General features: G+C 38.5%; 1 protein-coding gene across 1 annotated transcript; it reads left to right on the top strand.

Annotated features, from left to right (window-relative positions):
* Positions 1–26885: 26885 nt before the first annotated feature.
* On the top strand, positions 26886–63036 carry triqk (triple QxxK/R motif containing). Its single transcript, XM_012868647.3, has 4 exons — positions 26886–27066; positions 31593–31667; positions 46400–46485; positions 60492–63036. Exons 2-4 carry the CDS (start codon positions 31607–31609, stop codon positions 60597–60599), a joined length of 255 nt encoding a protein of 84 aa, XP_012724101.2. The 5' UTR covers positions 26886–27066; positions 31593–31606; the 3' UTR covers positions 60600–63036.
* The last annotated feature ends 9053 nt before the right edge of the window (positions 63037–72089 follow it).

Genomic DNA, 72089 nt, shown 5'->3' with positions numbered 1-72089 from the left:
ATTTATCTGGATAAAACATTGTCTAACAAATTAAATTATAGGAGCCCTTGCTCACAAACAGCATCGAGACTTAAAGTCAATAATCTTGACTTAAAGTTAAAATCTTCAAGTCATGATCTTAAAAAAAAATTTCCAGATGACAATTTAGCTCTCCCTTCCGCAAGAGTTTTTTTAAAAAAAATTATTTAACTTGTCAGTTTATGGTAACTTTTATTACTGGGGGCCTTGGAGCATGGAGAAACTAAGATGTGATATGTGGAGCGTGAAAAACAACAACAGGGAGCTGATTGCAGTCTGTACAGCCTACCTTCACCCTTCTTCAGCTCCTCTCCTCCATGGTAATGAGGCGATGAATGGCAGCATGTCTACGGGGAAGGCAGACGCAGGCATGCAGCTGGAGACTCCTACGCATGAGGCATAGGAATACATCTCCATCTATCTGTTCGGATCACCTTAGGGCTGCAGTGTACATGGCAAAAGGGGTGGATGAAGTTATGCTACATTAGTGGAAGTTCTTGTCTCCACCGTTCAAATAATAGAGATAAACTGTCTTTTTTTTTTGAATACTGAAGCTGTGTGATTTATGTTTCGGCGTTGATGGTTCCACGAGACGAAACTCATTAATTCCTTCTACTTTTTAGCAACACGAGGGTCCAAAAGAACATCCGTTCACTTATAAACCCACACAATCTTACTTACACCTGATCCAACTTAAACTAACACTGTACACACTGGCAGGATGTTGATTAAGTTAAATGGCAAGAAGACTTCTAAGTAATCTGTTTCACTGGACTTCCATAAAATACACTATATTTGGTAAAAATATTCACTTGAATTTGAGGGACAACCAGCTCTTCATTCATGGGTTTTAATAAGACGTTGGCCCGAATTTTGTGGCTATAAACAGCTTCTACTCTTCCAGGGAGGTTTAGGGTTGTGTTTATGGAATATATTTAACATTCTTTCAGAAGCTCATCGAGAGATCAGACATCGTTGTTGGACGAGAAGGTCTGGCTCGCAATCACCGTTCTAAATCATCCCAAAGGTGCTGTGCTGGGATCAGGACTCTATAGCGGGTAGTTAAGTTCTTCCATCTAAACTCATCAGTCTTCATGAACCTTCCTCGGTGCTGGATCGGGATCATTTCACACAGGGCAGTGAGGCAAAGAATGTTTCTTTGATAACCGCAAGAGCCAGACTCAATCATCGAATTGGCCAGCCGAGAGGCATGATTCGTCACTCCAGAGAATACATCACTAATCTAGAGTCCAGTTAGGTCATACCTTACACCTCTGCATCTAACGCTGTGTATTTCCTGTTGATATTGTAAGACATGGATGCACATCATCACCTATGAAAACCCATTTCTTAGAGCTCTCTCTGCATTGTTCTTGAGCTAATTTGAAAATGAAGCTTGGAAGTCTGTAGTTATTGATTCTGCAGAAAGTTGGTGACCTCTCCAAACTGCTCGCGCCAGCTTCGGCTGTCCCCATGATTTCGCATTGCCTACCACTTGGTGGCTGCCTTGCTGTTGTTGCCGACTGTGAATGTGAGGCTTTTGAATGAAGCACTGCACAATCTCTACAGCAGAAAAGGATGAGATGACCAGCATAACAAGGGAACGCATCAAAACCTTATCAGATTAACAATTACAACATTAAATCATATAACAAACCTGTCACACTGGGAGGGGAAAACACACACACACACACACACACACACACACACACACACACACACACACACACACACACCTTTAAATAAACATTGCTTCAAAGGTTACACAGACCATAAATCAAACATCTCAGAAGTCTATATTTTATACACTGCTTTGCTTCCCGCCTTTCTGCCTCCAAGACATGTATTAAAAACAGAGGATTCTCTAAGGGGAAACATGCCATCTCAAAGAAATTTCTATTTTTTTTTCAGGGCGTGAAGCAGTTCATCTGAAATGCTTCAGAAAATTACTTCTATTCCCCCCTCAGTGAAAGATGTCTGAAAGACTGAACACAGCTTGCTGCAATTGAAAATGTATCCCCTGTGGGCTTTTTGGCCACTCCTAAATCCCTCAGTTACTTTCATTGTTTGTGTTGGTGTTAATATTTCATAAAGATGTTTCAATATTTATTCATCTTTGCTCTCTCCACGTAGATAACCATCCCACTAACTCCCTCGTATCATACATTTTAATGTACTGAGCGATCACATCCCCCAAGCAGTGCGTGCAAGTTTTTCTACCCCTCCCTTCGCAATACAAGCATCTTCATTAATAAAACATAATAAATGCCTCTGCCAAGAATCACTCCCTTTCAACAGATATAATGTGCAATACATATGTTGACATAAGTGCTCTTATTATTGTAAATGAAAACAATTGAATGCTCTCGTACAGTAATCAACTTATCAGACATTTGTATTTTATGATGTCTTGGGTAAAATGGCATGCAATTAAATATACGGCAATTATTCAAAATTCTAAAGTAAACACGTGGAATTATTTAACTTGCATAAATAAATGACTACCATGTGATGTATGTCAGGACAGGAGAAATAGAACATAACTATAAAAAAACAATATGAGCTTCTTTTTTTCCCCTCCATACCAGAGACAACAGCATACTTAGTATTGCCTTTTTGTGCGTTCTACTCAATGGATAGAACCATGGAAGAGATCTTCCTTATTTTCATTTAACCTCTGCCATGAGTTCTTTTAGCTACTTTCAACTTACGTCTTTAATAAAAAAAAAAGTTACTGCTAAATGCTAATAGTTGCTGCTAAATTTGAGTAGATGTTACATCTACAGCGCATAAAGAAGAAACAAACAAAACAAACTGAGTCTGTTTCCTATTGGCTTGTGGCATCAGTACGTACCCTAACTATCCAACAAATGGTTCTTCAATCTATGCCATATCAATGACAACAGACTTATCGCCCTAATATCTGTGGTCATAAAAATATTTTGAGGCCCCCTACTAAAACGCCAGCAGTTTGCTTACCGGTCAAAAGGCTTGGCAGATGATATAGTCAGCTTAGGACTATATTTCTTTCTTCACCATCTCGATCACCCAGGGATGTACCTCAGGATCCTGTTTGTAGGCTTCAGCTCGACCGAGTCGGAAGCATGGAAAGTTGCAAGTGTGCTTTTTTGGCTGGAGATGACAGACCCCTTAAACGTCTCATAAACACTTGGATTACCAAGAAGAGGATATATTAAAGGTAAAAGTTTTTACTTAGTATACCGTTTAAGTGGTCGAACATGTCAATTCCGTTTACTCTATAAATTATTCTAGCGGGGCAGTTCTGCCCCCGTAGCACCGCATGTCCCCGGTGTACGCAGTCTTTCCAAGTAGTGCCAGAGCACACTGAGCTATTGTGTGTTTGCCACGCAACTTTCAGCTTCAACTTTCCCTCCCCCCGATCTTCAGTGACGTCTGGCTGACTTCTGCAGCTTTGCGGGTGATTTACGTATCATACCTAGGCAAAAGGCACTTTCAGGAGCGATGAAGCGGCCCGCGATGTGATCTGTGGGATTACTGATACGATCAGTGTGTTTCATGTGGAATGAACGAGGCAAAAGCGGAGTGAAACCCATGATGACTTCCGCAGGTGTTCAAAAATCTGAACTTTTCTGTCAGCTTCTCTGAAAGATCTGTTGGACCCAGGCGCTCTATTTCCGTTGTTTGGCTTTCCACATTAAATAAAGCCCCGTGACTCACTGGGTAACATCCCGGTCCGTCCTGTTGAGTTGAAAAGACAACAGGCAAGCAGATAAAAGTTATTTGATGGTGCGGTGAAGCGTGGTGAAGCACAGCGAAGCCGCTGTCACTGTTTATGTATGCAAACAGTCAACGCCATGCGATTCAGGTGGTAAATTCGCTGGAATCGCATTAGGTATGAACCCACCATTATACATAGACACTGTCCGGAAGAAGGCCCAGTGGAGACTGTACTTCCTGTGGCAACTCTAGAAGTAGAACCTTCCACAGGAGCCGCTTCTCATCTTATATACTGTCATCATTCAGTGTGTCTTGTGTTCATCAACCCCTCTTTGGATCATCAGGGCTGACCTTCCCTTCATCCAGGACTTACACAGGTCTAGGGTTCAGGAAAACGGCAGCTAACATCTCTGCAGACCCCACACATCCTGCACACAAACTCTTTATACTCTTACCTTCAGGTCGGCGCTACAGACCACCGCTTATCATGACCAGCCACCACAGACACTGTTTCTTCCCCAAGGCAACTTACAACTTACAGCCTGAGTAGTCAGCTTGCTGTGAAACATCCATCCATCCATTTTCTGACCCGCTTAATCCCTCACGGGGTTGTGGGGGTTGCTGGTGCCTATCTCCAGCGTTCACTGGGCGAGAGGCGGGGTACACCCTGAACAGGTCGCCAGTCTGTCTGTCACGGGCTTGTCAACTTGGTCGAGCAGCCATGAAAGCGGGACCCAGAACGGCAGTTCAAAAAACAAAACAATGTCTCATCTGTGGAAGCTTCGTCTTCTTTTATTATTATTATTATTATTTTTCTTTGTAGCCAGCAGTGTAACCAACCATACCACGAACACCCAACCAACACTGAACAACAAATGACAAACAGCCTAAATTCAGATTCACCTAAATTGGGAGAAACCATTATTAGGGATATATTAAATGCAAGATATAAAATATAACACTATTTACATTAGACAAAAGGACAAAAACAATACATAAACTAATACAAACTGAAAATATCTTAAACCAATTCCAATCATTACATGAAAATCTATAGCAACACAAAAATCTACTCTGGCCAGTGTCACCCCTGTTAATCTGCCTCTTAGTTTGAGCCAATACTGCAGTCTGCACACCTGAGTGTGTTACACCAGGATGAGGTCCCTCCACTGCAGGTGAAACCATGCCCAGAAAAAACAAACAGATTTAATCCAAACAAAAACAAATAAATAGGAAAAACAGTTGGCGTGCTGTTTAACTGTTTACCACTACTTAATTTCTAAAACAATATTAAAATTAACATGTAACGTTGGCTCATCGTTACACTGTCCCTGAGCAACACAGAGAGACAAATAGGACAAACAACCGTTCACGCGCACACTCACACCTAAGGACAATTTAGAGAAGCCAATTAACGAAGCCGGAGTACCCGGAGAGAAGCCACGCATGCACAGGGAGAACATGCAAACTCCATGCAGAAAGACCCAGGATTGGATTTGAACCCAGAACCTTTTTGCTGCAAGGCACCAGCGCTACCCACTGTGCAGCCCGCTGTGAAACATAAAATGTATATTATACTTTCACAACTCGCAACCTTCTTTCTTTCCTTTACATATAAAACAAATAAATGAATAACAACATACATCCTGTTTTTATATGTATGCATAACGTCTGTGCGCTCTGTGCTCTATAGCCAAGGTCAAATTCCTTGATTGTGCACAAAGCTGGGACAAATAAAGATGATTCTGATTCAAATCCATGTTAGATAACACAACATCCCTAATAATCAATGTACTATTATTCCTCTCGCTCTTTTTTCCCTCCAGCAAAGGTTTACCTCTTTGTTGTTTTCTGTAAAACACACCTGGCTGTTGGTGCTTGGCAGTTACAACCAAACATCCCAACAGCAAATATTACAACACAGCTTTGCTTTCCTCGTCAATATTTAACTTTATTGCCTTCGTACAGAAAATGGCTTGTGGGATCTAAATCTTTCATACTGTTTAAAAGCTTGCACCAGCATGTTTCTCTCAGGTTTACATCCAAATGTTGCAGAACATTAATTTTTACGATAAATAATGAAGCATTTCGTTTTAGATTAGGGAGTGGAGGCACATCTGCTGTGAAAGAGGCTAAAAAAGAGCCGTTTCAAATGCATTATTCTTTGCCAGACTAAACTGAACAGTGAAGTTTAAATAATAGAAATTGGACAAATTTTAAATTAGGTCTTAATAGGTAAGGAAAAATACCTGCCCTTTCCAAATGAATGGTTGTCAAGTTCTCCCAAGAACCCCTTTGATCACCACGCTTATTAAATCTTTTTAAAAAATCTACATCACAGTGACAGGCTTATTGTTAAGAATTAATCCTTTTAATGCCTAAGCACTAATCACGCAGGAAACTTTTGACACAAATGGTCACTCTCTTGACACAGTGCTTACGGGGAATGTGAAAGGGAGCTGATTGTAAATTATCTAAAACTAGTAGAGTTTAAATCAAAAGGAGACCAGTCACCATATGTGTTTCTACAGTGTTCACCTACTCCTGTTTCCATGGCCATTAGAGAAAGGTTGTCTGAGATCCTTCATGCTGTGAAAACCTCAGGAAATGTCCAGTTAGAAAATCTTAGAGAAAGACAGACCCTTAGGGACTCCAGCGGCACAGACCTCCTTCCTGCATACCAATCCCTATTTTATTGCAAATGACTTTTGGCCTGCATGGTGGCAGATGTTGTCAGCAGTCTTGCTTTATAGTAAGAAGGTTCGGAGTTTGAATCCCAACTCTTGCCTGTCTTCGTAAAGTTTGCATGTTTTCTTCATGTATGCATGCGTTTTTGTCCCTTTCCTCCTGCTGACTAAAACACACTTGTTAGTTTAACCATGCCCACCAACTAAAGGAGGGCAGCCGGGTCAGATGTCTCAGCCCATGGTAGAAGGGGAGCCCAGAACTGGACCTTCCAGTTTTTAAATCATGGGCAAAAAAAAAAAAAAAAGAAAAATCTTTTAAAAAAGGGCTGTTTGTGAAGAAAAGGAAGCAGGTAAACATTAATAGTGGAGTATGATGTTACTACCTGGTCTGTCCTCACTGCTGCACCTGCACACAAGGTCTGGGCTGGAGGTCAGCGGCTGTGATTGAAACGTTGAGCTTTTATTTGGCCATGTCAAGCAGAAGCCTAAAATATGAAAAATTTTGACTGCGGGACATATGTTAAGCCAAAAAGGCCACAAATTAAATAAATGTAACTGCTATTTGCACAATTTTAATAACACTATAGATGCATGTGACAAATTAATTTATCTGTCTTTGTCATACAAAAAAAATCTGTTTATGATAAAGATAAACATATTTATCTTTATCATCAACATGTTTGAATAATAATCTTTTTCTTAAAACTGTGTGTGATTATTTAACACATATTTTAACTTTTCGGCCATGTCCAGATGCATTTATTTAATCTGTAGGTTTTAGAAATCAAAAATAATTCATGCTACAAGAAAGTCAATTACAGTGATTTTGATCTGTGAGGCAATCTGCTGTGCATGTTATCCAGTCAGGTGTTAGTGTTTATTTTGTGAGACACAGAAGAAATTAGCAAATATTTCATGATGTACTTTTGCACATGAAGCAAAATAAAAATTTAAATAATTTTTTTATGTTTGATAATGTAAGAATGCAATAATCTCTATATATTTTTTAGATGAATATAATTTTTAACTTTCTAAAGAAGGAAGGTCATCTAGAAACTATTTTAAACAAGAAAATAAATGAGATAATATGAATCATATCTTGAAAAGATGAAGATAAAGTATTTATCCACTTTCAGATGATTTTGGCCTGGGCCCAGGCATAGCTGTCAGCTGGTTTCAGTTTAATTGTCATCTCTAAATAGCCCTTGGTTTTGAAAGTGTGCATGAATGCTGTGTTCCCCTTGGATGGACAGGTTCAGGGTGTACCCTGCTTCTCATTCATTGACCTTTGGCACCCATAGAGTGGCCACATGACTGTCTGAGTTACAGAAGCATGTCAATAAATTGGAATGTCATCAAAAAGGTGTTTTAAATAAATCAAATAATGAACATCTAAATTTAGTTCCTCTGTAACATAAAATATTAAAAATGACTAATTAAATGAGGTTTTCTAGCAAAAATATTGTGATTATAATGCAACCTCAGAGTCTGGAGAGCCGATAATTTAACCAACGCAATGAGTAAATGCTTTAAAGTTTTATAGTTAAAGTTTGTTTTTTTTTCGATAAACTGGTGTGGCTGGAACAGGAAACGACTGGAACTTGTATGAGGATCTCTGCAGAGAGGAGAAAGGTTAGTGGCCAGGAATAAATCAGTGAGGGTACCGACACACTGAATAAATGCCACTAACCTTCACAGACGCCGGGAGGTTGGACTGGCTCTGGGGACTGAGCCTGACGGCTCCGTCTGGAAGATCTGAATCACTTGGTGACTGATCCAAATCTTGTTGTCGCTAGACAGGGCAAGAGCTAGCGGGGATGTTGTTGTTAGTTCAGGGGTCATGCAGAGGTTTCCAGAATGGCAAGGCAGGAGAGTATTCCAGGATCCAGGCGAGGGAATCTGTAACGAGATGCACATGCACGGTGCAGAGGTATCCAAGCAGGACAGAGACAGAAGACAGGTCCGAGGACCAGGCCTGTGTCGTACACAGCAGGCAGGAGTATCCAAAGGGACAGAGGCAGACAGGCTTTGGTCGACAGGAGAGGCAGGAGGTCATTGTCCAGAGATCAGAAGCCAACAGGAGTTATCTGAACGAGACAGGTCAGTAACAAGATATCAGAACAAGGAATCATTACAGTTATGCTCACATTATGGCCTGTCCAGGGCATGAGACAGACTGCTAACTTAAAAGTTGTCCAGTAGACAGTCATTGGCACCATCTGCAAGGAGGTAAATGTACAAAAGGGTCATTGCATTAGAAGTTCACAGAGTGAGGTATAAAGCATGTTGATGAAAAGTTGATTGGATGGAAAAAATTGTGTCAAGAACTGGCGCACAAGCAGCAGGTATTGTGAAACAAGGACCCGACAGCGATTGGAGTCAGTGCTTCAATAGCCACCACAGGCAAATCCAAGACAGAAACAACAACTCTGACAGTCCTTGTGTTGAGTTTCTCCTGAAAAACACAGAAGAATCTGATCTGGACTAAGGAGAAATGGAAGTGTTGCTCATAGGTCTGAATAAGCTGTTTTCAGATGAAAGCAAAGTTTGGAAATCAAAGTTCAGATTTTCTACTGCTGGATGATCATCTTTGTGCGATGCTGCAATGAGGCAGTCATTCATGCAAAGTATTCAGTGCATACACTGTGCCGTACTAGACTACTAGACTGAAATCTCTGTTTGAATTTAATATTCAGATAAGAAGAATTTTAGACTTAGGCTAAATAAGCCATGATTAATCATTATCATAAATGCTAGAAATTATGTCATTCTGTATGTAAGGTTTAACATATTTAATTTATGTTTTTTTTATGTTTTTTATGTTACTTAATTTAATTAAGTTTTATTTATATAGCGGCAACTCACAACACGTCATTCTGTCATTCCGTCATTCAGTCATCCACGTCTATGTAACTCTTTGAATTTATGGATTTATGGTTAGATATAGCTGAGTATCATCAGCATAACAGCGGAAATGGATCATATGCTGTCTGATAATTTTACCAATTGGAACCATATATACAGTAAAGAGAATTGGCCCAATAATACTTGAATAGTAGAACTTAAAGTAAAGTTTTATTCTATTTCTATATTTCTCACCGTTATATCACTTGAACTAATGATTTACCTTTTCAATGATATTCTAAGCATTAATTGAGTCAGAATAAAACATGTATGTGAATTAACGCATTTTAGCATTTTTTCATAAGCTTAGGTGCATGAAAAAGATGCAAAGATGTGAGGTTTTGCTAAAATACTGCTTTGAACCAACAGATTTTGCACCTCTCAGTAAATGCTTAAAGTGACTATTTGACAATTGTATATTTGCTTTCGTGACAAAAGGCAAAAGCATATTGACATAATAACACACTGTCCTAGTCTGTTTGATTTATTTTACCACCATCAATGTTTTTCCATCCATTTAAATCATTTTGCTCTCAGCCCACTGCAGAACAGACAGCCGAACAAACTTAATAAAAAATAGTCAACAGTCTTTCACTCCATGTGAGCCCGCAATTAACCAAAAGTTCAAACCAATCAAACAGAAACCCAGAGGAAAAAAAGGACATTAATATTTCAATTTTTCTCTTATTAATTTAATCACATTTCATATGCTGATTTGAATTGGCCATGCTCCACCACTCAGAGTTGACTCTAATCCCAATCTAATTACTAATTATACGGTTGGAGGTTGATTGGACCAATTCTCGCAGCCAAGGCCAATTTGACTCCCTCTGATGTCGAGCACCTTTCATGTGTGATGTCTCCCAGGTTTTGAGGACGATGTGCGCGTGTCTGTGTCTGTCTGTGTGTGTGTACACGGCAATGCATTTTTAGAGCACATGAGTGTGTGCCTGCATGTCTGTGTTTTAATCAAATAACTATTTAGCACCCTCAGTCAATAAAAATGTTTTCCAACTGCTTGTAGCTGAGTAAAAAATTTAAACAAACTAACAGATCTGAAACCCAGATGTTGCGATCAAATGGGAAGTAAAAAAAAAAAGCATGTTTGGTAATGTTGCCTGGATTTGTCAACCACAAATCATTGAAAATGAAATTCAAAACTAATATATAGTGAATACACCCCCATCTACTTTTAAGACTAGGCTTAAAGCTTTCTTTTTTGACACAGCTTAGAGTGGCTTGGGTTATCATGAGCTATCCTGAGCTGGAGGACAATCGTCCAGCAGAATAAATTCTGGGAATAAAGACCTATTTTAATTTAAACATTGGGGCTGAACAAGTTGGTAGCAAGAAGGTACCAGGTTAAAATTCTGGCCTAGGATCTTTCTGCATGGAGTTTATATGTTCTTCCAGTGCCTGCGTAGGTTATCTCCGGCTTCCTCACACAAGTCAAGAAGTCTGACTGTCAGATAAATTGGTCTCTCCAAATTGCCCTTAGGTGTGTGCATGGTTGTCCTGTGTCTCTGTGTTGGCCTGCGATGGATTGGCGACCGGGGCGTACCCTCCCTCTCACCCACTTACCGCTTGAGATAGGCACCTGCCAATCTACACAGACGAGCAGGTATAGATGGCAGATGGAATTTACATTTTGGTAAAAGTTGCATATCAAAAAATGTTCATACCCTTCCCAATATTCAATGAAAAAAATCTTTTTCACTATCTCAGAAATTCTGACATTTTACTCTTTGCTGAGAAGCTCCTAGACTTGGAGGTGGAAAAAAAGGCCTCCTTGCCATAATCCTAATCTTTAGGTCCCTCAACAGATTCTCTCTCAGTTTTATGTCCAGACTCTAGGCGAGCTCCTTCAAAACTTTAATATCACTTCCAGTCAGCGGAAACATGTTGCTAAAATTAAAAGACTGATTGAAATCTAAATCAGCCAGCTATTTGAGAAATTTTGGGCTTAAAAATAAATAACTGCAATAAATAACTGGTTTGAGGCACAGGTGGGGTTTTTTTCGTTATATTTTACCGATGCTGGCCCCCTGATGGAATGGAATGAGCTGTTTTGTCCATGTTTTGTTTTTGGTCCTGTGAAAAACAAATCAGTAAAAATAAGAACATGAATGTCAGACCTTGAAAATGTTAAAATCGGTATGAGCTAGTTCTTAATTGAACTACAAATAGTACAAAACCTGACTTCTTCCACACTAAATAATGCTGCATTGCATATGTAATGCCATGATAAGACAAATAGGTTAAGAGCTCCCTATCTTATCGTATGCAGACTGCACTTTCTTTCTATTAGCTTGCTTAAGGGTTTGACTGTTTGCAGGTTCAACCTTAGAGTTCCATGCAATAACAACTAAATAAGTATTTCATGTTCAGGTAAGTAAACCTTTTTAGTTTCTGACTTCCATTTTAACACAGCTCTGATCTCTGTCATAGTATAGGATTCATTTTCACAAAATGATTCAAGGTGTGAGGTTCATAGCAGTAGCCTCTAATGAAGGTTTAATGTGAAGGTTTGAGCATATAGAGCTCTGCGAATGTTTGTGTGTGGCACATAGCAGTGTGTATATTTGAAAAGGTCACCTAAATTAGTTGTAGAACCTCAAGTCGTGAGCGCTCTGACAGGGAAGTAATGAATGGCATCACACTGGGACTAAAAGACACCAGAAAACCGGTGAGGAGTGACCAGAATATTTTATTCCCTCTTAACAAGTTTTCAATAAAAAAAAAGATATTGTGCCCAGGATAGAACAGAAAATGTGTGGGCAGCTGCTCTCAGTGTGTCACTAGGAAACAGAAAGGAGAGAAGCTGCAGATTTCTCCCTGAAGAACATATATTGATCATATTTCTTTATTTCTGTTTTATGTGCAGGAACCTTAAGGAAAAAAAATGTTCTGTCCTTTTAGTTTTTAGCTTTGATACGGTTAGTATTTCAAGTTTTCTTCTGACAAAACTTCTGTGTTTTAGGAAGCCATAATCTCTGTAATCAAGTGGACTTCAAATTACATTCATCAACACGATGATGACATAGATTCAACGCTGCCATAATGAAGGCTTTACATGCAAACACTTTGGGTCCAGTATAATTAAAATCTCTTTTTTATCTGACACATGCATTACTTAGACCACATCAGATCAGAAATGAGAACATTTTGCAACGTGCGTTAAAATCTAATTGACAAGTAAATATAGAGGAAGAAACTGATCTCTACAGCTGTGGTAGAGTAAGCAATAAAAAGCTTGCTGCCGCGGCCTTGACTGCAGCCACAGGAATTATCCGTTTTGACGCTGCTTTCTGGAAACTGCTGCTAAAGAGTCAGAGCACGTTCCTTCTTAGGGTTTGCTTCACATTATTTCGAATTTTCTAAATGTCTTGCAAAAAAAAAAAAAAATTTGGGCTCGATGTCATCGCTTGATAAAAGTATGTTTCTGGATTTCTTATCACTTTATTCCCTGGAGTTGTTGCCACGCCGCAATGTGTGAAATAAAAATGTTGCCACAGGAAACTGTCATTAGGGAATTTTGACAGCCTGCGCTGTGTCTGTTTCCAGCAGAGTCTTGGTCTTGCTAATGATTCTGCCACACAATGGGCCTGATTTAAATGAACCAATCAACCCGTATCTAAGTATCTAATCTGATTATTAAATAGCTTCGTATTACTAGCTCTGATTAAAGACATTCTGTCATTATTCATTCTGCAAGTTTTAGCTGAGACAATTTTTTTTTTTTCATTTTAAGTTGTTGTTAAGCTTCTCATTTCAGAGTATATTATTAAACCATTCAAACTCAAACCATGTCTTTGTTTCAATTAGGATTTTTTTTTAAGAAAAAAAGATAAATGTATTTACTATATGTTAAAATTCCTCCCTTTAAAATTATTGGAAATATAATTATTGGCTGTGACAGTATGGCAACCTGAATGGAAACTGTGGTTTTACAGCAACAAATTATGTAAAAAATATTGCTTAATAAATACAATTAATAACAAATCAATAATCAAGATCTATCAATAAATAGACCTCCTAATAGCCCCCCGTTTCCATTCCATTAACCCATTTTTTAACCACACATTGCCATATTGCCTTTTGTGCCTCCATTGTCTGTCTGTAATATTGTTTTTCTATTTAAAAAGTAAGGAACGTTCCTGTTGTTACCATGTAAGTCACCAACATTTCACCCAATGATTATAGTTTAATGAGTACAGTGAACATTAGGGACATTACTATTATTACTGAATTTGTTTCAGGCGGTTCTCTATCATAAATAGGCAATAAATGTGCCGTTGCCGCCTGCGTGTTACCTGTTCCCCTTGTGGTCGTGCTTTGCTCCTTCATGCAGTGCCTGGTGGAACAAAACTGATCTGACATCTTAAAATTGCTCGGCGATGAAACCATATAAGATTTCAATTTTGCTCCGTGGGGAAATATTGTTTCAAGCCATTACTCTTCATCAAGGGTATGTCATACCCACTCTATCAAGCTATTGTCCTCCACAGCGCATGTTTTCAGCTGTGCCCCTGAGACAATGGTATACGAGTTGCACAAGCCGCTGAATTCCTATCATGCAGCCACAAGGGACCACATTGTAATGATCAAAATCCTTCATTGGTGCTTGCATGGAAATTTCATCATTATTTCTGCGAGTGAGATGTTTCGAGCGCGACACTCTTGATGAGATGGCGTAGCTTACAAAGTCCCTATTAAGAACAGTGTAATAATTCACTTGGATATGTTCCCCACTGTCACTGTTGAATATGCTCTGTTGCAGCACGACTGGCACAGCACCCCAGATCTTTGCCCACTCCCCCGTTCATTCGAAGTTACACAGAATGCCACAAATTGCAGCTCCTGGCGGATTCGTGCTGCTCTAATCCCCCGCAAAACTGTGAGGGGGTTTATGTGGGGAAACCCTGCCAGTTACCTCGGGGGGGGGGCGAATGATCTCTCCTACCTACCCCCAGTAACCCCAGTGGTTGTATCGCAACAGGAAAAGATCCATCTCTGCTTATTACTACTAGCGCCTCCCACCAGCGGCACGGAAGATGAATCTTACCTGTCAATCCTTGTCCCTGATGCGGGGAGGCCATGTTTGTTTATATTGATCAGCAGCATATGTGGCACAGCTGTTGCTTGAGGAGCCTGACGCTGGCAGAGGCTTGTTCACGCTTTCCCTTGGCAACAGTACAGTTGGCAGGGACGATGACAAACAGTGCACGCTCGACTAATCAATACAAACAATGAGACGGCAAATAATAAGGCTGGGGAAGGCCAACGTGACAAGAGAAAAAAAAAGGTTTTGATTATTTGGTGCAGGATATTTACCTATACACTATGTCATCATAATTAAATATATAAGTTAAGCTTCACTGTTTTGTTAAAGTGAATGTGTTTTAAACTATTCCTCTTACAGGAAGGTACTTTTACCAAAGTGTCCTACGTATTTATATTGCAAATTCTATGCAAAGATGCCTAAATTGTGGTTATTCTTCTTATTCATCCCTGTGTTGAATATGTGGGACTGATGTTAACAGATGTATACCTTCTTCACTGCAATTCAGTGAGGAGGCTCACCCACTGTATTATTTGCTTGGATTTTCCATTATATTATTGAAAAGAGGACCATTTTATTTTTTTATTTACTATACACACAAAAGGGATTGAGTGCAGAAAGTCAATGACTCAATGCAACCGGCTAGGTTTCCGTAGACAGAAAACTTCTTTAAGAAATCGTATCGTTCGATTCAGCTGACTTTGTAATGTGCATTGAGATGACGTGTTGTTAATTGGTGCTATATATATCAATATTTTTTATTTGTTTAAAGATATTCAATAAATCATTCAATCATATTCAATAAATTAAAATAATCATGCCTGATGAAGCTCACTTTTCACGTTAAAAATCTATTTTGAAATTATCAACCATTAAGCAGATATTAAACAGACATTTCTTTGTGAAATAATTTTTTTCTTTATTGGTCTAATATAATCATGTTCTCATCTTGAATGTTGTATTTTCATTAGAATAAAAATGGAACTCTCTGCAAAATGTCTTGCAGTTTGACAGCTTGATCTTCCTCAAAGATGTTAAAGATAGATTGATGGTCGTAGAGATGAGTTCTTTAAGTCAGTGTTTTTTATTCTGTCTGATATAACATTTTACAGTTTTCATTTTTTAATGTTTTTTTGTAATGTTTGTAATGTTGTAATGTTTTTCATTTGTCTTTATTTTTATTTATTTTAATTTTTACATACTTTTTGCCAGGTCTCTCTTGAAAAAGAGATTATTAATTTCAACTTTCCTGGTTAAATAAAGGTTTCATAAAATGAGCTGTAAGCAGAAAAGCATCATTATTAACATGTTGTTGAACATATCAGTCTGTGTGCACTTAATCTAAATAATGTATTTCACTTCGTGAATGGAGTTACTGAAATGAATGAACTTTCCAGCAATATTCTAATTTATCTAATGGGTTAATAAATAGTTAACATTTTGCAGTATAACATCTCAGCATGCTTTAGGCCTTGTGCACACGGTAATGTTATTTGGTTAAAACAGAAACGTGTTGTTGCTTTTCTACTCTTCGTGTACACCACGATGGCCCTATTTACAAACGGGTTCCAGAGTGGAAGGATTTAAAAAGATCCCGGTCTCCGTTGTTGCGCACACAGTAGAAACACCACTGTGTATAAAGAAGCTCAGGCACATGCACAGTATGACTGCAATCAGTAGAAAGTAATGCGCTCAGCTTAATAGATGCCGACAGGTTCAGTCACTTGAGGCAACAGTTGAATCTCGTCGTCTGTGCATATAAACATTTAAATGAAACATCTGAAAGTTTATTTAGAGGTGCAATTTTAAGGAGGCGTTTGTACGCATTCGCATGTTGATGAATGTCAGAGAACATATCGGCTACTAGTGCCTTGGCAAGAAAATGACACGGTTTTTAACGTTTCTACTAAATATTGCATGCACAGAAATGGCAAAAAAAATTGTCATGTAGATGTGTTAACAGAAATTGGAAAAACAATCACATTTTTAATGGATTGTAATGGTGAAGGCCAGGTTTCAGTGGATTGCGTCCAATGAATGGTGTCAATAAATGTGCCACAACATGTTTCTCCTATGTGCATTGCCCTTTAAACTTTTGAGACACTGTTAAAAATTTAATCAATTTAGATAATAGTTTGAACCCCCATTTTTAGAGTAGTAGTTTACAGAGTAGAGTTGCCCATTCTTAGATGTTACAAGATTGATTTTAGTTCCATAAGTGTTTATTTTACGCTGTAACACCAAACAGAGCTTTAGATGAGCAGTGGTACAACACACCAGATTCCTCATCAATGGTCTTAATCTTGAGATATATAGACACATTTTCCCATGCTTCGTTTCATGCCAAAAAAAGACTGTGGAGTGGACAAGAAATTAATAATGTTTCAGATTGTTTTTAACATTACATGATTAATTGTTTTACAGCTTTAATTTCTTGATCAAAGAGGGAGTGTTCAACTCAACGAGCACAATGTGCACTAACTTATTATCTCAAGAAAGATGAAACAAAAATGTATTCACTAGTGTGAACTAAAGTGAACACAATCAATTAGCAATTCACAATCTATTGGCATTTGCAATATTGCAAATGTGTCATAATGACAGTATTAGTGGATGCAATATCAATATCGCAAAAGACGGCCCGTACTAATTCTACCATCTTACCAATTGTTTGTCAATAATGTGAAACAAGTTCAGTGAAGTCAGATCAGTTCATTGTACAGTTCAAAAATGTGATCTATGTGGTCTATAAGGCTGCATTTTAGTTCCTTATAAAACTCAACAAACTGGGTCACAATTTTGTACATAATGTTTAGATGAAACAACAGAACTTTGGTCCAAAGCCGCTTTTGTTTTGTAGAATTAAACCAGAAGTTAGATGTGTGTGTTTTTGTTTGTATTTTGATAGCATACCAACACACTTTCTACAAGGTCTACAAGGTCCAAACTTGACAAGTGTCAGGTTGGAGAAATCATTTAGTTCTAATCTCACCTGAAAAATCTATAAGGATATCTAACGATAATCAATGAAACACATAAATATATAAAATTACCACTAACTGAATGTGAGGCTTCCTCCCACAGGCAAATAATGTGCCCTCTCCACATTGCCCTTAGGTCTGTGTGTGTGTGTGTGTGTGTGTGTGTGTCCTGTGTCTATATGTTGCCCTGTGATGGACTGGGGACCTGTCCAGGGTGTACCCCGCCTCTCGCCCAATGACTGCTGGAGATTGACACCAGCTCCCTAGTAACCCAGCGTGGATAAGCAGGTATAGACAATGGTGGAAGAAGGGATGTAAAGTCATGGACAAAATTGGCGGTTCTCCTTTGTTAATTAAAGAAAATCCCAAAATGATCACTGAAATAACTTGAAACTGACAAAAGTAGTAATAAATTAAAATTTACTGAAAATGAACCAATGCAAATCAGATGTTGGTTTTGAATTGTGGTTCAACAGAATAAAGAAAAAAAAATATTAAACAGGCGTGGACAAAAGTGAGGATACCCCTTGAAAAGATTGAAAATAATTTGGCTGTAGGGACCTGTTAAACTAAGGTGTGTCCTCTAATTAGCATTACAGACGTCTTCAAGCTTGTAACCAGTCAGTCTGTCAGTTTAAAGGGCTACAAGTAGTAACTGTGCTGTTTGGTGACATGCTTTGTAACACAATGAACATTGTTCACAGGGCATGAAAGAGAGTTGTCCCAGAAGATTAAAGACAAGAATGTTAAATATAAAACCTATAAGACCATCTCCAAGCAGCTTCATGTTGCTGTGACTATACAGTCGCACATATTCAACTCAACTCAATTCAAACTTTATTTATAAAGCACATTTAAAACAACCGGGGTTGACCAAAGTACTGTACAGATAAAAGATAAAAACTGAATGCTAAAATACATAAACACAATGCAAAAAGAAAAATTGAATGCAGATAAAAATATAATAGGATAAATGTTTCAATTGATTAAAAGCCAGGGAAAAGAAATGTGTTTTTAGAGAGGATTTAAAAACCTCCAAGGAGCCTGCCGATCGAATACGCCAAGGCAAGTTATTCCAGAGTCTCGGTGCCGCTGCCATGAAGGCGCGATCACCTTTGGTTTTAAGTCTGGTTTTAGGCATGGCCAGTAGCAACTGATTAGAGGATCTCAGTGTTCTGGCCGGGACATGGATTCTGAGAAGCTCAGTCAAATACTGGGGGGCTAGACCATTAAGAGCTTTAAAAACAACAAAACATTTTTTAAAATCTATTCTAAAAACAACCGGAAGCCAATGCAGCGAGGCTAGAACGGGTTTATGTATAATGTTAATGTATTATTCAAACATTTAAGGTCCACAGGACTGTGGTTAACCTCCCTTGACATGGCTGCAGGAGGAAAATGGATGACCAATTGAAGAGAAAGAAAATATGAATGGTAACCAAAGAGCCCAGAACAAACTCCGAATAAATTACAGGGTAATTCCTAGGTCAAGGTACATCAGTGTCAGATCCCTCTATCTGTCAATGTTTGAGCTAAAAACGACGTCATGGGAGTCGCCGAAAGCAACTCATAAAAAAAAAAACAAGACTAGAATTTGCCACAATGCGTGCTGTAAAGCCACGAAACTTCTGGGAGAATTGTCTCTGTACAGAGGAGACAAACCTGGAGTGTTTTTTGCAAGACACGTCAGCTCCATGTTCACAGATGCAAAAATAAAGCATACCTAAAGAAAGAAAACTGTTGCTACATAGAGGAGGCCAAGTTATCATCTGGGGCTGTTTTGCTGCATCTGGCACTGGGTATCTCAGATCCGAGCAGAGTTCAACGAAATCACAAGACCATGAAAGCGTTTTGGAGAGAAAGGTGCCGCCTAGTGTCAGAATGCTTGATCTCAGTTGTAGGTCATGGGTCTTCCAGCAGGATACTGACCCAAAACACACAGCTAAAACCACCCAAGTACGTCCATACAACTATTCTGATCTAAGTCCTATTGAAAATCTATAGAAGGAGCTGAAACACCATCCGGAGATGGCACCCTTCAAACCTGAGACAACTGGAGCAGTTTGCTCACGAGGATTGGATCAAAATATCTGTTGACAAGTGCAGAAATTATTTGACTGCAGTAATTGCCTCAAAAGCGTTCAGTGACCATTGTGGGTTTTTCTTTCATTAGCAGAGGGGTACCAACAATTTTGTCCATGACTGTACGCGAGGCACAAACTTGCTTTGTTAACTGGCTGTGAACCCCAGAACCACATCCATGTGTGAAATCAGCAGCACAAGTGGAGAAAAATGACTCAAGAAGCAGCATCTGGCAATGATTAGTGCCCATTAATTGGTGTTAACTGGCGCTACTAGTGTTTACAGAGTTGAAGGATAATTAGTTGGGGGTCAGCTCAGGGCTGAAATTAACATGTCAGAACTCTGCAGCTGTCTCGTGACAACTCAGTGAAGTAGAGGTGGGACAAATTTTGTCGGCGTAGGAGGGTAAAGAGAAACGGGTGTATGTGTCTTGGATGTAAAATATAATGGTTAGAACATGAATCACGTATTTTTTTTTCTGTGTATCTTCGCTTCATGGAATAAATATGTGAGGATAAAAGGAGAGTTTATATGTCTGAGCTTGTTCGGATCAGTGCAGAGTCACTGTGACAAAAATTAAGTACCTGTAGGAAAGCCTTCAGAGGACTCAGACTTGATTTGCCAGCGCAAACAGTGAAAGAAACACTGACTGAGTCAGACGGTCAAGGACCCACTCAGAAATCCAGCTGGAGCACCTGTACAAACAATCCAGCAAAGAACCCGGTGTGGGCAGTTACCACACACAGTCAGCGAGATCAGCTATCGCTGTGCAGAAGAGAAGCAGACGCCGCTCTCAGATTGGAGTCTGGTGAGAAAATCTGATGCATTATCAAAAGGGCAGCCATTTTCATTTAACTAGGTGGATGCAGAGAGACATGAATAGCAAGTGAGTTGCATCCCTGGTGGGAGGTGCATTCATCACTGCCCATGTGGCAGCCTGGAGGAGGACTTTGTGGATTTCAGGAGGAATCGGAATAAAGTGTAAAAAACAAAACAAAACTGAATGTTAAAGCTGATGTCAGAGGGACTTAATATATAATTTATTTTCAATGCTCTACATGCGATTTCAAGAATGACTCATAAATGTAAGTTGATGAAAGAACTCACCTTTCTTTATGCTACCACAAAACTTTATGCTATAGACTCAGCAGGTAATTTGCCTGCACCCTAATATACGATACATAATTATAGAGGATATAAACATTTAAGGTCCTAACACCCACAATAAAATCATTTTGAATGAAAGCTTTATGCCCGGTAAAGACGGTATTGTGTTGGTTTGCAATATAGAAACCAGACCTCTTTTTATTTGCAATAGCTGATTAACTCTCATAAATGTCATAGTAAGGATTGAAAAATGTCCTACTGCTACATTAGATATAGAACTGTTGCTAGTGCTGTTAGTAAGGCAACATGCTGGTGTAGATTTACTAATATAGCAATTATTGTGGACACATTTGGATCCATCAAGCAACAATGACCAAAAAAATTAAACTAAACAGAGGGTAGGACAGTGATTCACATGTTCCAACTTCCCCATTGGGGACCTTGATGGCCCTCATAGTGAGGTTGTTCTGACTTTTCTTTGACGCTGCTAATCACCACACTGTAGCTGCCATAACTATCTGTATTGTATTAACTTTTAGTAAACTCCTTTTCCTTTCCAGAACTTAACTGCAGTATTCTCCTGGAGTCTCTGCCAAGCACTGCACGTAACAAAGGGATGTCTGCTGTGATATCATCCAAACCCTCCCCACACAAGAGGATAACTCCCAGCCATCACAGTCACTCGGCTCTGATACGGGATAATGACTGGAGCGAATCGGTGGTGAGATAACTTATCTCTCTAGGTCTGCTGGACTCCCCCCCCCCTCACCCCCCGTTGTATGAATCCTTGCGTTTCATAAACCCAAAATTCATTTTCCCTCTGTATCTCTGCTGATACAGTTTGTCTGTCAATGAGAAGGAACTCTGCAGCGAGCAGATAGAGAGGGGAGAGAATTCACAGCACACTGCAGAAAAAGTGCGATAAGAATATTAAACAGGAGAAATTGTGTCTTCTCCCTCAAACCAATAAGCAAACCCATGATGGAAATGAAAAGGGGAACTCGAGTCAGCAGGCATGCTAATGACAAATATTGAATATTGAAACCTGGATGATTTCACAGAATGCAAAGCATCTCAATATATATATATATATATATATATATATATATATATATATATATATATATATATATATATATATATATATATATATATATATATATATATATATATATATATATATATATATATATATATATATATAGTCATGATGCTCATCTCAATTTATATGTATAATATATATATATATATATATATATATATATATATATATATATATGTTTATATACCGATCATGTCCATCCATACTGACTGACAGCATGCAGCCAGAGCTTTTTTTTTACAAAGAAATAAAAATCCTTCTGCCCTGTTTACTAATAGTCGTACAGCTAAAATATCTAAAAAAGTTATCATGTTACAACCAAAACCCTTAATGTATCCTTCTGGGATTTAACATACTGGATCAACACAAAGCACCCAGCATGCGGATATAAAGTGCATGCATTAGTTGAAAAAGAGTGGTTGTCATGATTACCAGATGTTTATCTTTTCATCATTTCTATCTTGTTTATTATGTTCAGATAGCTTTTGCTATACTAAGTTGTTAATTTTGTTATTAGGGTCTTGCCATACACGTTAATTATTTATGTTTAGTTCTTTTCTTTGTACATTTTGATAGATTTTCCTTAGATCTCTGTTACCCCTCATTCCCACATACTCCATCTGTGCATGCTCCTTTACGTCACAAATAAAAGCTATTCTTTTTTATTCATCTAAAGTAAGATGAATAAACTATAATTTGTTTCCCTAGCTGAAAGAATCTGAAAACACTCATTATAACTAAAAGAAACTGCGGATGGGGGTGAGAAAATTCACAAGTTTTAAAGCCTCAGATACAGTAAAGCCTGACAGACACTGTGACTGAAATTTTATAGCCCCAAATCACACATCATGACTTTTAATAAATCCTTAATTTCTCTATTATCATGAAGTCTGGTCTTAAGCCTGCAAATAACCCCATATTAAACAAGTGAATTATTGTCCATGTCAACATAAGTGCTTTTGGTTTATTGTTTATCACCAATGTGCTTCTGAAACCCTAAAATGTCGAAGACAGTTCGGCCATTTAAATTTGACAGTGGGATAGTTAATCAGTACCCCTGATGATAACTGCAAATTGCCCAAGATTATGTTGACACATCTTCATTGGCGCATGTAGGAGGGGGTTCGGCGGCGGCAGTGCTGCCATTTATCCCGCCGGCAGCCCCAGGGGATTCTTCTTCTGCCGTATTCTTTTTAATGTCTGGTAATTAAAGGCCGTCGAACTGCCAGAAAGGGAGGAGAGCTGGGGAGACGGAGGAAGCTGGTGCGAATGAAAGGAGTGAAGTTTCAAGGAGACAGAAGCACAAAGGGAAAAGAGGAGGTAAATGGGTATATAAATAGATGTACAGAACCTGACAAAATTATTCATGCTCCTTGAAATTGTTCTCATTTTGTCGGCGCACAACCACATCCACTGTGGTATTATAATGTATTTTATTGGGACCTCGTTTGACAGGCCGACATGAAGTAGTGCATTTCTTTGACGTGGATGGAAGAGGGTACGTCTTCGGGTTTTCCTTTTGCAAATAAGAATCTGTAAAGTGTGCTGTGCATTTGTTATCATCAGTCAATTCCTTGTACAGGTACCCCGCTGCGGTTCCAGCAACAAGAGTCATGGGTTATGTTTCTACTAGCTTTGTATATCTAAGAGCAGGACATTTTTCCTGATTCTCTGCAAAGTAGCTCAAGTTTGGACAGATGGATTTAGACAAAGCTCAGTTTTCAAGCCTTGCAACCGATATTCATCTGGAGTTAGGTCTAAGCTTTGACTGGGCCATTGAGACACATTTATATATTTTTACATAGACCATTCGTTCGTAACTGGTCTGCGTTAAACTTCTCCACAACTTCATTCTTGACCCGCCATAGGTGTCCCTTGGTCTTCATGATGGTTGTTCACTAAGGATTCTGGAGCCTTATTTTGCAGGTGCTGGATGTATGCACCTGCAAAAAAAAAATAAAAAAAATAATATATATATATATATATATATATATATATATATATGAAAAAAACATCTTTGTGATGTATTGGTGATCATCCACTAATTGGAAAATGGAAAAGAGTTCCATTTTCCAATTAGTGGACGTTTCCTCCTCAGAGTGAGCGCTCCTCTCGGTGCATCAACTCTACCTTCCAGTGTCTGCCGTACCTCTCATTGCAGCATTCAGGCTGTACAGCAGAGAGCTGTGCGACAGGCAAATCCATCGTGCCTAGTTTTCACTCACAGTAGCAGTTGATGCTAATGCTTTACATATCTATCAGACTGACAGGCACAGCATGTTGGTTTGTTTCACTCAACGGGAGAAATTAATCACACACATTTAGTACAACAAGAGAACATTTGAGCTCTGCATTAACTGCACTCACGCTGCTTTTGATGGCCATATTAAGACAAAAGTCTCTGACTTCTTATTGAGGCTATTTGTTAACAGTTCTAACTTAACTGTCAGAGCAGGCTCTTTTCCGTGCGCTTGTGTGCCTGTGTGAGTTTACAGTATATGTTGTGAACAGTCAACGTCAAGTTTTCCAAGTTCTTTCCGTGTCAAACTTTAAAAACGCCTCTACCTGGACACGCGTGGCAATTTCCCTTTTCCCCCTGACAGCCTTTATGTGAATAAAAATATCACTAACAGCTACAGCTTGACGTATTCCTCCATGAAAGGACAGTGTTAAAGTGGTCCCCGCAAATGGCAGCTCCCGTGTAAAGTAAATCATAATACAAGCACATTATAGGCAGATTACATCTATTAGTTGCTGCTGAGCTGCATGCAAATGGCATGCCCATGGGAGAGCAGAAAATCGCTTTAAACTTCAATAAGTTACAAGCGGCGGTAAGCCTAGCCATAATCTGCACAAAACCCCAGGCAGCAGCATGGCTGGATGCAATTAGAGAAGAAATAAATTTCTACAGTGTAAACAAAAAGAAAGGAGAAAAAAAGAAAAAAAAAAGAAGAGACTTATGAAATAGAAAGGAGGGTTGTAGATTAAGATAGCCTTGTTTTTGATGGCTTTGGTTTCCTTTAACTGACATTGTTCAATGCAGTAGCTTTCTACTAGCACGCCATTGGTAGTGATCAAACAGTGATGTGAAGTAATGTGACTATTTTATTGGTGTGATGTGAGTTATTAAAAGCTTAACCTTTGGGGAAATGCAAAGATTCCTTCTTGTATGCAGTCATTTAGGTTTATTACATTTTTGCACAGCTCAGATGCGTGTTTCATTCCCATGCTTTGTCAGGCATTTTCAGTCGTCTGAAATCATCAGAACAATCCATTACATATACCGTTCCTTACTAAGAAATGTCCACATATCGATGTTTAATCACATTTTTAATCAGTCATGATGAATGCACGGTTGCACTCGTGCAACAAAAAGGAACCTTGTTGTCCTAAATTAAAAGTGATCAAAAAAAGTTAGCAAATCAGTTAAAACAGTTAGCTGTCTTGGCTGAGACGACCTCTGTGAGATACATCTCGTCTGCCAGCCTCTGACAACGAGGAAAGTTTCTCCCACTACTCACTTTAAGCTGTAAGATGTTTAAGATGTTTCTTGCATGCACGGCTTGTTTCAAGTCACCCCACAGCATCTCAAAGGAACAGAATCTGGACTTTGACTTGGCTTCAGGACTTTCCATTTCATAATTCTTAGCAAGTCCTTGTTGGATTTACTGAAATGTGTTGGACACATTTCCCTTAAGCACCCTCTGATACATATCAGCACTCACAGGGGATTGTATGATGTTGGGCTGGCCAGGTCCTTTCTGCAGCAAACTATTCCCAGACCATGAACCTTTTCCCTCCATGCTTAACAGGTGGCATGAGATTCTTTTCCTAGAATGCTGGGTTTGATTAATGGCAATGATGTAATCCTCTCTATTTCCCAAATAATTCAGTTTTAAACTCATTTTCTTAAAGGTTGTCTTGCTGACTCCCAAAAAACCGCTCTTTGTCTACATTATTTTATTACATTATTTAAACTTGTGCTGTCGCTTTCTGATTGCACAGGCACATATTGTAGTAAGAGACTTCTTTTTGCATCTTGCGATCTGCTTTCAAGGTGAACTTGCTTGGATGGTCAGACCTGGGCATGTAGACAGCTGTTTAGAATGTCTTCCACGTGCAGACAATTTTCTGTATGGATCAATGGCTGATCTTGAATTATTCTGAGACTTTTAAATGTTTTACTAACCTTCTAAGTTGCCACAATTTTTTCTTTGTGAATGGATGTTGGTGTCTCCCAATTATTCCTCACCTCAACTTTTAAATAAAATTTTACAGAGCAATTCAATACATCAGTGCTTTAGTTTTCATGTTTAAATTACTTAATTTATATACTTATCAAAAGAATTTTCTTTGTGAATTACAGGTTACGTTTTTCAGTGTATGTTAATTTTTTTTTTTTTTTTTTTTTTGCTGCTCCTACATTTACATATTAGATGATTAATGCTTAATTAATGCTTTTTAACCTGAAGGGAGAAGTAGGTTTTAAACAAAACCAAATGTTTTTTTTATTTATTAATACGGTCCTACAAAAAATATTTGCACCTTTGTAGATTTATTCAATTTTGTCTTTTTTGTGACACCTAAACATATAAGATTATCCAACTAATTGCATTCATAACAAGGTTAACCTTTTATAAATGCTTTCTTCAATTAAGGATTTTGTTTAATGAAAGGAAATCTGTCTATACCTACCTCAACCTAGTTCACCCTATTTGATTTTTTTTTTTTTTACCCCATTATGACTCCTGTAATAGCTGTGCTTAAGCAAATTCTTTGGTTTATTTCTTTCTTTCTTTCTAAAGAAAGAAAGACCATATGGTCTTAATTGGTGTCAGCATAACCCGACTTGCTTTCAAGGTCATAAACAGATGGCCTGGCATTCAGATAAATCAAAAATACTTTATTAATCCCATAGGGAAATTACATTCTCCTTTGATATTTAGTAGAGTGAGGCATTTATCTTTCTTTCTTTCTTTCTTTCTTTCTTTCTTTCTTTCTTTCTTTCTTTCTTTCTTTCTTTCTTTCTTTCTTTCTTAAGGTAGATACACTTGGTATATGAAAAAAAAAAACAACACAAAGTGCTTCTGATGAGCTCGTCATTCTGAAGTGCTGAAGTGAAAGAGTGCTGATGTTTTGGAGCATAACACTCGAATCACGTGCTCCGAGAAAGTCCCACCCCGCTTCACACTATTGGTCAAACTCACGAGATCCCGTCTCTGATTGGACAGAATGATGTCCGACGCGGAAACCAGGAACCGTTTCAGGAAAAAGTGGTGTGTTGGCATCCTGGACATTTTTTGGGCTCAAACTCCAATAAAACAGACAATCCCGTTGCTCTGCGCGCTTACGTACTTCAGCCAGGCGAAGTGTGATGCCGACGAAGTTCGCCTAAACAGCTCGTATTCTCGACGACCAGGAACAGTAAGTATGCACGGTGGTGCAACGAGTGGAAGCTTTCGGCAGCCAAGAATATTATTCTTCACTATATCTTACTGAGATGTGATTAAAAAAAATATACATTGTTTTATAATATTCATTTTCTTTGTGGTGAGAAAGAGCATTTTTGCAGTAGTAGTTTTATTAATAATTATTTAAAGTTAACTAATTTCATTATTGTAATGTTCAAATGAAATATTTACGTTACAAAAGCATGAATGAGCAAAATTAAATAATTCAATTTATAAAAAAAATATTTAATTGGTTAATAATGTTAAAATTTTATCTTTTTTTATTGCAGAGCAGTAAATCAAGTCCATTACTCGATTTACTGCAGTTACCTTTTGTTCTGCTAATAATAATGTTCTCTTGGATCTGATGTTTGCCATATTTAAGTTTTTGATAATCAGGTTCCATACTGAAATCTCTTTGCTTGTCACAAACCTGATAGGAGAGAGCCAGAGCATATTGCTTTTAGGGACATGGAAATGCAGACGTGCCCACACCCCTTTATGGAGCAAGATTATCAGCAAATATTTGTAGTCCGTTTCTGAAAAAGCAGAGATTCCAGTATGTTGAACTGGTCTTACACCATGATCATTGATTGGCTATTTGGCTTGATAATGACTTTTGCAGGAGGTTAACATGACATCCACTGTGTTATTTTTAGATGCATGAAGTTTGAACCCTAATGATAACAGACACTGGACTGAAATTAACTTCTAAACTAATACTGACCCTCTTACAAACTTTTTTTTAAACATATTTAAAGCACATTTGAACCTTCTAAAGGTTCAAATGTGCTTTAAGGCTTTTATGAACTTAACAGCTTATCCTTTTAATATACACAACTGTGGCAATATTCTATTGACTGCCTTCTACAACTGGCCATAGACAGACAGAAACATGTGCATACAAAAGCCAGAAAAAACTGCTTTGCCATCCACATGAGGAAAGTTCAATTAAAAACATTTCATTTGTATACAAAATATTATAAAATTAGAGCCAATGCGTAAGAATAAACTTAAAAGGAAGTTCCCCTCTAAATGAATTTGTGCAGCCCAACATATTGTTTAGAGTCGTTTTGACCTATTTCAGCAAAGGGCCCAGGTTTTTCTAATCATGTTAAATTACTCCACCTACATTTAATTGTCACTATATTAGGTACACCTTGCTGCTAGTACCAGGTTGTATCCTTTGTTTTTCATATAGGATGTTCTTCCATATTCTGATGCTGGTTTTAAATGACAGTAAATTGTCTTCACTGCATCTAGATGCCTAATTGAATTGAGTTTCTGCAATGAGATCTGCTTTACTCATTGGTTTTGCAAGCAATTGAAGAGGTATAGTTAAAGTGATTACGTGTAAATGCCTTTTTTAAACGGTTATAGGGCTGCATGACGTGGGCGAACATGAGATTTCACCATTACTGATCCATACTGCAATGATAATTTTAAGATTAGTCCTTTTCCTCACTGCTTTCTTTCATTTCCATGATCTTCAATGTCCCTGCCACTCTTACAGAACATGGGGATCTTGTTCACTATGATCTACTGTATATCCATTGGGGCCATAAAACAACAGCAAAAGACCACTGAAAGGGCCAGATATGGTATTTCAAAGTAGCGTTTTATGTGTGTACCTAAAATACTATAAACTCGCAAAAATTGCATCGAAGCATTCCTTTGTGATTGCAGTTTTGCACAGATTGATTTTTCAGATGAGGATTGTCGATCCATATGTTGTGCAGATCCAATCTGAAATGAGGGTAATGCTACTGCCATTGTATTGTGGTAATTTCTGATTAAGTAGATAGCACAAGATGATACATGCTGCTGGAAATATATATATTTTTAAAGTACAGGTATAACACAATGTTGCAACACAGTAAAGCTATAGCTCAATAACTCAATAACCCCACTATTTGTAATCGTACACATTAATCCCCCCTTTTTTTTCGTCTCTCTCGTTTCCTTTAACTTGCTGACTCTGGTTTCTGACTGCCTGAGAACAATAGCTGTGCATATACCCTCCTTCTCTTGCTGCCTCTAACAGGGGTAGGAAATGTGTCTGTGAACAATGTTTTTAGTGGGCGGTTGAATTCAGGTGGCAGCAGCAGCAGCGGCAGCGGTCTCCCATGAGAAGGTATCAGTCGGGAGCAGCAGCCAGCCACGCTAGTTGAACATGCTAATTCGGTCTCTCTCATCCAATTCCCCAGCTGCTTCTCCAGACTTTCCCGCTCCTCTTTTTCCTCTTGGATGCAGATAGTTGCGTTTTTTTTTTCCTTCTTTTCTCTCAATCTAACTCACCTGCATACACGTTTTCCTTTGTGACTTACTTTTTATTACAATCTTCTTCTTTTTTTCATCAGGGCATACTAGCTGTTAAGTATTATTTGGCCAAGCTTGAGCAAGTGCAGATCTGCTCTTTAAGTTTAGACTTAGAAATTACGGCTCATCCAATAGAGGTTGCATATTCAATTCACATTCAGTTTTATTTTAACCTACAATACGGATTGATGGGTTTTGTTTGGGTAAGTGGGAAGAATTTGGCAGAAATTGGGCTGACAGACCACAGTACCTCAGGAAAGTATTCATACCCATGAACCCCTTTCACATTTTTCGTTTTAGAGGAATACATTTTATTTCACAGACCAATACAAAGTGATGCATAATAGTGCATTGCAAGAACAAAATTGTGGCTGTTGTTTGCTTTCTTTCTTGTTTTAAAGAAGAAAAAAAATAACTAAATCCAATCTGAAAAGTGTAGAGTGTATTTGCACTGAGCCCTTCAGAGTCAATACCTTAGAAACACCTTTTGCTGCAATTACAGCAGCGTGTCTTTAGGGATGTTTCTTTAACAGTTTTGCACATCTGAAGAATATGTTTTTACCTATTCTTTCCATTCTGAGCTGTAATCGTCAAGGTTTGCCAAAGATTTTCAATTGGATTTTGGTCTGAAATTTGACTCGGCCATTTTAACACATGAAAATACTATTAATCTAGGGTCCTTTTTCCTGCTGAAAGGTAAATCTCCACCCCACTTCCAAGTCTTTTGCAGCTTCTAACAGCTTTTCTTGTAGTTTTACCCTTTTATTTAGCTCCATCCATATTTTCCCTTCAACTGTGACCAGCTTCCCTGTGCCTGCTGAAAAAAAGCGTCCTACAGCATGATGCAGCCACAATGGGGATTGAGTGTTCACGAGGATAAGATGTGCTGGTTTTTCCCCACACATGGTGCGTTAAATGTTGGCTAAAACAAAATATTTTAGAGAGATCCTTCTCCCACATGTCTGCTTGCACATTACTTCTTATGGCTTGCCACTCTTCCATTAAGCCCTGATTTGTGGAGCGTATCACTAATAGTTGTCCTGTCAACATTCCCCTCTCATGGGCCGTTGGTCTCTGCACCTTCCCTTGTCTGGGATGTCAGTTTAGGTTATGGCCATGTCTTGGTAGGTTTACATTTTTTGACATACGCTTTCTATTTTCAGATGAACAGTAACCTAGGAATTTTTTTAAGGTTTGGGATATAGTTTTCTAACTTAACCCTCCTTTAAATGTCTTCATAGCTTCATCTATCACCTGTCTGCTGTGTTCCTCAGTCTACATGATGCTGTTTGTTGACTGATGTTCTCCAATGAACCTCAGAGGCCTCCATAGAACTGCTGGAATTATATTAAGATTAAATGACACACAAGATGTATTCTGTTGATTAATTTTGTGACCTCTGAAGGCAATTGGTTGCACTGGATTTTATTTAGCAGTATCAGAGCAAAACGGGCTAATTACAAGTGCACAATTATTAGACTTCTTGTGGAAAAAGTTGAAAACCATTAAACATTTCCCAGTTCAATTTGCAATTAGTGCTCTACTTCGTGTCTGCCTATCCCAAAAATCCCAATGAAGTACATTCACGGTTGCAATGTGATAAAATGTGGAAAGGTTCAAGGGGTATAAACATTTTTCGGGCATTTAAACTTTTTTTTATGTGCAGTGTAGAAAAAAGCAATTAGATCTTTACAAACGCATATGGTTTGACAGCAATTTATGGTCTACTGGGAGGTTTTTATTTCTCAACACAAATGTAGTCACCAGCAGGATACTGTCTGTATTATTCTTAGCTCTTTCTCATTATAGATTTTACCTCTGAGCTGTCAGAGTAATCAAAGAGAACTCACGGTGTGAAGGGAAACGGCGTTATACTAAACGAGACTGATAGGAAGCTCACACTGCGAGCCAAACCCACATGGAAGGTGGTGAGAATTAATTTAATTATGTGCGCCAGATGTATGTGAAAAGATAAACCATCTGGCTGATCAAAACTGACTCACTCTGTCTCCGTATACGATTGTGCAATTACTTGAACCTTTATGCAGATTTTACAAGGTATGTCTTTACCGCAGCAGAAACGGGGGGGAAAAGGAGCTAAATTTGATTAGGCTAAATGCTCAGGTGTGAGCGGCGAAATGCAGCTGTGATATGTTCTTTTTTTTTTTTGTTTCTTGTTAGACAGTGGAGGGAGAATGGGCAAGAAGGACGCCGGTGCCACCAAGTTACCAGTTGATCAGTACAGAAAGCAGATTGGTAAGTTTCCAGATGGATTCACACAAAGCAATCGGTACCATGCCGCATTTGATATGATGGCGTTGTAGCAAGGATTTAAAGAACTGTGTGAGTGTATTTATGTCATTCAAATGAAATGCAGCCAGCGTTTCGGTCGCAGTTTGAATGACTGGCGCTGTGGTGTTTAATAAAGGGCATTCTAACAAGATTGTCTACTAATTAAAAGAGCGGGTGTTTAAATTGAGTTCCTGGTGTTTTTTTTCTGAGTTATTGGGTTGATCTTTCACTTGTGTAACTCAGTTTCACTCATTCATAACTTATTGCTTTTTGTGGGCAACAGAAAACACAGTACAGCTAATATTACCAATCATTTGTAATTAAATGCCTCTGGGAAAGGCTTCACAAGTGTTCCACAGCCATTTTTTTTTTCTTTTTTTTTTTTTTTGTCTTGCAAAAATATTTTGTATTCCCAGAGACCAAAAGCATTTTTTGCTCTGTTGTTGTCTAGTTTTACTTATGTTCTAGTGAAGTATTGCATATGTTTTCTGTTTTCACTTTTTTTTGCCATGCTTCAATATTTTAGATCACTTGAGTAAATATAAAATGGAGTTTTCAGTTTATGATTTAATTTATAATAAGTTCAAAATCTATCCAAGCAACCTGGCCCTGTGCGACAAACTGATTTCCCCCTAAACCCTAAACTTGTAACTAATAACTCCTTTGGCAGCAATGACTGCCATCAAGCATTTCTGGTTTCTGGCAGTGTTTTACATAGCTCATGTGAAAATTTAGCCCACTCTTGTTTGCAGAGTTGTTTTAATTTGACCAAGTTAGAAGGATTTTGAGCTTCATCAGCCTTTTTCAGATCACGCCAGAGCATCCTACATAGTTTAAGTAATTACTCTTATCCCATTACTGATCTGTGGTCCGTGCTAGTTTTTAAAGTGCGCTCAAAATTCGCATGCTAATTTAGGTGGAAACACGCCTTTTATGTCCTTTGCTTAAATCTGTGCCTCTTTATTTGTCTGTTGTTCATGTTTAATTCTGCTTTAATTCAGTAGGGCTTGGGTTCATCATCCATCCAATGTTAATACTCCCTTTTCCTTAGGGCCGTGAAGGGGGCTGCATTCTTTAGCAACCATTGGGTATACTGCGGGCAAATTACCAGTCCATCACAGCAGTTCATCATTTCTTTGCTTACTAAAAACTCATGACTAAAACTGAGGCAAAAGACTCATTAGAAGCTGTTGGTAGATGCCTAAAACTCATGTCACGTTCTTTTTTTTTTTTTTTTTTTCTTAGATTGGCTGGATAGTTGTGAGAATATGCAGATAAACAAGGCTGACAGACCTTACTGCAGATCATTGCTGTAAACGCTTTATCGAAAATATAGTTTAATTTAATGGTCTCATTAGAGTATTTTTCCTAAGAGAAGGAAGATATCTTTATTCTGTACCCCGTTTAATTGAGATACTTCTAGGGTATTGTGGAACTGCGACCATCATCACTAGGCAACAGCAGCTGCACCTATGCATGGGGAGCAAGAAATAATGAGACAGATCAGACCGTGTACATGCTGGTATTAAAAAAAAAAAAAAAAAAAGAAAAAAAGTGAAAGGCTACTTAGGAGTTGCAACAATACAATGATCTGCTGGTTATTTGTAATTTAGTAATCTGAAAATAGTCACTACACCATGTTATTGACTGGAAATGCATTTTAACAATACTATTACTATTACGAGACATCGAGTCATGTGAAGAAACTAGAACACCCCATTAAAAATTGAATTTTTAAAATAAATGTTAGCGTATATCCATGCACATTCTTCCTTTATTCATCTCTAGAAAAGAAAGTGATTTAATTACAGGTAACCACACAAAACACCTTGCTTTGGTCATGAATCAAAACACACCAAGAAAGAAGTTGTTTTCTAACTGAGGAAAAGTTAGGGCACACCACGCTTTAATAGCTAGTTTTACCCCTTTGATCGAAATACTTTTTGTCGCCATCAGCCAGTCTCTGTTTCAATCCTCATTTTCTGCTGTGAGATGGCTGAGGGGTCTCTTGCATGTTCAGCCCATTTCAAGGCCCCCCTGCAGAATCTCAATCATATCAAAATCTTGGCTTTGACTTGGTACAGATCGTTCTATTTCTTAATTTTCAGCCAGTCCTTGGTGGGGCTGCTGGTATGTTTTGTGCCATTTGTCGTGCTGCAGGGTCCACCTCCATGCTTCAAAGACAATATCATGTTCTTTTCCTGGAATGCTTTGTTTGGTTTATGCCAAATATGTTCTCCGTTCTGGTGTCTAAATAATTCAGTTTTACACTCATCTGTTCAAAGAAACCATATTCAAGAAGTCCTGGTCTTTGTCTAGGTTTTCTCTGGCAAACTTTAGTTGGGCCTTCTGGCTTTTCTTATAGAGCAAAGGTTTCCTCAATGCTCCTCTATCATGGAACTTTAATGAGGCATAAAATTTCATATTAACAGTAACAAGAAGCTGCTGTAAGTCCCATAATTAATTTTTCTTTTAGACTTTTTGGATGGCCAGACTTAGGCATATCCAAAGTTGTTTTGAATATCTGCCACTTGAAGGATGTTTTCCTTACAGGGGAATTGCTGATTTCAAATTCATTTGAGAGCTCTTTAAACCCCTTATGAAACTCGGCAAACTTACCAAGCTACTAAACTCCTCTTCATTCTTCAGTTTCAGACAACTGTGTCGACCTGACATCTCTGGTCACTCTCACCCTAAATTTACAGTGCCCCCGCCCTGCCGTTTGTTGCCATTGGTTCCAGTCCTTATTTATATTACGAATTCTCCGTTCTGCTGCAGAACCACACAATTTAAGCCAATCCTAAATGCGGAAGTCAGACCAAACCAGCTCATTCTGTGGAAGTTAAAACGGGTAAAACTGCTTCACTCTTTGTTTTTTTGCATACAGGCGTTTTGATGAGTTATGTTCTACAACGAGTTAGTACATCGAGTGCAGAGGAGATTTATTTGTTGCTTATTGGTGCATTTAATGTTTAATCATTAGGTGTTGATCACGTAAGTTATAGCCCGGTAATTGATCTAATGTATACAATTGTTAATACACACATATTTCAATAAAAATACATGTATAATCATTAATATGACGAGGGCTTTAAGAAAATCTAGTCTGTATTTGGAGAATTACTTTGAAAATGGAGATTGTGGTGCTCATTCAGTTTTTTGTTGGTGCGATGTGATCTGTGTGTATTGAATCCAGCCGGGCTCCGGGTTCTGCCAAAAATAGGATTGGGTCAAATTTTACCGTATGGTAAACTGCATGTCGCCCTGTGGAGGCAGTGGAAATACTGACATTGATTATAATCGGGCATATTTGCACCAACGTGGGGCGTAGAGGAGACTGACACTGTTTAAATTGGAGGTCAATTCAGTCGATTAAAAGATATGCATATTTTGTGACATGCTTTTTTGTGATTGTTTTTTTTTTAGCCATTTTAAGAGGTAATAAATATGTGGTTGTCCTAATTCATTCCTCATCAGAAATTACATTTAAAGACAGCACTTTCAAGAAGATCTTAAAGAAACGCTCAGTGAAATTTCACCATTAGGGGGGCTGTTGAACGCTGACAGTAGACCAAAACAAGATGCGTCATAAGCCGCATCGAATCACATCTAACAAGAATGTAAGACCAACAAAAACAAACATTTGACTTCATGCTCTTACTCATCTGTTCAGAGACAGGAACCACGCGACCAATATTAATCCTCGTTTTGTGTCTTTACTTATATGACAACTTCTTTGCCAAAGACCGTTGTTTTTAGTGGTAATAATGGGTTCTGATCGTCTACAGGTGAACGTTTCAATCCGCTGGACGTGCTCTCTGCCATTTTGCTTCTACACTAAATTGTCCTGACGGTGGCATTTAATAGGCAGGGAGTGGCTAAGCCCTGATGAAAGCTGTTCACATGGACGTATGTGCACTTGTGGCCGGTCCGGCTTGTAAACAAGAGACTGGAGAACACCAATGAGAGATGGTGTGTGATGTCATTCCATAGCCCATCTAAAAAGATACCTTTAGCTCTAACTAGCTAAAATAATGAATTTTTGCTTATTGCTCCTTTAAAGTCTATAGTTTATTTTTTATTACTTGAATTCCTCAGATTTATTAAAGTTGATATTAAATGTCCATCTGTCCAAGTATAGACAAAGATGCAAGCTGTTAGGTTATTTAAATTTTTTCTCATACTGGTAATTTTCAAGTCACTTCTCTGTCCACCTTATTCTGGGTCCTCATGAGTAAAACCTAATATGTAAAGTTGGCATAAAATTTTCTAATCAAATAATCTGTGGGTCAAACTTGATTTGCTCATTCACTAACTCTACAAAAAAAAGAGAGCCCACACCTCCCAGTTTACATTTTTATGACTTGAAAAATCCATTGGAACAGAAGAATCATACATGCCACATGCATGCAATTTATTTACGTGCCTTTTAAAAGGTAAATCTTCCCAAGAGATGCACATACTCGAAGATGTTTACAGCGAAGTCTTTGCTGCACCATTTATTGTATTGTTCTGAAACACTTCCTCTCAGCGGATGATTGTTTTTTGCCCCCCCGCTGATTCACGTCCTCAGATTATTCTGTTGTTCCTGGTGTTTCTTCTGTGTTAACAGGAGTCACTGGGGTCTTTGTCTCTCTTAAGCAAAATCATTTCTGGTGGCTTGTTTTGCCATCGTTTTATTCTTTTACTATTTTATTGCTAATCTGTGATTTTCTTTTGTCATTCAGAAAAAAAACACTTTGTCGGTCTGAGTGGAGTATTTGTTTTTCTCTGTTTTGTGACAGCCTATTGAAGCCTGAGAAATGTGCATTCCTTTTTTCTACTCTACCTGGCTCTGATGTGTTTTTCATGTAGTAATAGAAGAACAACCTGATTTAGTCTTCTGATATTCTTTAACCATTTGCTATTATGTTAAACCTTGCAGGTTCAACAAACATAACAAGCTCAGCTTCCACCGGCACTTTCAAGAAAAAGTGCTGGAAATTTTTATTTTTCTCCCTTCCTAGTTTTTTTATTGTTTTTTTGGCTGTTGTAGGTCTTTTTTTATTAATATATTTTTTTTATGAACAAATCTATCATCCCACTGTTTTTAACAACCATCCTTCAAAACAAACTGAAAAGTGTGTAGCCGATGTAGAAAATTGCAATGTTCTAAGATGGCAAGGATTTATGTAAGAGGTGGAACGGGCAGCACATAGTAGTTTGAAATTGTAAAACGTGGCTTACTCATTCAGCAGTAATCCAGGGTGATTGTTCAGCTGTACCATCATCTCTGCTGGAGTGCTTTTGTCATGTCTGATGGCCATCAAAAGGCTGCTGTTGACACTTTCCTCTTAAATACCATTATTAACCCTGTTATAATTGACTGGCCTCGGGGTGGGATGGATTCTTACGTGGAACTGCAAGTGTTAAATCTGTCCATGTTGTAATTACTGTTGCCTGTTGAAAACTGCCCAGATCCATCCACAGAGGCCCAGAAAGAGAAGTTGGTCAAACTAGAGTAACTAGTTACTAGATGGCATATTTCTGTGGTACGGCTTTTTTCTTGTTGCATTTATAGCACAGTTGTTAACTCATAGGCTTTTATGTGCATAGGTTAAAAAGGGACTAGTCTTCTCTGTTGCGACGATCCCGACTTTGAATTTGCGCAGGTATACTCTTCTCATATACTTTCACAAGAAATAAATATGTAATCTGGATGCGTTTGGGATTACTTCTCCAGTTACACTGTAGGGGTATTAAATATATAGTTGATAATCCTGTTTAGAAACAATTTTTGTTACTGGGTAAAATCGTCCTTTCATCCTGCCTGGTTCAGTCAGCTGCTACTGGTCACTTCTGGCATTAAACTCAGGTGCTTTGTCAAATTAAATAGCTAAGATTAAAGGGAATATTTCTGATAGATACATTTACTGGATTCAGTGGTGTGCATGGAGAAAAAAACAACTCGTGACTTGGAGTAACTTTTCACCAAAAATACGGAAATGTAACTCACCTTACAATGAGTTGAAAAGTTGAAAAAGAAAAAAGCATTTAAAACAACCAAATCTCAAAAAGGTGATTTGTCAGGCAAGTCTCCTTGATATTTTCTAAAGTTCTGTTTTGGTCCCAGAACTGAGCTCCTCAGGACCAACACTTCCAGAGAAAGAGTCCTCAGTAAACGACAGCTCAATCAATCGGAAGCGCACCGTGCTCCCTATATTTTGAGGACTTAGATTGCGCTGTTTTCTCTATGTCCTCATTTGGAGAATTTACAGCAAAAAGGCAGAATTTGCAAATACCGCCTCGCCTGCAACGCTCTGCAGCCAGTCAGCGTTGACGATGGTCTGCATGTGAGGTAAACAGCTCTGCAACATGGCGAGTGACGCGTTAATAATGTGACACAGTGAAACCATGATGAAATTTGTTGCTTTTAATTGTCAAATTTTATCTATTTTTATCTATTCGTTGTTGCAGCCCTACTGGCTTGAGGAGCATGGTCAGACTTATGGGCAAAATTAACTGGTCTGAAACATCTCAACTCATTTTTTGTGGCCAAATGACCAGCGTTCTTAATATAATTGGACGAGCCTTCAACTAGTCAGATAAAATGAACATGTCATGTAGGGCTAAGCAACGTACCTCAACAATAGTTATCTCATTTTCTTATCAAATACAAACTGTGATATTCTTGGATGTCTACTCCTGTTCTGGTTTCAATTAAATGGCAAATTTGTATGAGATGCGAGTCAGACACCCCTTCCTCCTCCTTCCCCCGAGTGCTCAATCAAATGTGATTAATTTTAGCTAATACCCCCTACCTGTCTCATTATGCTAAGCAGAGGAATGGATCAAGATAAAAACTAATTTCACCACACTCTCATCAGACACCATTTAAATGCAATGTCAAGCCAGGCAGGAAAAAAAAAAAAAAACACAAAACACTAAGTGGATTGCTGGGCCAAGCCACTTTCATCCTCTTGCTCTTCCTTTGACATTTAATTAGAGATTACTTCAGTGGCAGGTACGGTCGTACTCTTTGTGAGCCAGGTGCTTTTCTGCGCTTGTGCTCGGACCCATCAACTTTAAATCATCCAATGAACTGGTTTGATTTTTGGAGTTTGAGACCCTATTCAGACTTGGAGCTAACATTTGTCCTAGCTAATTCAGATACAAGAGGACCAAGACATTAACACAGTTCTGAGTATCATAAGCATTGCTACCTTGAACTAATACTCGAATAATAAAAAAAAAAGTCAGTCTGGTGAGACCCATCCACATGAAGAAACAGTAGACCAACTCCACAGTTTGTCTTAACGACCAATATAATGTTAATGTCCCAATGTTAATGTCTCTCTCATACAGTTAGTGTGTGAGTTCACCAATCACTCCCTGGTTCAGCACCACAAAGCTATTTTTTTTTTTTTATTCTCACTGCGGATCTCTTCAACAGGTTGTCACCTTGCTCCCTACTTACTGTAAAGGAGTTAGTGAACCAGTCCAGCTCCTGAGCAAGCCTCAACTTTCCTGACTCGGAGGATATTATAAACCCATACCCTTTTAGCTGGTAGATGTCTCTTCCTCCTCCTCCTCCTCCTTCTCATCTGTAAACCTAATGCCAGGGTTTTCTTCTGACAGCTTGACAGATACATTTTGCATTCACGTCTGCCGCTGAAAAACTCTGTACTTTTTTTGGGTAACTTTTTGGTCGCCTAGCAACTATTGCCAATTTTGGGTAATATTTGCATGGGTGCCCCCTTCTTCCCTTCTCTACTCTACATTGCCAAAGCAATTGCAGTGCTGAAGCCCATCCTATGTAGATGCGGCACAAATCTGCAACATTCAAAGCCCCATGTTCTACAGCTGCTAGCTCAGTTGTCTTGAATAGGACCATAAAACCTAACATCTGCTTAATTTTAGGAGTGAAGAAACGTATAATTAAGAGAATTTCCAGCTCTCAAGTTTGTGTCCTTATGTGTTTTTTAGGGTAATAAAACGGAAATAAAAACATACTTGAGATGATTTGAATTAAAAATGAGTTGCCTGATGAGGCTAACCTTAGTCTAACTTAAATATGTAAAAACCAATATCAATAGATCCTGTAACACAAACTTGTGTATGTTTTAAAGGACATATATCATCCATCCATCTATTTTCTAACACGTCTATCCCTATTGGGGTCACGAGGGCTGCTGGTGCCGATCTCTAAAAGGTCAATATTGAAAACTTATGGTGTAAACGTTTGAGTTCAATTAAGTAAATATGTTTTATTTTTTGTTGTTTTTCTCCAGTGAGGATAAAGGTGTCTAGGAGAAATGCTATCTGATAGGAAATAGCTAGATACCCTTTAAACTGGCACTTTGTGACGGGATTTAAAAGAACACTGAGAGACCAGTCTGCTTTGAATTCAAGGAATTTAAACTTCTGGCAACATTTAGGATTTTATTTTTGCTCCGGTCCTGACCAGTGTTATTACTCATGTGCAAAGACAAATAACAACGGGTGCTGCCCAAGAACTTTGTCGTTAGATCATCATATTTAATTATAGCGACACATGCAGTGGTTCTGCAAGCCTCGCTTTGCTTGTCAGAGTTTAATTACATTACCATAATGTATCTGTTAAAAAGTTATGTCAGTGATCATTTCTGATACTCTCCTCCCCAAAAAGTCAGTTTAAGCTTTTGCTACATATGTGATGGATGAAAAGGAAGTTGAATACTGATATCCAACCAGATGGCTGCTGCATTCACACACAGCTTGTTTTAGCTCAGATTAGCTAATCATGAGGCCAGTTATTGTTGCTCAACATGCAGGAGGAACATTTGAAGACTGTAGTTGTAGCTTTAACATGAGTCCATCTGTGGACATCAGGAGAGATGTTTTACTGCAATTTGGCAAAAAAAAAGAAGATAAAAACTGATGTTAAAGAAAGCAGTTCCTTACCAGATACGTTTCATGCTCTTAAGCTGTAGTTGCCTCGTCGGGTTGTTTATTCCCTGTTAGAACTATCATTTCATATCTGTGAGCTGTGTTGTCTCTGTATTCTTCAGCTTTGAGTTGATTCTTCCCTTAAATCTAAGACTCTTGATGTTTCATAATCTGGTGGGGAGAAAGTGGGGGACCGAGTGTTTCCAGTGGTTGGGCTTTGTTTATTGTGGTGAGAACAGTCATTCCTCTTCACCTGTTTACATTCTTGAAGCTCACCAACATTTTTTGCAAATATGATCTTTGCAGCTGAGGGTCTTGCCACATTTTCCCTCTTTCACCGGTAACATCCATGCCTCCATTCAGCATGTTCTCATATGAAATACTTTTTTTTTTATCCAGAAAGTATTAGTTGTTCTGTTTAAAACAAGATGTCTTGAAATTTGATACAGAATAAATTATTGCTTTCATTCTGTGTAGTTATTTTATTAATATTGTGGGTCTCTGACTATGTAACACCTTTTACTCTACTATACCTGAGTGCAACAGTAACATTTCTGACAGCGACTTACAGTTGCCTCTGAAATATTTTTGGCGTCACCTACGTTATTAAAAAGCTGCTGTTGGCATAGAAATGAAGAACACAAAGAAATTGTTCCGAACTGAGAGCGTCCCTTCATTGTGTTATAAGAGCAATGTGCGGGCTGAGAATATTAAGATAAATCAGTGATAGCTGTGAAAATTGGTAAAGTTTCAAAATATATTAATCCAGAAATGATAAGACATTTAATCGTGGTCTGATTAACCTCTCCCGACAGATTTCTGTGAAGTATTTGCGCTCCAGCATACAGGCACTTCCTTGTGCAGATCTCAGGAAAAACTCAGAGTTCAGTAGCAGGGTTGTTTCACAGAGTAATTTGTTCTCATAATTTGACTCCGGGTAAAGGTTTACTGAACCTACTCAAAAAGCCAGGGTATGCAGGAATTACTCTGACTATTCACTAACCTAGCTTTATATATATATATATATATATATATATATATATATATATATATATATATATATATATATATATATATATATATATATATATATATAATATACACACACACACACCATGGTCTGAGTGAATACTCAATTCTGATTGGCTGCTGGGTGCCTGATTTTTTTTCTAAATTATTGCGCTGGCTCAAACGCGAAGACTGTTGACAGATGAAATGATACTTTCTAAGTTCTGTGACCAGAGCTAGTTACCTTGCTAACGCCTCCCAACTAGAGATATTAAATAGTTCTCTCAGCCGCTTCTTGTGAAAAACTTACACTTTTAACTGTGGAAAAAAATATTAGAGTATCAATAATTGATTTAATATTTCTTTCTTTCCTAACTGACCATGGTATAAATGGGATAATGCCCTTCGATGTGTCCATTATCAGAAATTAATGGACTTCATGGAAGCAACACCTCCGCGTGAAAATTAATAAATAAATATATAGAACCTATAAGCATGTGTTTGGCTTACTTTATATTGTGTCCCGGTCTCTGCTTGTCATTTGATGTTGCTTCAGTCATTTCAGCTGTTGGCAGTGTGCAAATGTTTGCAAAATTTGTGTGAATAGTGAGTGGAGTGTGATGCTCTCCAACCAAATTTTCCCTTTCTACTTTCTGACAAGAGGAAGACACATCTAGTGCCCCCTAATGAATTCCCACTAGCTCGCTGTCTGCTTCTGGCAACATGCTCCCCATTTCTATTAGTCCCTCAGAGTCAAGAAGGGGTGAAGGGAGGGGTTTTGTACCTCAAGAAGTGGAGAGAAAAAAGAAGGAAAGAATCTGACATCTCAGAAAAGGTAACAGGAAGAATGATGAATATAAACAACAAAGGAAAGTGTCTTGTGAAACAGAGCATTAACAAAGAGCTCATGGTCATTCCTCTTTACTGTCCATTGGATGAAAGAGAGACTTGATTTTTAGAATAGGATGCAAAAAAATTTTAAACCTTTTTTTTTTTTTTGTAAGGCTGTTGTTTTTCAAACACCTTCCTTAACGACTCCAGGATTATGTCCATCCTAACACTGGGAGTTGGAGCTGCAGGAGTTCTCTGCATATGACATTACCAAGGATGTTTTTCTGATTTATACTAACATATAGCTCCATTGTTTCTACTTCAGGTTCTTACCAGAAAAGCAGAATGATGAGCTGTTTGTGATCACGTTTGTGGAAATTAAATTGATTCAGACTTACCTATGCTGGATTTTAGGCCAAAATCATTTATTTAACATTGTTTTACAAAGTGAGGATGGTCATCACAGCTCCTTCTTGTAATGGATTAAAACAGTCTTCCTAACATGTCAAAGGAAAACAAATTATATTCTACAACATATTTGGTTTGGACAATCATATTAGAATTTTGTTCAAGCAATGCATATGAGCTTAAATGGAAGAACTATGGGCTTGTAAGGGTGACGTAACAAGCACACTGCATTGTGGGATACCTGGGCATCGGGAAACTGGCTTATGTTTGTTTACATAGCCTTCATCTTTGTTTTCTGGTTTGAAAAAAATTAAAAAAATTATACAAGCATGCTGTGTCAACTGTCACTCATTAATGCCATCGCTTCGGGAAAAATAACGATGGATTGGGATTTTTAAGTTTATCAGCATGGAATCAAAGCCAAGGAGCTTGGATCTCTGAACTACCAAATAGATGCGAAGTGGAATCTGGATAGCGGCCAATAGACAACCAAACCTCACTTTCAACACTATATCCCGATACATATGTGTATTTAGGGCATTTTCAGACTGGTAAGTTTAAATCAACACTTGTGCTGTTTTACATGGAGCTTAGCAGGCTGCTAGTGTTAGCCAGCTGAGGCTAACAAAGTAGGAGTAAAGGAAAGCTTTTTTTTTTTTTTCCTTCAAGGCATAGGAAATTGATTTTGATCATTACGACATAAATTGTCCTCACTCCTTAGAAGTCATCTGTAGGCCTGTCATAACAAATTTTGCTGGACGATAAACTTTTCTAAAAATTATCGAAATAAACCATAATATTGTCATTTGGAAACATTTTTCAACTAATATGATAATGGCATAATAACCCAAGTACACCCTTTCGACATATCGGCTCAGATTAATTAAGCGGTTGCCCGCCATCAAAACACTCCCACAATGCAGCGGTCGTGTTCGGTTTTGACACCAATTTAAATTTTTTTTCAAACTAGCGTTTCTCTGGCTCTCCCTCACGAGGCTTTCATGCTAAATTTTGAGCATGTGCCTACTTGACACAAGATTTAACTCCTCCTGTACGGAGGACATGCGAATGGAGGGTTAGGTAGAACCTGGCGCACCGTACTGAAACCTTTTGGTATCCACTCTGAGAGAGTGCATACACAAATAATCAAGCTTATTTTAATTATGTTATTAAAATATAGTTGTAGTCCCCCACACACAAGATGATCAGTTGTGCCTTAACTATAAGAATGAATAAGACAGAATGGTGACGTCGCTGTAAAATTAACATACCATGCCCAGACATAGCGGTACTCTGTGAATTTCCCACAAGGCTTACAAATTATTCACCGCCTGCCCATCGCTATCATTTTTCTAACTGGATATTTTAAAGGAGGACTATGTTGGAAAAAAAGGTGAGGGTATTTTCTTTGTTTTGCAAGGAAGAAATCACATTGACAGGAACTGGACAGTTCTTTGCAAGACACCTCAACAAGAAATATAACCTAAAAAATGTAATGATGTCAACTAAACTAAGCTTCTACACTAATTTTGTCTAACACCTCTCATAAAACTGTCACCAGTTATTGACAAAGTTTGAAGCACCACACGTTTTACTTCTCACAACTACACACACTCACTGTTCAGCAAGCTGTTGGCGTTCAACATGTTGTTGGCGAAGTTTCCTTTTCCTGCAGTGTGATGTTACCAAGACAGCCGGCTCTGCCTCATGTTAAGCATGGCTCATTTTTGCTTTGGCAGGTGGCAAGTTTGCCTATAAATATGAACCGTGGGAGTTGATCTCAAAACGATGTCAAGTAAGCAAAGGTGGGCAGTTCAGGTTAGAGAGATTTGTTCTATTTCAGACTTTAAATTACAGACATATGGAAAACATGACCATGACCATGACCAGTGATTTTTTTCTTACATTTCCTGGCTTGCAAATTGTTTTAAACTGAACACTTTTACTGATGCTCGGGAGTGTCATTAAAGCGTTTGCTTACTAGAAATTATCAGCACTGTCCAAAAAAAGCCTAATAAAATTCCTCAGTGGGGTCTTACTGATTTCAAACCAAAGACTTAATGGCCATAGCTGGCTACTTTGCCTACCCGTAACCCTTGTGATGCATAGTGGATCATTTTTGCACTGTTTTATGACGACAAGGATGCAAAATGATCATTGTGTGGTTCTGTTTTTAAATATTAACACTCAGCAAGGTCCTTAAGTTGTCACCTAAATAGCTTAAATTCAGCCAAGCTGCATTGCAGAGCAGAGTTAAAACTCACTGTTTTATGTGATGATATAAAAGCGAAGGTAATTACAGTAAAAAAAAAAAATTTGAGATTTGAAATATTGTGTCCTTTTAAATATTTTGTCCAAGTATTTATTTGCAATTGCAGTATTGCACACAATGACATTCCAATGGATGGAATAGATATATTGTGCTGCTCTATATTTTAGTATAATCTTGAATAGAATAATCAGAGGTTATGCCATAAAGTATGTTTAAGCAATCACATGTGCAGATCATCATCTAAACTTGCTTCCCTTTGCATGGTTGCGTGGGGGCTGGTGCCTATCTCTAGCGGGCATTGAGCAAGAGGTGGAGTACACCTGGATGCCAATCCATCAATTCAGTTTATTTATATAGCCATAAATGACAACAAATGTCATCTCAACGCACATTACTTAGTCAATTCTATCAAATGATACAGACAGATTGTTTAAAAAGTTTATTCTCTTAGGAAACCTTTAGTATTTACTTCTCCTGGATGAGCGTGTACCAACAGTGGACAGCTGCTTGCATTGTGTTGTTGACTGTGCAGCAATCCCTAATACTGGGCATGCATGTAGCGACAGTAGAAAGGAAAAACTGCTCTTTAACAAGAAGAAACCTCCAACGAAACCAGGCTTGGTGTGTACGGTTATCTGCCATGACCAACTGGAGGCTTGAGAAGACTGAGCAGAAACACAAAAAACACAGAAGCACTAAACCAGGAGTACTTTCTATGTGAAAGAAACGCAAAAGTTAATGGCAGTACTAGTGTCAGGAGAGGAACACAACTAAGTGGATAAGCTCTGAGTCATCACAGGGCGACATAGTTTCTTTAACTCCAATTTTTCCATGAAGTATGTGAAGAAACTGAAGCTGCGGAAGAGAACCCTTGCATTTGCGAGGAGAACATGCAAACTCCATGTAGAAAGAGCCAGGGTGGGGATTTGATCCACGGACCCTCTTTGCTGCAAGGCAGTTGTGTTAATGACTGTTTCATCATGCAGCCCAGTTTTGCTGTTATTGGTAAAATACAATTATAACTGCTATCTAAGTATTACAAAAAGGTTTATGGTTTAAAGCAAAAGCTTATTTAATTTACACCCAAACCTTAAGCAGTTTATCAAAAGTTGTCCACATCATTGCAACACCAATGGTTGCCTACCTTACACCACTGACGCTAGCAGAAATGTGCTGCCACCCTTTTGCTAGCTCGTACACATATTGCCTTTTTGTTTGATCATATTCTCATTCACTCATCAGATTTCTTCTTGTTTTCTCCTAATTTTAGGTAAGCAAGACTACAAAAAGACAAAATCTGTCTTAAAGTCGACACGGCTGAAAGCTGAAGCAAAGAAAAACTCCTCCATATTCAGGGTAATATTATCTCAGCAAACCTCACTCTCCTCCAGTGTAATTTGAATGTCTATTACATTCCTGTCTTCCTGTGTGTCTTGGTCTATCTAGGATTCTTCTCGTCTGTCTGCAAGCCATTTGTTTTTCCTATTTGTCTAACTACCTGATTGAAAATGTGGCTCACTGGGCTGTTTTTAATATCCCAGACATTTTGTTGTGCTGATTCAGGAACTCACTGTAGTCCTTTTGTAAAAGGAAACGATATGCACCAGATTTACTTGAAATGATTTAATGTAACCCTAATCCCACAGACGTATTTTAAGTTCTAAACTAAATTGTTCAACATGGAATGAAAAATACAGCTGTGGTATTGGGTGTGTACAATAATGCATAACTTTTGTTTAATATTAAGAAAGCGGCACATTGTTACATTTGTTCACATCTAACACGCTAGAAAAGGCTTTGGAACTCCAGGGAATTACAAATATGGACTTTTTATGCTATTTAGTGGTAATTTCTATCATTACATAAAACAATGACCAAAACCTCTTTTAATGGTGCCATGGCATCTCTGTATAAACTACGTCATGTAGTTGATATTGCTACAAAAGTAAATTCTTTTATGGAAGAACTTCATAAAAAAAAAAAATAACATCACCATTTTGTAGTGGATTTGAGTCATCAAATGCCAAATGTACCTCCTTAGTAAAAGGGTTTGGGTATGGTAATGATATGTGGCTGTACCTAGTTGACTTCACTCTGATTGGCTACAACCATATTGGGAAACTGGTCAAACCCACCCGACCCCCTGCATCCACACCTCTCTTCTTGGCGCAACACTCCGTCACAAATCTATATTATGGTATCATAACTAGTGGAAGTATTTGCGTTGCAAGATGTCAGACAGGCTGACCAAAGGCTTTAACCTGGCGTTGTGACTCATTATCCACACAGTTGCACGGCAACAGAGCAAGTCCACGGCAGCAGAGCAATGAGGTCTCCGCCACAACCGTAGCAGAGAGCTTGCTTCCCTGCTGTTTCAGACAGTGCTCATATGTTTATCAGACGAGACAGCATTTAGAAATTAAATAAATCAATGGGTAATGACAGCTCTGCTGCTTTGGCAGCGAACAGACAGAGAGCGACAGCCCCAGATCATCCTCCCTGTATTGGCTCTAGTAAGAGGCAGACGCTGCTGAAGCCGCGGCGAGCGAATGTCCAATATCCAACCTAAAACTAACTTCACCGTGTGGAGTAGTCAGACATTCTGTTGAACAATGTCTTAAAGGTATATAGCCACATTATATGCCTAAACGAAAAACACCAAAATCCAGTTGATTGTGATGAAATAAGGCTATATACTCCAAGCGTCCATCCAGATAGTGTTTTGTTAGTCCTTTTTGAGCCTTTTTGGACCCCAGCAACGGGCTCGATGAGCTGACATAAACAGACGTGGCGCAGTCTATCGGCAGTACTACATAACTTTTAGAAAGCCAGATAGTGGCCATCGACGCAGCTACTAAATAAGTCCCAACTGAACCGCACCTGCTGTAATGCCTCGCAGAAAACCGACTGCTCGGCGCGGTCGGAGACCAAGCAGACCTACTCCTTTTTTAAGTTCCAGTGAGTCTTCCCCTGAGCCTCTTTCCATAAAATCGAGGAAAATTACAGCTCCTACCAAACGCAATCAAAGGACACTACGTCTCAGTAAGAAAGGCTAATACCATTTTATTGGAAATTAACACATATTAAACACATTATAATGCTATTTCCCCGATGAGTCAGATCTGGGCCTACAGCCTTCAAAAAATTAACTACAAACTGCACGCTCTCTGCTCTCTGGACTTTTTCGTTGATTTCTGTGAGGGGGATGTGCTGATACGCCATGTCACGCAAAGGACTGTGGGATACTTTAAGGGCTCTTAACGCTGGCAAGGGACGTCGCAGGGTTCCTAAGCAAAAATAGCCACTGGAGGGAGCATACAGACTACTTTCCTACCCTCCTTCCTTACTAACTGCACTATTCGGAAAGCACTTATAACGGCGACCGCTGCCGACAGAGTCCTTATTTAATAAGGGTATTTGAATTGAGCCTGAGCCTGGTCCAACGGTTTTATCTCACAAACTGAAACACAAAACGTTTTTTCTTGTGGTTGTACACATACAAATTGTATGTATGTGTACATACAATTTGTATGTGTACAACAAATTGTTGTACACAATTTGTTGTGTACAACAACCCCTGGTTTAATATGTCCGTCCCTCCACTCAAACAAGTTTTGAATGCTTTCTTGTAGAAATAACCCAGAACAACATCTAAAGCACTACAGGCATTGCTAATTCTTTGAGGCATTTTGGAAATATTCTTTGACTTTTTTGGATGACGATACGATGTTTGCTGATATCACAAAGTTTGTCAAAATACGATTTTAATTAAATTCAATTTACTAGTCTGCGATCAATATATGATATCATCTGCTCACCCAACACAATTATTTACACTATCAACTCACAAAAAACAAAAACATGATTTGACCATTTTATTTCTAAGCTCTCACATACATCAGGCATTTAAATCAAAAACAGAATTCTTCGAATTGTATAAGGAAAAAAAATGTCTCACCCGTTCACTATAGTCTCGTGCCTTTTGAATGTCCAAATAAAGGCGAAATTTGACGATGTGGGTTGATATTTTAAATTTGCATCAATGTAATTGAATCATTAATCATTCAATCGATGTATCAATATGGATCATTGTATTGTGACTTCTGGCATAAAACTGACAGTATTTCAGCAAAAGTACTACACACTGACAGTCAAACATGGTGGTGGTAGTGGGATGGTCTGCGTCTGTTTGGTTGGTTTCAGGATGTCTTGCCGTAATTGTTGGAACCATGAATTCTGCTTTTTAGCACCAAATCCCGAAGAAAAAAAGGCCTGCTCTCAGGTGATGCGGCAAGAAAATTATCCAAAGTACCAAAGCAAGTCCACCTCTGAATGACAAAAAATTTAACAAAATGATGTTAACCCAATATAATTTTATCTCATCTCATCACCGGAACATGTTGTTAAAGCCACTATAGCCGAGAAATGTTAACAAGTAATTAGTGACAGTGGAAGAGAAGTGAAAATTATTAAGAAATTAAAGGAAAATGCCATATAAAGTCATGAATTGTAATTAGCAATTTTTTTTTAAGGATACTTTTTTTGCAGGTCCATTTGTCACACTATAGTAATTACAAGTTGGCAAAGATGGCTCATGCCACATTAATTATGCTAATAGTACTTTTGTTTGTTTTTCTCAATAAATTTGCTTTTGCTAATATAGTCCGAGATACTTTGATATGGTTTTAATCCTATTTAAAAATGCAGAAACCATGAAATGGAACTGATTTCACCGGATACGTCATTTCAATAAATAATTTTTAATGGTTTGTTTTCTGCGTTAGAATTTCTCATAGTTTTTCTTCATCCAACTAAAATGTTGTTCTGTTTACACTTTTAACAACCCAGTACCTTCTTTTCCTCATTAAGCCTCAGCGGGTTGCAGAGAGCCTCAAAGAATCAGCAACTAACACCCAGCGTTAAACGCAGGGTGAAATGGTCAGGTTTTAAAATATGCATCTCTTAGACATGCAGGGCCTCATTAAACACGTCTTTAATCCAATTAGATTAGTCCATATCTTGAAATATTGATATTGGTCATGAATAATTTATGCTTTTCGTGCCCAAGACGAGGGGAATTTTCAGAGGTCGGATTAAAAATACCTCTGGGACGAGGATATTAAACTGACTTGGACCTCTTGGCCGAGAGTTTGATTGGAATTCCGCCTGAATGTAATGGATATTTGGTCATGCTTGCTTTCCCATCAAGTGCTTTTTAGCTTGATGTTGAGTTGAAAAAGTTTCTTTTTTTTTTTTTTTTTGTCAGTTTCACATAATTTAGTGATGGATTCAGAAAGCTCTCACTTGCCCCTAAACCTCTGGCTGACAGCATTGAAGTTCCTTAGGCTTTTTTTGTTAGTCAGGTTTGGGTGCAGGTGTATGTTGCAGTAGTGTTTTTACGTGATTTTATATGTGATTGGCAGCAGTGCCAACTGTAATTTCCCTTCTGGTATAAAAAACGAAACATATCTAGATACTCTATCTGTGGTTTGTCGATAAATGAATAGATCACCTTTACATGTGACTTCAGAGGATTTTTTTTAAACATTGATTGATAAATGATTAATTAGTTAACTGACTGAATATATCATCCATTTGTCATGGGTACATTTGTGTGTGGTGGTCATTAAGGCAATGACTCTAGCCGCAGAGCACATCTTGAGAATCTCCCCCAAACTTTTTATTGGGATTTGCTTTCAATGTCCTTTCAGCAATGTGTCTATCTCTTTTGCTTGTGTATCTTTTTCTACCACACTTTTTCCTTCCACTCAACTTTTCATTAATATGCTTGGAAACAGCGCTTCAAAGAGACAGATACTTTAGCAGTGATCTTTTTCAGTGACTCTCTGCTACAAAAATCACAAATTGGCAGTTTGTATTAAAGATTATGTTTTCTATTTTACGCAGAACCTGATCGGGTTTTGTTACCTATAATCTTTAATAATCAAAATTGCACAGTTGAAATATACCATTGTTTGTGTAAATAATCTTTGTTTCACTTTTGCAATAAACGTACCCAAATAAATTAACTTTTCGATGCTTTATTCGTTGAGGTGCACCTGCATAAGCTCTTCTCTTCCTCTCTATATGAGACGCCGAGTGCAGATGCAGATGGCATCTCAGAAGGGCCAGCAGACATGCAGGCATGGAGAATGTGGCAGCTGCCAGGCAGGCTGTCTCAGGGCTGTCCTAGTAACAGGACAGTCTGGATAAGTTGGCAGAGAGAAGGATGGAGACGCTGCAGATGAACTAGGAACGTGTATGAGGCACAAATTATGCATTTTGCTAAAAAAAAAAAAAAAAACCCTACCTGCAGTATTAAGGAAGAGACTATGCATTTATTCTGGGCGGTTTTCCAAAAGTAACATGTTGTTGTAATGTGAGTCGGTTCTGACAATAAGGACAAAACTGGCAGGAGGTTCAGACTGTGGTCTCTTCTTCAGATTGCCTGGAGAAGAAGCAGACCCTTCAGAGTAGCTCCAGCTTCTCTTGCAGCACAGGAAACGAGCCTCCTGCCTCGTCTAATTGGCACAAACAACCTTCTGTTCGCTTCTGCACAGCTTTTTCTGCAGTCTTATTTAGCTGCCGAGTCTAGAAAGTTTTTATTGGGGGGGGGGGGTTGTTGCTCATAGAATTGGCAGAGGATGGAGAGTACAGATGATGACTCTGGGTACAATCCATCTGTCATTTGTAAAATCTTTTTGTGTGGAAACTGAGCTGTATTTCTTTATTTGCTTTTTGAACGTTTCCTACAACTAGTGAAGACAGAAAATAAGGAGTGGGCAATAGAGTTAGCATTTGATGTTCAACGGGTAACTGGTCGACTAGAAGTTTTTATATCAGTGCTGTTGACATAAAGGCATTAGCCCCCTTTTCAATTCAAAGCCCCTGTTAGGCTCGGAACAGGTGGATCCAGAATTCAAGGCAGACAGAGTCGTTTAGACAGTTTATTGAACTCAGAAACAGATCGGGTGGCGTCGGCGTCTACAGCGGGAACTTCTGCAGGAGGAGACAACAGGTTAGTGACCTCGTTTAGCTTGGGGTGCTGGAACACAAACGTGTAGGTCACTAACTTGGTCTTAAGTTCTGGTCCGGAAGTTGAGGCAGACGCCAGCTGGCAGATAGCCAAGACGGCGCCGCGGTTGCTGCTTCGTGATTTCTAGGCGGAGGTGATGCAGAGGTTGGAGGAGAGGCAGGAGGTCGGAACCCTGAAGATAAACATGAGTAGGACGAGCCGATGAGCGAAGCCAAAGCCGAGGTCGGGAATGGAAAAGGGGCTATTGTGGGTTACGATGTAGATTAACAGCTGCTGGTTTTGGAAAATGTTACATCTTAGAAACAAAATGTATTGCAGAAAGCATATCGAACAGGAAAGGGTGTGGTCATATTTTATTCGAGGTCATGCCACATTAATTTTTCTTTTTCAAAATCTTCTCAGCAAGTTTGCAGGCAAAAACCCTTATACCTTGACCTTTGCTAATTTTCTGTTTTCTCCTGAGAATGAACTCTGTTGATCCCATTTAACATTTATGTCCGTTTCCAATGATAAACATCCAGTTAAAAGTTACAAAAAGAGCTTGTGGCTTTGACCAAGAGGTGAATTTACATTTTGAAGCAAAGCTTTTGTAAAAAAAAAAAAAAAAAGCTCAAGAGGTTTCTAAATCTACCAAATATGAAATATCTAGTAGCATTCAAAATGCTTTTTCTATCCTTCCTGTTGTGAACATTCAATAGATATGTTCTGTATGTTAATAACAGAGGCAACGCCACACTGTAGAACACAGTTTACTATATGTTAAATACGAAGATCAAATTATTTGGTATTATCTGCAATCATCGTCTATGCCAGGCATGTCCAAAGTGCGGCCCAGGAGCCATTTGCAGCCCGTGGACTTATTTTGTGCGGCCCCCAACTCATATTCCAGAATGATTTGACCCACCAGCACAGGTGGTTAAAGGACATGGAGCCTTTTTGGTTTTAATGGAGGCACCTTTATTAAAGATAAATTATAATTTTCTTACAACTGAAAATGTTAGAAACAAATATTTGTTTTTTAATAACCACACTTTTTTTATAATTTATTTAATTTCATTGTCAACAGGACCTCAATGATCCAATGACTTTGACTCAAATTCAGACTTTTGTGCACTAAAATCTGCTTTTATTTCCTTAATTAAAATTAGCGTAATAGAGCAAGACCCAAATCCTGTTATTATTGTTTAGAACCGACCTTTCTTTTCCCAGTCAAGTCCATTGGTATTTGCAAATTGGATATCTGTTTTTTTTAAATGTACGAAATCCTTTAAGGTTTGGATCTACAGTGATCTTCAGATCCCTTACTACACAAAATCTGGCTTTGTTTTATTAAATACTGCATTCACTGGGGATGGGAGCAGCTAAAAACAAAAGGCTAAAATATTTATTTATTTAATTATAGTATTTTAAATATATTTCTGGCCTTTGAGTGCTTTTGAAATGACAGTTTTTGCCCACGTGGTGAAATGTTTGGACACCGCTGCTCTATGCGTTAGTATTGGTGAATGTTGCTATAAAGATATGCTTTGACAAAAATAAACAACTAATTAAAAAGTGTCCCTGTTTTCCTGCTGTGGATTCATAGCAAATGGACTTCAAAAAAATATATATATATATTGAGCTAGTGCGAAAAAAGAAAATTTATAATTTCCACCTTGACAAGTTTTTTTTTTTTTTTTTTTTTTTTTTTTTTTTTTTTTTTTTTTTTTTTTTTTTTTTTTTTTCCTTGTTGTTGTTGTTGTGGCATCAAAAATTGTTAATTAGGTTGTATTTAAATAATAAGCTGGCATTTAGCCGCCTCAAAGCAGTTCTTAGCAATATAAGTAATGCATACATTATTATTGGGATAAAGATAAAGCTGCATTAACTTTCAGGTTAGTTAGCATTAGTAACTAAATGGCATTTTTAAAATGTATTTCCCAAAGAGTTTTAATACTTAGCTTAACTATGAGATTTCCAAAGTATGTCAGCCTTTCCAAATCCATCATGTTTCATGACAGAGAGGTTAAAAGCTCAAGAAAGGACAAAACAATACTTTACCCAAACAGAAAGAAACTCCAAAACGTATCGATTGCTGGAACGTGTGCAGTTTATTTACTCTTTGGAACGGCAGGTCAGTGGCCCCAGTAGCTTTTGTGTCAGCCCGCACACAGCCACACACGCGTCGGTGCGTCCAAACAGATCGATGTACACATTCCTACACAGGCTGGCATAAACAAACCCGGGGAGGAGGATGAAAATCAGACCAGATAAGAGGACGTCTGCTGAGCGGTGGCTCGTCGCCAGGGCGACAGGCACTCGGGCTCCCAGCGCACCGAGTTTGTTGCAGCTGCCGCCGGAGCCGAGGGAGCCGTGCGATGAAGATGATGATGTGCTCAGGCCCCCATCCAGAGGTCTCCGTCAAAAAAAATGTGGGCAGAGAGGCTCGTGTCTGAGGGGGTGTGTACTTGTGCGCGGCTGCACACGCATGTGTTTGCGGGCCTCGACTCAGTGGGCCGCCCTCCTCCAAAACAATGATCTCAATCAAGTGCAGGTGCTTCGTACGACTCGAGGGTTTGCAGTGAAACCCCTCCAGCTTGTTTTTGTAGTCGAGTTACTGTAACCAGCTGTTCTCATACAGAGGGGGGGGGGGGGGGGGGGTTGTCTTCTTTTGTTTCACCAGATTTGGTAAAATGCCTGTGTATATGTGGAGCAAAAATATTTCCCCTCTGACGTTTTCCAGAAGAAAACCGCTTTCTTTATTACAATTTTCAAAGCTGCCACAAAAGAAGAGAGAGCGCGGGAAAAACAATCAAGGCTCCGCGATTTGATCACACTTCCCTTTTTCTCCGAGGCCCGGGCAAAATGGAAAAGTAAATCAAGCGGCGGGAGCCCGGCGGGTAATATATGAAGCTAAAGTGCATGAAATTTAAAAGTTTTCCAATTAAGAGAGGACTTTAAGCTGTTTGGAGGCTGCTGGGTTGGAGATAAATGCGGGCCAAGGCTAATGAAGACCAATGCGGCTGATGACGAAGCGCCGCAACGTGTACACAAGATAGCTGGGTGTGGAGGCTGACGCTTTTTAATTGTCACCCCAACCCCCGACGTCTTAGTCAGAGAGGAGTTATTATTATTAGCCCCCTGCTACCCCTTATTTAGGCTCAGTCTTATCTCTTTGTTGTTTTCTCTTTCGTTCGCTTGTTTTTCATTTGTCGTTTCGCTGCAATTTTGCCGTCGGGTTGAATTTTTGTTGTGCTTTTTGTCTGCTTGCTAAATGTGGGTTGTTGTTTTTTTTTTGTTGTTTTTTTTCCGCGGGTGTTGTGGTCTGTCTGCTTTTGACTGGAACTTGTGAGCTACCAGTATTTCAGTCACACGAGACAAACAAATACCACAATGCAATAATAATAATACAACATTTAACACAAAATATAACAGATAAACAAATGTATAACATGATCTGCTTCTTCCATTATTCCTGCCACTGCAATAAGAATTAACTCTTATTTATTGCTGGGTTGATTTTGATGTATAGCTCTTAGAAAACATATAGAATAGAATAATACCTTTCAGCCAGCTGACCAGCAATACAAAGCAACGGGTCGGGGGGGGGGGGGGGGGAAGAGTTGTCTATGTTTCATTCAGCCCTCATTGACTCCGGTCACTGCGGTGCTTTCGCTCGCATCTAATTGAAATTACTTCACATCATATAACTGCATGATAGATGTTAACTGTTTTGAAACAGTAATATTTTAAAACCTTGTCATACTTCATACCAATAACCAGCCAGTGCCTACTTCTAACAGACCAAGTGCATAAAAGAATGATAAAGGTAAAAAAAAATCTAAATTTCAAATAAATACAGAGGTGTGTTTATCATGTAATGACTGAAAATGTCACTTTTCCAGGGTCACATTTCTTTTTGAATAACCTTTAATCAGGCTGCACTCTGCACCGTTTCAAAGCCCTCCAAGCTCTCTAGTGCTGATTAGAAAGTTTGCAGCTAATGAGTTCTCTTGATAAAGAATTGGCATTGTTCAATACTCTGAGTGTCCCTAATGAAACTCCAGCTGATGAAGATTGTAATCGTCTGAGCGGCACATAATGAACAAGCGCTCCAAATTCCCATTTTCAACTTGAATAGAACTTTGTTGCAAAGCCTCAATTTCTTTGACAATTAACCAATACAAAATCTTTGGTGAAAACTAGGTCATTTTTGTTTATATATATTTCTTTATTTTTGCTGTCATCTGTAAAGATCGCAGATAGAGTTCAGTGCTCTGGACCCTGAATTTCTGACTTCTGAAAGGTGATTTTTAAAGGTGTTTTTTTATTTTTATTTATGCTGTTATTGTTCTGAAACTTATATAGTTTATTTTGAAAAACTGAATTTTAGAGGCAAGTCCAAATGCTTTATGTGCCTTCTTTCAAGGGATGCACCACTTTTTCCTTTGTCTGCTGAAATACTGAAAATTGTTTTCCTTTTCCCTAATCATTCTACAAACACATTAGTTAAAAAAACTCTATTGAATTTGTTTAAAACGGATAACTGTGAGGGATTTGTGGTTTGTTGAATAAATAGGGACGATATTTCTTAGTTTTTTGGATTCAGAATTACTACTATCAAAATAACTTGTGGCACTTTTGCTTTAGTTTATAATCTTTGGGGACAAAAATTCTGAATCAGCAGGTCATCCAGGAGTAGCCTGATAAGTGCATCTATAATTCTTCAAACTTTGTGGGGAAGTTTTAATTCTAAGATCAATCGGACATTACAGTTTACATCACTGTAAAAAAGAAACTGCATTGCAGCTCTTACCCTTGCTGTAGTGGAACATTAATTGTTTGATAACTTCAACTGCTATTAAACCCCAAAAAGGAAGAACCAGAATTTATCTGAAGAAGCTGTTCTATGTTGAATTGTGGGTGGATCGTTGGAGAGCTGCAAGAGGAGGGTGAAAACACAACTGTGTCTTTTAAAAGCTAACAGCTGGACTCTATTGAGATTTTTATGAGCTTTCCAGGAAGTGCAGCCTGAATGAAAAGCATGCGAGGTCTAAAATAAGCTGGGTAAAAGCTGTTTCGCTAAAACAAGTAATTTAAGGAACTATAGAAGATGTTTTTTTCCTGACCAAAGTTGGTGACTTTAAAGAGAACAGCAGTGAGTTGTGGAGGTAGGGTCAAACCTGCTTGTTAACTCTGAGAAAAAACATGTTTTACCATCTGTGAAAACAATAAAGCAGCTTTATCAGCTCAGACCTGTAAAATCCCTGTCAATGCTAGCAGATTACTGCTAACGTGAAGCAAACACAACAATGAAATCTAATTGTTCTTTGAATAATTTGCAGTTTCAGACTTATTCCATTTTGCTGGTTGAAGAGTACTTTCCTTCTACAACCTTTAAGTCAGTTAAAGCATCCAGCGTAAAATAAAATTTAACTTTCCTCTTTGCACAGTCTCTCTAGAGTCCAGGATCCTGAGTTGATTTGGTTAGACTTGCCAACTGATGAGCTACATATTAGTCTCATTTGACCAAAGTACAGAGTTACAGTTCGGTTTGAATAGTATTTAGCTAAAGTCACACCATTGCGTTTGTGATGGTAGAACTGAAAATGTTATTATTTTTTTTTTTTTTATTCTGGCATTTAAACAGATAGGGTTTTTTAATTATTAATCACTGTCATCTACTAACATTCATTTCAACATGTGACTATTTCCTGCCGCGGATGGCCTGGGTGTTTTCTGACATTAATGTGCAGATGGAGCCATCAGAAACAGAACTCCAACCGTGGAGGCTTGTTTAATTTTAAAGAATGCAAAACCATTTCCATACAAACAGGTATGCAGAAGAAAAAACATCTGCTTTGACATGTTGGTCTTCTGTCAGCACAACAGCTTCTGTCTTTCCTCTGCTGGGAAAAGAAGAAAGAAGTGATTATAATTAAAGTATTGCTTTAGAACTGGTTGTAAACTGTACAATAAACTGCAAGATTATAGTGTTTTTTTCTATTATTAATCAAATACTTTGTCAAAAGAAAAAACTGTTTACTAATTTCAACATTTATTTAGTGTTTTTTGTTACGTTTTTAATCTTTTCGGTCAAACACCCACAGAGCTGTCTTTATTTACATAAGCCTGCAGTTTTCCGTGACAGTTTTATTTTTGAGTGAGTCATTTGTCATTTTAATCTATTTAGTGTATTTTAGTCAAATTAGGTTGAATTAGGTCAAACTGATTCAATTCAGCTGCACCACTGTGCAGCACTGGTAGCACGGTTGACCTGCAGCAAAGAAGGTCCAGGGTTCGAACTCCCGGTTCAACCTGGAGTGTGCATGTTCTTCCTGTGCATGTATGGGTTCTCTCTGGGTACTCTGGCTTCCTCCCACACTTCAAAAACACAACTGTTAGGGTAATTGCCCTCTCTAAATTGCCTTTAGGTGTGTGTGCATTGTGGTCTGTCTGGTATTGACCTTTAGCGTTCATCTTAACTTTTTGTAAAATGAACATATAGTTAATGTTTTTTATTCGATATTGTCATTTTTAGATCTATGTGAACGCAAGGGTTATTAAAAAAGTAAGAGCAATGAAATTAAATAGTTTTAGATGCATCTCTCTTGTGGGTTGTGCAATTTTTAGAACAGGCTCATGGGGCCCAGATGTGGTCGTTGGAGGCTACCTGGTGCTTGTGGGCACTGTGTTGGTGATCCGTTGTCCAGGGTGTACCCTGCCTCTCAAGCAAAACAATCACTGAAAATTGGCACCAGCCTCCCTGCATGGATAAACCGGTTAGATGACTATCATGTAAGACTAGTATAAATAACCCCCTTTAGTCCACATATAGAAAACGACCTGCCATTGAGTCAGTATACATAAACACCACAAAGAAAAAGGAAACCACAATTTGACAGAAAAGCCATAAACTTATAAAATAAATAGCAAAAAGGTTTGTTTTAAAGAGCACAAAACAAAGCTTGACAAACTAAAAAGAATACAAGCTGCTAATGTGTGACACAGCAGATTTGTTTACCTGAAATCATGTGGAAAATAAGTCTAAACATGAATAAATTATTCAGATATGAACAGCTCATTTGCTGGCTTAAGACACAATCTGAATCTAAATTTCTACAATGTTTTTTTTTTTGGCCGCCTTGTTTATGAGCCGAAAAACCACTTGAATTAAAGCTGCATTTTGTCAATAATCGTTGCAATATATCTACACAAACAAGCATTTCAGAAGCTCCCGAGATGCTTTTTTAAGGCATTAAGTGTGGCCCCTTATGTGATTCTCGAGGAATGATGAATTTAAGTAAAAAAAAAAAATACCGTGATCTGATAGGGTTTTTGTATTAAAACAGTTTTTTTAAAACAGAAAATGAACATTTATTTGTATTTCCTATTTCTTTATTTGCAGTTTTTTTAATTTGTTGCAAAATCTGATATTTGTGTGAAGAGATACACTTATTTATTACATTTTTTAAATCCTCCTACAGTTTCTCATTTCTTAAATCTCAGTCTGCTATTTTTAATAACTACAGTATTATTTTTCTTATGTCATAAATTTGCCCTCACTGCCTTTTACCTATTATTTTTCTTTGTTTAAATTAACATTTGTGTGTATCTGCATGCTTCCACATGCCTTTCACTGTGCTGCTTGGACACCTGGATTACCCCACATTAAGGGATATTTATATTCTATCAAAATAATTTGATGATATTGAAAATTAGTGGTATAATAATGTTGTCTATAAAGTTTATTTTGAGTTTTTTGTAGCAATTTTGGGAGACTAAAATAAACTTAAATTTACTGCTAATACCTTGCTGACTATAAGCAAACCATGCCTAATATTAATGAATTTATTTTTCTTTTGCAAAGGACTGAAGTCATAAGGAATTATTTGTAAAATAAATAGCTTAATTACTTGGTGTTTTGCTTAATTAATTGGTGTTGTGCTACACATTTACACATGTGGATCTCCCTCCTTTAAACAAATATAGAGTCCTGACAGCTCTTAGGTGTTCTTCTGGACGGTCCTTTCCGAGTTTTCCTCTTCTACGGGGGGCAAAGACCTCCGAGAACCAAGGGAGAAATCAATTAAGCATTGCTTTTGTTTTAATTAAATGTCAATTTCATTTCCCCTCTATTTTGCCTTTTAGCTGGTTTTCATTTAGCAGGCTTTGTTTTTTTTAATATAATTTTAAAACAATTCAAACATGGTATTTTTGTTCTTATAAGGCAATTTGAAACCAACTGTTACTCAGGTCTTGGGAAATTAGATGGAGGGTGGGGATAGCATGTTGAAAATGTAGAAATGATATAAATATTAATATACACTTTCTCTTTTCTGTGTAGGATGCGTTCCTGGTTATCGCAGCTATTCTCCTCTTTGTCCTCTGTGTTTACGCCTTCTTCTACCTGAACCTGAGCACCGAGATCAACCTGGACGTGGACACGGATTAACAAACTGAGAACAGTAAACCGAACCCTTTTAGGTCGTTCCTTTTTTTATATAGGCAAATATAATTATGTGAATTAAACCTCTGCAAATGTTTTAGAACTGTTTCTCATTCAGCACCAAATGATGGTGTCTCCAGCTTTGTATCAGCCAAAGCGGTCATCTTCTACACTTTATATGCAATAAGGTGACACTGACTGTGGGTGGAAAAAGCACATCAAACGTTGCAATTTCATGTGGTTGGTTAATTTTAAGATAAATTCATTGCTTTTTTTTAGCCTGAAACATTTTTGTTGTTTGGTATCATCCACTAGTTGTCTTACTCTAAACAATACAAAGAAGCTTTCAGTAAATATTCTCTGGAATGCAGATGCATCGATCAATCTTTTCTGGGCAGATACGGATTTCTTTTTTGCTTTGGCCCAACAATTTTGATTTCAACCATTTTTTTTTTTTTTTTAAAGGAGCAACATTTAACTTTTAGCCACTAGGGGCGCTATACTTGTAACTTACAGGCTTAGCGTCCCTGAAGGCCACTGGCAACGCTGCACCGCCGTAAATTTAAACAGTCTCTCTGTGAAGCCGCTTCCTACAGCCGAAAGCTGAGAACCGCGCCCTCGTGCAAGACCGATGTGACGACAGCGACAGTCGAGCGCAGTCCCACCGGAGCTGTGGGGTTAGCTGTCGTGTTATAGGGGAGCTCAGACTGCCGTAAAGCATCGCTCCAGGTCACATGAAGCGCCTAGTGCTGAAAAATCATGTAATATTTCTCAAAATAAGCTAATACTTGGGTCAAAATTACAAAATTGCTGCTGGACTAAAACGCACTCAGGCTCACTTTTATGAACTTTCTTCTTTTTTCAACAATTTTTTTTTTTTTGGACATTTTAACACTAACCTCAAAAGAGAAAAAAATCCTGCGCTTCTCATTCTTTGACAGAGGTATTGGTTTACTTTAAAATCCTGCAGAAAAGAAAGTAATTCCAAGATTATCTGTTTTTATGCATCACCGTATGCATTATTGTTTTTTATTTTTTATTTTAAGTACATGCTTTCACATTCATTTTCAGGGTATGACCTGGAAATCACCTGAGAGACCTAGCTAGAGGAATTTCAGTCACTGGGCCGACGCGTCGGTGCATCACTTCTGCGAAACCACATAGGTCGCTGACAGCATGATTCGTTCTTGCCTGCTAGATCTTTATACAGCAAAGACAATGAGCCTCTTTACACCTCAGTCAGGACTGAGCATCGCCAGGCATCGTCTGCACAGTCACGTCCCTTTGTTTTTCCACCACTAATAGAAAAATGTAAATCATCTGCTGCGGCTCCAGACAAACCCTTTCCTCACATTCCAGTGCACAAAGCTCTCCTTGTGGATATCTCGAGATCACAAAGTGTGAGATTAGAATCCGCAAAGCCCTCGCCCTGATTGAACATGTGTGCAGAATACAGAACGTCACGGTGCACCTGCTGCACGCAGACAGGCACGTTCAGGGGGACCGCTGCAAATACAATCGGGTTCTTTCATTTAAATAGAAATTAAAGGCTTAGAGAGAGGGGGGGGGGGGGGGCAGAGAATGCCCAAATAGTTTTTTCTTTTATTATTTTATGTTAAGAAATATGAAGGTTGTTCGGTACTTTTTTCCACCACTTATCTTGTTGTGCAGCTGGACTCCAAACTGCAAGGAGTGACCTTCTGTCTGCTGTTTAAGCCCAAGTGCTTCTACTCTGTTTTGTTTGCAAAAAAGTATGTAGTCAAGAGTTGTTCTTAGAGAAGCTGTCTTCCTTCTTTTCTTTTAAGAAACTTTTCAATTGCACTTCTCCCACAATACATAAAGGGCAATACCAAATACACAAGCGGCCTTGTGATAGCTTTTTCTGTCCTTTAACTGAATGAAGGTCTTAAAGTCTGGCTCTGATTGTGTTCTGCTGCTGAAATGCCTTGTGAAATATGACACAGATTTTCCAGCTTTCAGCTTGTGTTTTCTCCCACAACCTTGCGACCTCTTGTAAAAAGAATACACGTCAAAGAAACCATTATGATTAGAACGCACCCGTACCCTCGACCAGGGGCTTTTATCACGCTTTGGTACATCGGGACTCCCCTCCTCCCTGCACTGTGATTCACTCACATGTGTAACAAAGGAAAGCCTGGCCTAATAGACCTTCAAACATGACACCTGTTATCTAAAAGCTCACCATTACCAGGTACAAGAGGTCTGACATCAGAGAAATGAAAAGACTCTGTGCTTTTTGTATTGGTTCAGATGATGTTTAATATTTGTATGATGGTTTCTACTATTGTTAAACCTGCTAGCAGGGTGCATGAACATTCTAGTTTTTTGAGGGGTTGCTGAATTCTTAGATTTTTATTAATTTTTTTCCCAAGATGACAGAATGTAAATGGATCTTTTGATTATTAAAAAAATACTGAATGATGTTTGCATCCTGTATCATCTGTATCTGTATTTTCTGACGGAAGAATAAATGTCTCTGAACTTTTGGTCAGGGGAAACCTTGCCGGGAAGCATCAGCATGCAGATCAGACAGGTGCTTATGTGGCAAAATTATTCTGGTACTTGCTGTAATTAAACTGTATAAAGTGAAGTTGTATTTCATCTCAATGAAATTTCAGGAAGCAGTCTGAACTTTAGTTGACATATTTTGTTACCTCTAATTTTTTTATGATTTTTATCACTGAAGACTTCTTGGTTTTAGAATTTGGTGTAGTGACCTTTTAAAGTTAATGCAAATCTTGGTTTACATGTACTTTATTTGGGTGTGTCAAGATTATCTTCAGCGTTTTATCATTTATTTATTTTTTTCTTACATTATTCTGTGGAATAATTATGCAGCAAGCAATTTCAAAATTTTATGAAACACAAATTAGATGCAAAAGTTTGAATTCTTTGATTTTTTTTTTCTTTCTCTAATCCACAAATGGCCACAATTGCCAAGATAATGAATATATACTGCTCAAAAAAAGTATAAAGGGAACACTTAAACAACACACTGTAACTCCAAGTCAGTCACACTTCTGTGAAATCAAACTGACCACTTAAGAAGCAACACTGATTGATAATCAATTTCACCTGCTGTTGTGTAAATGGAATAGACAACAGGTGGAAACAGTTGGCAATTAGCAGGACCCCCCCAATAAAGGAGTGGTTCTGGTGACCACAGACCACTTCTCAGTTCCTCTGCTTTCTGCCTGATGTTTTGGTCACTTTCACTCTAGTGGTTGTTTTTAGCTGGTATTGATACACACCGGGACTTTTACTGCTCGTAAAAACGAGGTTTGGGTTGAGCCCCGCTTTCTTGCTGCGCAGTGCGATAACCAGAAGAAGGCATTCTTGTCTGGAAAAAAAAATAATCCCAAAAAGGCAGATGCACATTCAGAAACAACCCCAAAAAACCCCACCGCCGACTCAGAGAAGAACAAGCCCAAAGTTGATAATAATGAGGGGACTATAAGCAACACCGAAGCTCACATAAACAGCCCTCATGGATTGTATGATGCTTTAAAGCCGCTGAGAAAAAGCCAAATGAACGTCGCCTACCTGCCCAGATGCTGCAGTCCCTGGTTTCAGGTCTGGACGCACGTATGCTGCTTTGTTGTGCTAGAGCAAGTCCGGTGTGTTTCCTCCTTAAAGATACATATCCACGTTATATGCTTAAAAAAGACCAAAAACCGTTTGAGCATGATAAAATAAGGTTATATACACCAAGCGTCTATCCTGATATGGTATTGATAGTCCTTTTTGAGCCTAAATATAGACATGGCACCATCTACTGGCAGAACCTCAGAACTATCTGAATTATCATACCGCAACAAATAAATCAATGACTCAAAACTAAATAATGCAGGACCGAGCCTGACCCAGTGAGATGCCTCACAGTAAAGCGGCAGCTCTGCAAGATCGAAGACCAACAGTTATTAATTAAATAAACCCAATCTACAGGAACTATAAGAGCCTCATATCAGAACATCATCGATAAATTAAATGGACACAAGGACACAGCACCAAGGTAAGAATCAATCTATTTATAATGTTGCTTGTACTTAAGACTGTAGAGAGCATTGCTATTACTATTATCACAGTATAATAACATTTACTCACGTCAATCAACTCTGCAGTCACATCTGAGCTGTCAGCAGCTAGCTTCCGCTTCAGTGAATTTCCAGAGCCATCCCAGTGTTTTCTCTCTTCAAATCGTATTTTTTTTCCCTTTTTTTTTTTTTTTTTTTTTTTTACTTTGGATCTTGGACCATTCTTACTTGTTCCCATTACTTTGCAGGGAGACACTAGTAGCCGTTAGCCGCTTCCTTGTTTTTTCCCCCTACTGCACATGTGCAGTGTCGTACTTCTGCTGTCATTAAAAATAAATACGAAGGGCTTTATTTACCAACAAACTGAGAAAAAACAAAGCGTAAAAGGCTTTTTTTTTTAACATCAGGGTGAGTTGTACTTTAAGGGTTAGCAGGCATGCATGTATACATTTGTACAATAAATGTTTACGGCATATGAAATACGGAAAATGCAAAATCAAAACTGGTGCACCCCGTTATAGATTTTACAAAAAAACTAAAAAGTTGTTGCATCATTGCACTGTAGAAATATTACTCAAATGTAATATTAAATTCCAAAATTCCTTGATATTTATGAATAGGACATTGTTTTTTTTTATATTCTGATCAACCCGCAGTGAATTGAAGGCCTTTGGAAACTATAGACATACCAGTTTGCTTGCCAGTGCGTTCTGGTGTTATGTGGTGTCCGACCTGAGGTCAGTTGAAGCGTCTTAAAGAACATTGTGTTAATTACAGCATGTTAATTGTCACAATGATAGACATGGGAATGAGAATAATGTGATGTGATATTTTTCTTTCATCCATGAGTTCTCCCTGGCTCGTGTTTGCACGTGGGATTAATCAGGCAGTAGCTTTGTATGAGTATTTAGCCTTTGTATGTCTACAACATTTTGCTGGAGCTGAAGCTTTACCTACCATCCTGTGACAAATGAGCCAGAAGCCCAGCACCCAAACTCTGCTCATTAGTCATGTAAGGGATGTCACCAAGAGTAATTACGCTTTGCCTGAAACCCGCGTTTACACCAACTTGCACCCAAGCACAGCACGTCGTGTTCCACGCTTTCCCACTCTCGAAGCACTGTGAAACGTTTTATAATACATGCACGGCTGTTTATCTTGAATGAATCACAATTACAAATGATGACAAACCAGACAGAATTTGTGCAGGGCACACAAGGTTTGCTTTGCAGATTATTTGCTTTTGCCACAAATAAACATTTCTGGTCACATTTTCCCATCTTTGTCGGATGTAAATGCGGATTGACATCAATTTATTTTCACTCCAGCTTTTAAATTGCGTGTACCTCTGCTTTGGTTTCCAGTTTTGTAAGGTAATGCATCACTCGTGGAAAAGCCTCTCTCCAGTGTTTATCTGTGAGTTTGTGATATTTTTAGCACTCGGGACTGTGGCGATGCTCCAGTGAAGCGGTCAGTCTTTCTGACAGACTGGTGGGAAGGTAGGGTCAGTCCCTCCAGAAGCTCATTTAGTCCCTATCTCTATCACACACACGCTCATTGCATACACACTAAGTTTCTCTGCCAGGGCGGCTCACACACACACACACACACACACACACACACTGCTGTGGTCCCATTAGGGAGATATGGTGAAGACAGGGCTGATGATGTGTGTCACACAGTACTACTGCTGAGCTCACACTAATGTCTTTTCTCTCTTTATTCCCCCGTCACTCTTTATTTTCTGCTTGCTATTGATTCACTGAGATCCGGGCTACTTGTTTTTCTTTCTGCATTTGCAATGAAAAATGTAAAGTGCTTGTGGATGCCGAACAAGGAATTTAACGAGGATTCTGAATGTTGCCGATAGAATGGGAGTAAGACAATGGGTCCATCCAAAATATGGGTGCAGGAGCCTGATCAAAGCAGTTGTGAATGCTCACATCAGGAAGCTTAATGCAGTGTTCTGAAGGCTGTTGTCACTGCACTGTTTGGGTTTCACATCAGACACACCTTAGTTTCAGGTGATCCAACCATGCACACATTTATTATCTATATACCTCTGTTATTCACCCAAGGTCTTGGATTCAAACCCAGGACCAACTTGCAGCCCTGTTTCAGTGTCAGCCAGCCGGCCGGCCAGCCAAGTGATCTTGGGGATCACAAGATAAATGGGATTTAAAGTCCATCCATCCATCCATTTTCCGTCATGCTTGTCCCTGTTGGGGTCGCGAAGGGTGCTGGTGCTTATCTCCAGCTGTCAATGGGTGAGAGGCATGGTACACCCTGGACAGGTCGCCAGTCTGTCGCAGGGCAACACAGAGACAAACAGGACTATTGAGGCACCTAAGGAGAATTTAGAGAAGCTAATTAACCTAACAGTTATGTTTTTGGACTGTGGGAGGAAGCCACGGAGTACCCAGAGAGGAACCCACGCATGCACAGGTAGAACATGCATACTCCATGCAGAAAGACCCAGGGTTGGACTCAAACCCAGGGCAAGGCAACAGCTTTACCCACTGCGCCACTGTGCAGCCTGGATTTAAAGTCATTCCAACATATCCTCCCAAAGGGATGTGTCTGGGAATTGCTACGGCCAGGATGAATGCAAATCAGCACAGGCATGGGACAAAAAAGTGCATAAAACATTGTGTAAAAGTAGAAATACACCAGACATTTATTTATTTACAATCAGAGTAGAAAATTAAATCAAATTGTGGTTGTTAATCCATGAGTGTAATTACAATAGACTGCTCGAAACCAACATTTGGTGTGCTTAATTTTTTCAAGAATCATGCGTTCGCCTGCTGTAAGCCTATGACATGTTGGGCCAGTTGAGCTGAATCGCTGCCCTCGATGCCAACATGTGATATCGATTTTGTCACCAGGTTGCTAAAGCTCACCAGGGGTGATGGCGGCATAACAATGATGGGGAAAAAGAAGGAAATTCAACTCAACTGATGCTGCCACTGAAGAAAATCAAATAATAAACTAGTCATAGCATGTTTTCTGAATTTTGTTCTATCCTGATTATAAATCAATACTGAAAAAAGGATAATATCTTTTATATCCAATAACTGAATTAAACTGATTTATATATCTTCTCTTATATTCCTTTATTTACCCTTCTTTTATTTTAAAGATTTTCTCCCCCTCTTTTCACCTTCACGGTATTTCGTCAGTTTGTGTAAAAGCCTCTCCCTACCGGCAAGAGATGATGAAAAGTGGGGAACATGATGGTAGTGCCAACAAAGAAGCCCGTTTTTTTTTTTTTTTTTTTTTTTTCTTGCAGCCCAAGGGTCACATCTGAAATGGGAGCTCATTCACCGTGGTTGCACATCTCTGTCATATGTGAACGTATCAAAGCGGAACAGCGGCTCGGAGTTGATCCATCCGTTATGACTTTCTGATAGGAACAAGGATGAGCACTTTTCTAAACATGGACTCCGTTTTGACTTTGTTTTCATTGTGAACACACTAACGTGGCACTGAGCTGCCCCGTTTGGAACGTGTGAATTACCTGAAGGAAACAGGAACACAATGTTTTCTGTCTTTCACACTAAGATGACACAACTAATGTGGGAACTTCATCCTTGTGTTCATGTTTTTAGACTATCACAGAAGGATTTATAAAAAATTCAAGTTTAATTTTTACCTGAATTGTGAGGCCACATTTAGAATTTCCTCTCTTTTTTGTTTTTTGTTTTATTTATATCCCGGAACCCAGTATTTTAACCTGGATGTGTGCACTTTTGAGATCCAGTGTAGATTTTCTTCTGCATTTTACGCGTGGTTCCTATCTTTGAAGTCTTGGACACTATAGAAATCAATTTAACCTCCCAATTAATATGGACATCATTGTTGGACAAATGTTTGATTTTCTACACTTTACTCATTCCATCATCTAAAAGATAAAAATATGAATTTCTGGAATAAAATAAGCTTTTTTCCACTGGCTTGTATTAAGATGACATCTTTGGTTTGCAACGTTGTAACGTAAGTTTAAAAAAAATCTAAATCATTATTTGTTTCAGTTTTTGAGACAAAAAAAGGCCCTCTCACCTTTTTATTTAACCTCTGGACCTTTCTATCATAGGGGTTTTAAACTAACCGGACTCTCGCCAGATTGATGTAGTCCCGCCGAACTCCACACGGCTCCACACATCCATCTGGAATCGCTGCCATTGGGAGGCTTTTTAATATCACATAAAATGGACGAGCCAATCAGGATCGCTGGGTGGGATTTTTGTAGATGTGACGTATCAGAGAAGCAACTGTTTGGATTCAGATGATAGCGGCTTGCTGCGAGGGACCAGACGTCCCTAAGTTCCCGTTCTGGATGACCTGTCCCCGGCAATAGCTGTCCCAGAAATGTCAATGATTTCAGTGTTTCGTGATTGAGTAAAAAAGTTTAACGTAGCAAGAGGTTTTTACCCGGTCCAGCCGCTGTCCCAACGTAGCAGAAGAGCCGAGCCGAACGACCTTCCTCGCCCCGTCAGCGTTGCAAATCGGGAAAAACAAATCAAAGACAGAAACTCTGCGCCCGCCTGCTTAGCAAAATCAGAGACATCCCCAGTTTTCATTAGTGAAATCTGGTCACCAGGAAACATTGATGCTGCTATTTCATCAGTGTGGTCCAATCTACAGGAAAACCAGAGAAGGGCTTTGAAGGCATTTGTTTGAGGAAACGATGAGTTCGGTTTCGATGGGAGTGGTTGAAGTAGCGAGTCTGTAAAGATGACGGACAAGTGGTTTATCCAATCATGTGCAAGGATTTGTGATAAGGCACCTCCTTCTGAAATACATCTCCAATGGAGCGATCCCAGATGGATGTGTGGAGCTCTGTGAAATCCATCTGGCAAGAGTCAGGTTAGTTTTAAACTGGACCCACAGTTCTTAAAGTGGGTATACCAAAAATAAAAGGCATTGACATGTCTTTAACATTTTTTCTAACTAACAACATAAGGGTTTCACATAATCAAAAAATAGGATTTACAAAATCACAGAAGTAATGTTGAAAAGAAGCTGATTTAAATTTATCCAAATGCGCAAGAAAACCTCACTGGCAAATCCGAAAGCAAATAACACAACTGAACAAGGTAAATGGTTTGCTCTATAATTTCCAGAATGGAAGACCATCCTGAAAGTCAATTCCTGAAATCTATTGAATTCTGAAAGGGAAAATTTGTTGGAACCCCAAACACAGCATACAGATGTTTGTCCTAAATTGACCTGCCATCACATTTAAAACTTCCCTGAAATGCAAATATGGCCAGACTTTAATGTTAAAAACAAACATGTCAGCGCTGAAGCAGGCAGTAATACCCTCAGGGCCTAATTCTCTGCCTGAATCAGTTTTCTGTAGGTTTGATGTGAATGCATTAGCAGGATTGTGCTGTGCAGTGGATTAGAAACTCCCCAAGTGCCTTGTGAGGTGTGTAGTAATGACAGACTTAGAGGTTTCTACTGCAAATCACACCCTGCGATCGGGCTTTTAATCCATGATGCGTTGACTAATGACAGAGAGACTGAAGCACTCTGCAGGAGCTCAGAAAACGGCAGGCAGGACAGAGGGAGAGAGGCAGAAAGGTCACAGAAATCAAAGACTCATAAAGCAAATCTTCACATTAAAACATGACATTATTTTCCCTGCAGCCTTACAGAGCAGAAATTAAAAAGCATATGTGCATGTCGAGGTTTTATTTTGAACTGCGTGTTTACAAGTGCTACGTCTATAATCGGCGCGGGTAGAACAGGTGATCAACAGGTGCGCTCTCTGATACCAGTCCCTCGCCGTTTTTGTCCCTTCATGTTTGCACGTGCTGTTTGTGTTTCTCACAGGGGAACACCTGGGCTCAGCTGCACCTGGGCTCGTTGCCCAGTCCGCCGTCTGACGGCGAGTACTCACACACAAACAGGCAAACACTGGAGCCCAGCCAGTTCCTGTTACCGGCTAAAGGAGGAAGCAGCAGCTGACATCCTATCCGGCAGTTCCCAGGAGAGTCGACACCTTGAATGAACCGACCAACTCGGAGCCACTCGAGACAGATTATCCAGGAAATCAGGCATACCGACGGCCTGGTTTGCATTTTAAGTCACGAGCATTAGTGGATCCTAAAAGTTTATACAGCGCTGTTAAAATGACAGGTTTTTGTGATGTAAAAAAATAAAATAATTAATTTTAAACCATGATGAATCATTCCCAAACGTTTTCGTTTTCAGCTTTGAACATGGCCTATATCCTGTACAATTCAGGTGAAAACAAGCAAATCTGTATAATTGGGAATATATATATTTTTAAATTACAATAACTTGGCTGGTTTAAAGTGAACAGTCTTAAAGTAATACTTGATTAAACAAAATTTTTAAAATTTTTTAGCGTTCCGCCTTTTTGAGTCCATACCTGCCATTAATCCAAGTGCATCTGATTAACCTGAAATAAACACCAGCCAGCCATCTTGTTGGGTAATGTATAGTCCTATAGTGATACAATTAAATTCAAGTTTCTGGCCACAACTCCAAAACCAGATTTGGCTAAAAATCATCTAAAAACCTGTCGAAGAATGTTTCATATCTAGGAACAACAAAACTTTTACTTTTGTTTTTGCACGGTGGTGACAGTGACATGCTGTGGGGTTCCTTTTCTTTAAGATTTCTGAGCTTTTAGCTAAAGTTGATGAAACGATAAACCCTTCCAAATACCTATGTAGATACCAAGCTATAAGGTGTAGCTTGAACGCTGAAGAGACATCTGAAAAAATCAGGAGGAATTATCGAGTTCAGAACTTGATATGATTTCTGGATATGATCAGAGAGGGCTGATGACAAGACATGTCCTTCAAATCTGATTCTCTTATTTGGAGAACTGAAAAACAGAGAACATTACCACATTAAGATACAGGACGCTGACTAAAGGTGCATCAAAATGTGCCTCAGTAAAAATATTTAAGAATGTGTACATTTATTTAACAAGCTTATTGCAATTTCTTTGTATTTGTCCCTTAACTTTTTTTTTTCACTTGAATAGTACATGATAAATATCACAATGAACGTGGAATACATTGGGAAAGTATTTCTAGTTATCTTATTTTTCACAAAGACCTAACATTTTTTTGGGCTACATACACTTTTGAGATCCAATGTGTATCTTTATTTAAACTTTTTTCCTTCCAAGAATTGCAAACTTGAGGTAAATGAGCACACAGAAAAGTTGCTATACAGTAATATATCTTTTTCTGTTCATTTCACATAGTATAAATATGTTATAAACCAAAAGTTAACTGTGCAAGCCGTTGCTTCTATGATACAAAAAAATATCATAATCAATCTCTGAAAGCTCACAGAACTCTAGAAAATTGTTTCAATAGTAAACAGTATTAAAAACGTTTAGGTCCATAGCGTCTATGAAAAGGCAAAATAAAAACCACTGAGCTGACAAAGA

This window comes from Fundulus heteroclitus, chromosome 13 (assembly GCF_011125445.2).
Source record: "Fundulus heteroclitus isolate FHET01 chromosome 13, MU-UCD_Fhet_4.1, whole genome shotgun sequence".
Classification (NCBI taxonomy): Eukaryota; Metazoa; Chordata; class Actinopteri; order Cyprinodontiformes; family Fundulidae; genus Fundulus; species Fundulus heteroclitus.
Note: the sequence above shows the minus strand (reverse complement) of the source record. Positions and strands in the feature narration are given on the sequence as shown.

What these genes read in the sequence shown, in the direction of transcription:
- triqk (XM_012868647.3), top strand. Translation starts at nt 31,607, where the DNA reads ATGGGCAAGAAGGACGCCGGTGCCACCAAGTTACCAGTTGATCAGTAC. An exon ending in TCAGTACAGAAAGCAGATTG is followed by an intron (nt 31,668 to 46,399) that starts GTAAGTTTCCAG and finishes TCCTAATTTTAG; the next exon opens with GTAAGCAAGACTACAAAAAG. An exon ending in AAAACTCCTCCATATTCAGG is followed by an intron (nt 46,486 to 60,491) that starts GTAATATTATCT and finishes TTTTCTGTGTAG; the next exon opens with GATGCGTTCCTGGTTATCGC.